This window comes from Brienomyrus brachyistius, unplaced genomic scaffold (assembly GCF_023856365.1).
Source record: "Brienomyrus brachyistius isolate T26 unplaced genomic scaffold, BBRACH_0.4 scaffold87, whole genome shotgun sequence".
Taxonomy (NCBI): Eukaryota; Metazoa; Chordata; class Actinopteri; order Osteoglossiformes; family Mormyridae; genus Brienomyrus; species Brienomyrus brachyistius.
In genome coordinates this window covers 666031-726978 of record NW_026042362.1, presented here as the reverse complement: position 1 = coordinate 726978, position 60948 = coordinate 666031, and the positions used below count along the sequence as shown (strand labels likewise).

Sequence of the window (60948 nt, the reverse complement as noted above, 5' to 3'; positions counted from 1 at the left end):
CCCTTTTTCTGAAAAATTCTGCTCTGATATGCTTAACATGATACAAACAAATGTATGTCATAATTTTCAGTTTTCTTGTAAAGATGTTTTTTGCGGGTTTTTTTGTGACTGGAAGAATACATGTCACGATCGCCGTCGGGCGAGCAGGGAGCGGAGAATCAGGAGCTCCGGCGTATTAGGTAGAACAAACAGACGAGGCGAAACACGGAGCACGACGTCAATGACGGAACTGGGGATAAGTACTCTGACGGGGACTTAAATACACAGGACTGAAGGAAACAACAAGAAACAACCAATAACGTCGGGGTTCCATATGAGGTTAACGAGGGGGCGTGGCACACAGGAGGATCGTATGAGCCGGGCGCGACAATACAGATAAATTTAATACTATTAATTTTATATTCATAAATGTAAATACAATAAATCTAAGCTATTTTTCCCTGTTCACAAATTAGACCTAATAAATTATATTAATCTAATCAGAAAGTCTAAAAATAAAAAACAATCAGAACTGTATCCTGATTTGATGCGTTTTTACCTGATGTATAGATATAGTGCTAAAATGTTCTGTCATATTTGGTATTGAGATGGTATCTTTTACTTTGTAATAACTCTGTCTGAATATAATTTTTTGTTTTTGTTTTGTTTGATGTTCTGTCTGTAAAATATATTACCTGTACTTGTTGAGTATTGGAATTTTTTTTTTAAAGTGTGATTCAAGTGTTTAGTTTGGCCTTTACTTCGCTACACCAGTTAATATATTTTGATGAAATTATAAAATTACACGGTTTTGTCTTTGACCCCCCCCCCCCCAAATAGCTTGGATCCCCCCATTTCTAAATTTCTCAAATCGCCACTGTTAATGATTTAAGTGTTACTGCAGTACCGCTTTTTACACGCACGATCATCCTGAATGTGTGTTATAACCGAATTACGGTTATTGTTACTAATTATTAAGTCACATAGATAATATCCCCCCAAAACCCTACGATGTCCATTTTTGCATGAAACGGAGCTGATCATTTCCTGCCTGTAAACGAAAGTGAAATTAAGTGTCGGGATTTTAAAGGCAGAGTCACCATTTTATCAAGATTCTGGAATAATGTAAAGATATTCCATGTTTCAAGGTAAGATTAAATTAATAATAATACAATTGATATGTTTAACACAGCCTACATATACAGCGGAATTTAAAATTTTCAATATAATTAAACATTAAATATACGTCCGTACAGCACAGTAGGTTACTGTACGTGTATCAGCAGAGTTTTCGAATTAACATCAATTATATTTAATTACTTACGCTCAGCCATGAGTTCGCCTAATATGCTGTGCTGCGTAATTATGGACCGGGACGTAGGCTGTAATATTTTGAAGCTATATTAAGTTTTTCTTTTATTAAGTGTTGGGGATTAATGCCAGTGTGCCGAAACATCCGGGTTAAACTCAATGCTTATCATTTTATTAAATCAAAGGTTTTTACCACGGATCTGTTCTGTGTTCTCCAATCTGAAATGTGCTAATTAATTGTAGTCATACTTTGCAGTCGTATTTAAACTGTTTAATGCAAATAGTAAGCAAGTCTGAATTTAATAATCGGCAAAGAATAAGCCAAACGCAACCCACAGTGCAGCTGAATTACAGAAGGTGGGGTATGTATATATATATATATATATATATATATATATATATATATATATATATATATACACACACACACACACACACACATGCACACAGGGTTAATTGTGTTGTGTGTGTGTGCGTGTGTGTGTATAAGTGTGAGCTCTTTATTATCAGTCCCGAAAAAGGCGCAGCAGAGCCATCGAGCAGGAATAAATCACACATCGCGGACACCAACCGGGGTAAATACGGAGGGGGGGGTGACACATTTTACCGGAAAATAAACACACGGTGTGATTTTAGAGACACAAACTTCACTTTTACACAGACGGCGGGTTTGCGCTTGTGGCAACGAAGCATTTTGAGCAACGTTTCTCCTTTTCCCCTGGGAGAAGCAAGGTAAGCGTCCATTTCCCCAGAGAAAGACAAGACAGGACAGGTGTTCTAACTCTTTCTGTGAGAAGTTATTCTTGAAAAACAAGTTTTATAAGTGATCAATGAAAAACATGTTTGTGCAGTTCAACCATGGCACAATAATATTATAGGTGAATCGTGGACGACGTATTTGAATCTCGGTGTGATTAATCCATACACGATCAGAATCAATCCATACATCAATCACCCCATGACAGGTATGTCTATGTCACAGTATGTCTACTGTGGGGGGGGGGTGGGGGGTTGGGGCCACTCCGCCAAACCGTGAGTAGTGGAGCCAAACAATCACAACAAATCATTAACAGTAATAAGCTAGAACGAGATCTCTCAATGGAGGAGATTGATGATTTTGTAACCCTTATTTCTCGACACTGGGTAGCGTGTGCCAGTCTCTTCTGTGGGCTGTGGGTAATGAGCGGGCTACAGTTCCTGATTACAATTCTTCTTTAACAATCACCACTCGGCAATACAGTACTTACAACCTTCCAGCCGCGCTCCACTCTCCCTCTCCACTCCGCGCTACACTCTAAACTGTCCCCCGTGTACCAGGGCAAGTAGGAACTAATATTAAAATTAACTAAGGGAACATACTGAACGATAATGTAATACATGAAATAATACAGTACTGTAACTGACAATAAATAAGATAAGATAATAATTAAATCTAATCATTCAACACAACATTGTAAATAAATAAATATTAACATTAAATAAAATTACTGTAAAGCATAATAATCATATATAACATAAATCAGTGACATACACTTAATTGAAATAATCCAAAATATCATGTGCACAATAACTACGATTACAATTTTATATCGTCCAAGGTGTCTAGGGATTTTTCAGTACCATCGATACGAGCCAAAATCCGGTCCAGCACAGAATCGGCACCGCCCACGATAGAATGGGAGTCTTCGTCTTCCTGACTAGCGGCTACTTGTCGAGCCGATTTATTTTATTTTTTTCTTGTCAGTGTGAGAACGAGCTGAGGAAAAAATGGAAAAATCTTTGTGACTTCGACATGGTTAAAGTATATTCAGAACTCTTGTAATAGCGATTTGGAGGTCAAATGGTGGAGAAATCAAATAGTTGGGAGCTGAGCAAGACTCTAAGCGGTCGTCCTGTACGAGCTCACGTGACTTCTTGGCTTCTGATGAGTCACACCTGTTCTCAGGTAAATATCCAGGTAGGATAGAAAAACGTACTGGACAGTAGCTCTGCAGGACTGGAGATGGAGACCCCTGGTGTACAGTGTTTGACATGGTTTTCAAATTATGATAAAATTCATTTTTATAAAAACACTTTGTAATGTTACAAACAGACACAACCTACTGGAAATAAAGCATTGAATTCTATCCCCGAACTTGTCATACTTTTAGGTCCTTGGAATTCAGCCTTTGCCAGAATCAGAATCAGAAGGAATTAGATTCCGGTCGATGGTCTCAAGCACAACAGTGTAAAAACAACAATCTACAATATGAATATGTAACATGGATTTATATTTATAAATATAGAGGAAAATATTAAAATGTATAAAAATGTTATTTGTACGTATAATATGTTTATACTATTTATAAATGTAAATATATTTTTGGATATATATATATATATATATATATATATATATATATATATATATATATATACACACATACACACATATACACATAAAGTGTGTAAATGAACAATACGATATAGTAAGCAATGTAAATCTTATATACAGAAAATACAAAGATTACAGAAATATATCCCACAGACTGTACAGTGCAGTTGCAGTGCTGTAGGTGTTTAGCAGTGTGACAGATCAGCTGTTTAGGAGGGAGATGGCGAGGGGAGAGAAGCTGTTCCTGTGTCGGGTGTCCTGGTCTGCAGGCTTCTATATCGTCTGCCAGTGGGCAGCAGGTCAGAGAGTCTGTGTCCAGGGTGTGTGGGATCTGTGATTATTTTCCTGCCATTTTCCTGGATCTTGAGAGAGACAGGTCCTGGATGGAGGGCAGGGGGCACCGATGATCTTTCTGCTGTCCGTACGGTCCGCTGCAGTCTCTTCCTGTCCTGTTTGGTGGCTGCTCCATACCAGACTGTGATGGAGGGCAGGGGGGCACCGATGATCTTTCTGCTGTCGGTACGGTCCGCTGCAGTCTCTTCCTGTCCTGTTTGGCGGCTGCTCCATACCAGACTGTGATGGAGGGCAGGGGGGCACCGATGATCTTTCTGCTGTCTGTACGGTCCGCTGCAGTCTCTTCCTGTCCTGTTTGGTGGCTGCTCCATACCAGACTGTGATGGAGGGCAGGGGGGCACCGATGATCTTTCTGCTGTCTGTACGGTCCGCTGCAGTCTCTTCCTGTCCTGTTTGGTGGCTGCTCCATACCAGACTGTGATGGTGGGCAGGGGGGCACCGATGATATTTCTGCTGTCCGTACGGTCCGCTGCAGTCTCTTCCTGTCCTGTTTGGTGGCTGCTCCATACCAGACTGTGATGGAGGAGCAGAGGACAGACTCAGTGACTGCAGTGTAGAACTGGATCAGCAGCTCCTGTGGAAGACTGTACTTCCTCAGTTGTCTCAGGAAGTACATCGTCTGCTGGGCCTTTTTGAGGATGGAGGAGATGTTGGTCTCCCACTTCAGGTCCTGGGAGATGGTGGTACCCAGGAACTTGAAGAACTCCACAGTAGACACCGGACTGTCTGATATGGTGAGGGGGAGAAGTGATGACGGACGTCTCCTGAAGTCCACTGTCATCTCTACAGTCTTGTGCGTGTTCAGCTCCAGGTTGTGCTGACTGCACCAGAGTACCAGCCGCTCCACTTCCTGCCGGTATGCAGACTCATCACCATCCTGAATGAGTCCAATGATGATGTCGTCTGCAAACTTCAGGAGTTTTACAGCTGAGTTCCTGGAGGTGCAGTCATTGGTGTAGAGGGAGAAGAGCAGTGGGGAGAGGACACATCCTTCAGGGGCACCGATACTGAGGGACCGTGTTTCAGAAGTGACCCCCCCAGCCTTACTTGCTGCTTCCTGTCTGTCAGGAAGCTGGTGATCCACTGGCAGGTAGCTGGTGAAACGTTGAGCTGGGAGAGTTTGGAGTAGAGGAGATTAGGCAGAATGGTGTCGAAAGCCGAACTAAAGTCCACAAACAGGATCCTGGCATAAGTTTCTGGACGGTCGGGATGTTGCAGGATATAATGCAGCCCCATATTCACTGCATCATCCACCGACCTGTTTGCCCGGTAGGCAAACTGCAGGGGGTCCAGCTGGTGTCCTGTAATGTCCTTCAGATGGGCTAAAACCAGGCGTTCAAAGGATTTCATGACCACAGACGTCAAGGCGACAGGTCTGTAGTCATTCAGTCCTGTGATGGTGGGTTTCTTGGGGACGGGATAATGGTGGAGCGTTTGAAGCAGGAGGGAACTTCACACAGCTCCAGGGATCTATTGACGATGCGGGTGAAGATGGGAGCCAGCTGATCAGCACAGGTTCTGAGGCAGGAGGGGGAGACACCGTCTGGTCCCGGGGGCTTCTTGGATTTCTGGAACAGCCGGCTCACATCCGCTTCGTGTATTCTGAGTTCCAGGGGGGAGGGTAGGGGGGTGATAGGTGTGATGGAGGTCGTGGTTTTTGTACTGTACTGTGTAGATGTACTTTGTTTAAGTACATCTGCCCTCCCCAGGTCTGCTGGAATATCACTGCTGTATACATGCACCCACTGCAGTCATCTCTCAATGCGGAGGAGCAGCGGCTCTACTCTGAGTCCCCCGCGAATGACTGAGCTCCTCACCCTGTCTCTAAGGGAGAGCCCAGCCACCCTGCGGAGAAGCAGCAGCTCTACTCTGAGTCCCTCCCGAATGACCGAGCTCCTCACCCTATCTCTAAGGGAGAGCCCAGCCATCCTACAGAGGAAACCCATTTCAGCCACTTGTATTCGCGATCTCGTTCTTTCAGTCACTACCCACAGCTCATGACCACAGGTGAGGGTAGGAAAGTAAATTGACTGGTAAATTGAGAGCTTTGCCTTTTGGTTCAACTCCTTCTTCACCATGACGGACCAATGCAGTGCCCGCATCACTGCTAACGCTGCACTGATCTGCCTGTCGATCTCCCACTCTATCCTTCCCACACTCATGAACAAGCCCCCGAGATACTTAATCTCCTCCACTTGGAGAAGTACCTCCTCCCCGACCCAGAGAACACTCCACCCTTTTCCGGCTGAGGACCATGGTCTCGGATTTAGAGGTACTGATCCTCATCCCAGCTGCTTCACACTTGGCTGCGAACTGCTCCAGTGAGAACCGAAGGTCACAGTTCAGTGAAGTCAACTGAACCACATCATCTGCAAAAAGCAGAGACCCAATCCTGAGGTCACCAAACCCTCAGTACCCTGGCTGTGCCTAGAAATTCCATCCATAAAAGTCTAGTCAGAACCTCACAACCTCACACACCAGCTCAGGCTTCTTCTCCACCAGAGAGGTGATATTCCATCTCCCTAGAGCCAACATCTCCGCCCATGGGTGCAGGCCTGTCTGTGGGGGGGGAAGGGAGGGCCCGGTGACCCACATCCGGGGGAGGGAAAACGTGAATCTATGTTTTTCCTCATCATAAGGGGTCTAATGAGCGGCAGTTCGTCTGGTTCCTCACCCAGGACCTGTTTGCCTTGGGTGACCCTACCAGGGGCATAAAGCCCTGGGCAGCTTAGCTCCTGGGATCACTGGAACACGCAAACCCCTCCACTACGATAAGGTGTCAGCTCCAGGAGAAGATGTTGATACATATAATTATTTATAAAAAATGTGGCATTGAAAGTTTGCATTAAACCTCTTTACTATGTGTAATTCTACACATGGAACATAACAGAATGAAGACACAATTCATCAGTTTGATGTAAAAATGCTGAGTACTCGATATTGTGTATTTATCTATATATCTACTTACCCTTCATGTTCACAGAGGCCCCAGCAGGAATAATCTGGTCTGGATCAGCATAGAAATGGATGGATCTGCTTCTGAAATGCACCCCCCTGTGGGGTGTAACAGAAAGAGCCCTGAGAGGTAACAGTGTTACAGCCCACTAGCATGCATGTCTCTCTGGGTCTATGGTCAGGCCATAACATAAAAGTAAACTGGGCTCCTAGCTAGGGCTGGTCAGTGGGCAGCACTTTAATATGTGTAGCTTAATAAAAAGACCTCGCCATCTTCTGTCTTCACCGTCTTCTTCCACAATAAGCCAGTTCTTTTATACTAGAGGCGAGTCACAGACCATCCCTCCTATACAAAATGGCCACATAACAAAACTAAACAAACAAACAAAAATATATAAACAGGTAAAAAGGAACATCAGTCAAGTGTAGTTATGGAGGTTTTTAACGGTCATACTAAAAGTTTCATATAATATTTAAATTTTAGATGAGATAATTTCCTTAAAAGCTGACTGTAAATAAGTCTGCTTACATCAAGAGCTTCACAGCATATCAAAGTGCATGAAGGCAGAGCAGAAGGATAAACAGCAGTGTGATGTCGTCCCCATTGTATGAATTATATTTATACCATGAGGGTTTGTTTCCTCTCGCTGCCCACAGTGTCCTGATGAAGAGAGCAGACTCCCCTGTACCCAGCTGTGTTTCCCTGAAGAGTGAATGGTCAATGGGCCTCCCACTCAGCTTCAGAGAGGGACCTTTTCCTACAGATCAAAGGTAAATGTGCATTTAAACAAACACTGTTAATGACATTCAGACTCTCAGTCAAATGGCACAGAGACACATACAAGCTATGAGGAAATAACATATTTATTATGAATGCACCAATTTTTACCTTTAACAGATTCCATCACCTTGAGAATTTAAACAAAAGTTTTGTCTGTATTCTATATAAATAACATCTGAGGTAAATGGATGAGGATTACTGTAAAACCTGACTTTCTGCGAGCCGGAATTGGAAGTTATTTAATCGCAAAGTGGATTTTAAATTTCAGTCCTCAGCACAGAGCTGGAAAAAACTGGTTTGCCTGTTACCCCCCTGCATGTCCATTAAAGAATGACTCGACAATAGATTGTCGTCTCGTGAGATGGATGTTTCTGTTTTGATAACAAATAATTTCACTCTCATGAACTCATTAGATCATATTCAGACGAAGGCTTTAGTTTAACATGTTTAGTCAAACTGTGTGGCTTAAACAATAAACTATTATCATCAGACAAAAAAAGAGAAAGACTATTGGTTTCTTTGCCAAAGGTAACATTTAAATACTTGCTGATTCAGATCATAATTAATGTGACACTATAGTGGTTCTCATCCCCTGAGTATAAAATAAGATTATTTGTTGATCCAAGAGGGGAAATTCTCTTGTGTTCAGCAGCAAAGTGTTATGTTATTTATATGATTAAAAACAGAGAGCAGCTTTTACCACATTAAAAATGGGACGTTAAGGCTGGCTGTGGGGGCTGCACATCGACAGCAGGCATTGTGGTGTCTAACGGCAGCAGGCAGAAAAGATCCCCAGTAGCGCTTCTTAGCTCACGGTGGGGGAATGAGCCGGTGGCTGAAGGTGCCCCAAGATAGCGCCCCCTGGAGCCTCGGCTGGGTTATGGACCGGGCCAGTGGGGCCAGTGCCCTGGGGCCTCAGGATATTACAAGCTGTGAGTGGCAACATTTATAGTGCAAGCCATGAAATGCGCCCCCCTGTGGGGTGTAAGAGAAAGAGCCCTGAGAGGTAACAGTGTTACAGCCCACTAGCATGCATGTCTCTCTGGGTCTATAGTCAGGCCATAGGGCACTTGGTACACGCCAGCCGCCTGTGGCACTTGGCAGCCGCCTGCCGCCTGGGGTAGTTGGTACACGCCAGCTGCCTGGGGTAGTTGGTACATGCCAGCCGCCTGGGACACTTGCCACACGCCAGCCGCCTGGGGCACTTGGCAGACGCCTGCCGCCTGGGGTAGTTGGTATACGCCGGCTGCCTGGGGTAGTTGGTACATGCCAGCCACCTGGGACACTTGGCACACGCAAGCCGCCTGGGGTAGTTGGTACATGCCAGCCGCCTGGGGTACTTGGTACATGCCAGCCGCCTGGGGTAGTTGGTACATGCCAGCCGCCTGGGACACTTGCCACACGCCAGCCGCCTGGGGCACTTGGCAGACGCCTGCCGCCTGGGGTAGTTGGTACACGCCAGCCGCCTGGGACATTTGGCAGACGCCTGCCGCCTGGGGTAGTTGGTACATGCCAGCCGCCTGGGACACTTGCCACACGCCAGCCGCCTGGGACACTTGCCACACGCCAGCCACCTGGGACACTTGGCACACGCCAGCTGCCTGGGGTACTTGGTATACGCCGGCTGCCTGGGGTAGTTGGTACATGCCAGCCGCCTGGGGCACTTGGCGCGGTTTTTCGAAACTCTTGCTGGATGTGTTGTCATAGCAGCACATCCAAATCCTCAAACCTGCTCGGAGCCGGTTTGTTCTGCGTAAACAAGGATTAGCTCACAGACTTAATCAGTGTCCGTGCGTGGAAATCCGTTCAGTCATGGCCTCGCCATTCATATACGTAAAATCAACAAACACATACATACACACACATATATACATATATATATATATATATATATATATATATATATATATATATATATATATGTACATATGTATGAAATGCCGTGTTTGTACTTTGCTTTAACTTGTCCTCATGTCCTGCATGATTGTGCTTCTATTTGATCTGTAATTATGACAATAAAAGAATGATGAATCACTGGAAACGTAATACTACATTCAAGTGATAAATACAATAACTAAAAACTACTTTAATACACGTTTATTTTGTCGGACACTATTTGCCAACCATCTTTTCTGGTTTGGGTCGCTTTTGATGCGTTTCCTTTAGTACATATTAAATCTTTGAATTCGTCATACCCTCTAATAAAAGGTCCTGCTCGGATTGCATGAAAAATTGCGCCCTGTTTTTTGATGTTTTGCGGAAGCCAATGATCTCATCCAACGAAACAATCTTTTGGGAATCTGTTCCCACACGTCGGACGTTCTTTGAGACAGCGTTTAACTAAGGGAGACAGTTCACCTGGTCCGGACCAAACTTGTTCACGCACCTAAGTTACCATAGCAGCTCAGCAGGGATTAATTTAAGACACGTTGATGGAACGGAATTCTCACTTAAATGAGCCAGACTTGTCAAAATAAGTCATACTTTCCCCCCAGCTGGCGTAACCCAGAGCGTTACGGCCGCGGAGGGCGACCCAGAGCGTTACGGCCGCGGAGGGCGACCCAGAGTGTTATGGCCGCGGAGGGCGACCCAGAGTGTTACGGCCACGGAGGGCGACCCAGAGCGTTACGGCCGCGGAGGGCGACCCAGAGCGTTACGGCCGCGGAGGGCGACCCAGAGCGTTACGGCCGCGGAGGGCAACCCAGAGCGTTACGGCCGCGGAGGGCGACCCAGAGCGTTACGGCCGCGGAGGGCGACCCAGAGCGTTACTGCCGCGGAGGGCGACCCAGAGCGTTACGGCCGCGGAGGGCGACCCAGAGCGTTACGGCCGCGCAGGGCGACCCAGAGCGTTACGGCCGCGGAGGGCGAGCCAGAGCGTTACGGCCGCGGAGGGCGAGCCAGAGCGTTACGGCCGCGGAGGGCGACCCAGAGCGTTACGGATGCGGAGGGCGACCCAGAGCGTTACGGCCACGGAGGGCGACCCAGAGCGTTACGGCCGCGGAGGGTGACCCAGAGCGTTACGGCCGCGGAGGGCGACCCAGAGCGTTACTGCCGCGGAGGGCGACCCAGAGCGTTACGGCCGCGGAGGGCGACCCAGAGCGTTACTGCCGCGGAGGGCGACCCAGAGTGTTACGGATGCGGAGGGCGACCCAGAGCGTTACGGCCGCGGAGGGCGACCCAGAGCGTTACGGCCGCGGAGGGCGACCCAGAATGTTACGGACGCGGAGGGCGACCCAGAATGTTACGGACGCGGAGGGCGACCCAGAGCGTTACGGCCGCGGAGGGCGACCCAGAGCGTTACGGCCACGGAGGGCGACCCAGAGCGTTATGGCCGCGGAGGGCGAGCCAGAGCGTTACGGCCGCGGAGGGCGACCCAGAGCGTTACGGCCGCGGAGGGCGACCCAGATTGTTCCGACTGAGGCTGTGCTGCCGTTCACTAGCATCCGGTCCGAGTATGCAGATGGAGGGGGCCGCAAGAGTCGTAACTCTGACCTGGAGGTAGCCATCGAGCTCCTAAAGTGCGCAGCCCTTCCAGGCCCTGTCAGCTCTCAGGCTGTCTGCCCTGCATGCGCAGCTGGGCCAGTTACGCAGCTGCAGATAAGAGGTCAGGTGTGTTCCTCTGCCAGACTCTGCCCTGCCACGTCAGGAGGAAGTCTAACTGCCCCCCCATCCTTTGTTCCTCCCCGATGTGCCTCTAGCTGCCCAGATCAGCCCCTGGCAGAGTTACAGCCTGTGTTATAGCTCATCACAGTGTGTATGACTTGTGCTGATCTCTCTATGGCACCGGCAGATACTGTGTTTGTCTTGGGTTGTGCCTGTGGTAATGGACACCGGGGGGCGCTATAGCACTGGCAGATACTGTGTTTGCCTTTGGTTGCGCCTGTGGTAATGGACACCGGGGGGCGCTAAAGCACTGGCAGATACTGTGTTTGCCTTGGGTTGCACCTGTGGTAATGGACACCAGGGGGCGCTATAGCACCGGCAGATACTGTGTTTGTCTTGGGTTACGCCTGTGGTAATGGACACCGGGGGGCGCTATAACACCGGCAGATACTGTGTTTGTCTTGGGTTACGCCTGTGGTAATGGACACCGGGGGGCGCTATAGCACCGGCAGATACTGTGTTTGTCTTGGGTTACGCCTGTGGTAATGGACACCAGGGGGCGCTATAGCACCAGCAGATACTGTGTTTGTCTTGGGTTGCGCCTGTGGTAATGGACACCGGGGGGCGCTATAGCACCGGCAGATACTGTGTTTGTCTTGGGCTGCGCCTGTGGTAATGGACACCGGGGGGCGCTATAGCACCGGCAGATACTGTGTTTGCTTTGGGTTGTGCATGTGGTAATGGACACTGGGGGGCGGTATAGCACCGGCAGATACTGTGTTTGTCTTGTGTTGCGCCTGTGGTAATGGACACCGGGGGGCGCTATAGCACCGGCAGATACTGTGTTTGCCTTGGGTTGCCTGTGCTAATGGACACCGGGGGGTGCTATAGCGCCGGAAGATACTGTCTGGTAATGGACACCGGGGGGCGCTATAGCACCGGCAGATACTGTGTTTGTCTTGGGTTGCGCCTGTGGTAATGGACACCGGGGGGTGCTGGGCCCCGACAGCTGGGTGATGTAAGCTGAGAGGCCTGCCTCCGCTCATACTGCTCGCTCCCCTTCCCACCCGCTCTCACGCTTCCCTCTGTCCCCGGTCAGCACATCCCCATCACATCCTAATGGGATAAGAACATTCTGAAGGTCTGAGGCAGCATCACCAGCACTTAAGTTCATGGACAGCTGTGTGTATGTTTTCCCTCACTGCTGCTGGCTGACAGACAAACGATGACCCCTGAAGCGGTTAGTATTCTGTAAGACAGTAGGACATACTAGATTGAGTGGCGCACGCTGATGACATCATGCACATTATGTCCACTGGGATGGAGAACAGGTGCAGGATGATGATGTGTAATGTTTCATCATATTTAGGCAGCAGTATCACTCCGGCTAGTGGGGGCCCGGGGACCAGCTGGTACAGAAGCGGGGAGGCAGGGATGCGGGCAACAAGCTGATAGCCCCCCCCCCGCCCGTTTGACACTCCCTGCTCACCTGCGAGTCCCAGGCCGGCGCGGCTGTGGGCCAGTCGCTCACAGAGCAGGCAGCTCCATTGATAAACAAAGCAGAGCCTTATTGAGGGGTGGGGTAGGGGGGGGGATTCACTGTTTGCTGGTTGCACAGGAAGCTGTGTGATCACTCTGGGGGGGGGAGTAGCCCTGTAAGTGCTGAAGGACAGATCCGGCCCATTAGTCCCGTAGGTGCTGAATTTAACCAACCAGTTACAACCAGTTTAACCAGTTTCTTGACTGAGGATTGTGAATCAAATGCTGGTATTTAGCTCTGCTAATGAAGTGAATCACTCTAAATGTCACTGGGTACAAAGGGCTGCATAGAAAACTGTCCTTCCTGCCTGCTGTGTCTCTGTGTGCTGGAGCCTGATGTCACTGGTTCTCTTCTGCTGTCATGAGAAAATCAGGAAGCCGCCCCAGTGAATAAAGCTTAACATGGCAGATACATCTTTCCAAACTACAACCCCAATTCCAAAAATGTTGGGACGCAAATTGTAAATAAAATCAGAATGCAATGATATGGAAATCTCATAAACCTATATTTTATTCATAACAGAACACAGAAAACATATCAAGTGTTTAAACTGAGAAAATGCATCATTGTAAGGAAAATTTTTGAATGTCACAGCAGCAACACATCTCAACAAAGTTGGGACAAGGCCATGTTTACCACTGTGTGGCATCTCCTCTTCTTTTAACAGCAGTCTGTAAATGTCTGGGGACTGAGGAGGTCAGTTGTTTGAGTTTTGGGAGAGGAATGTTGTCCCATTCTCGTCTGATACAGGATTCTAGTTGCTCAACTGTCCTAGATCTTCTGTGTCATATTTTTCATTTTATGGAGCATCCAAATGTTCTCAATGGCTGAAAGATCTGGACCGCTGGCAGGCCAGTTCAGTACCCGGACCCTTCTTCTACGAATCCTTCATGTTGTAATTGATGCAGTGTGTGGTTTGGCATTGTCATGTGGGAAAATGCAAGGTCTTCACTGAAAGAGACGTCATCTGGATGGGAGCATCTGTTGCTCTAGAACCTGGATATACCTTTCAGCACTGATGGTGCCTTTCCAGATATGCAGGCTGCCCCTGCCATATGTACTAATGCACCCCCACACCATCAGAGATGCTGGCTTTTGAACTGAGTGCTGATAACACGCTGGGTGGTCCTTCTCCTCTTTAGTCCAGTTGACATGGTGTCCCTGGTTTCCAAAAAGAATTTCAAATTTAGATTCGACTGACCACAGAACAGTTTTCCACTCAGCCGCAGTCCATTTTAAATGAGCTTTGGCCCAGAGACGACGTTGGTGATTCTGGATCATCTTCATATACGGCTTCTTCTTTGGATGATAGAGTTTTAACTGGCATCTGTGCATGGCAGCGCGAATTGTGTTCACTGACAATGTTTTTGGGAAATATTCCTGAGCCTATTTAGTGATTCCATTACAGAATCATGCCTGTTTGTGATGCAGTGCTGCCTAAGGGCCAAAATATCACAGGCATCTAGTCTGGTTTTTCACAGAGATTTCTCCAGATTCTCAGAATCTTTTAATTACATTATGTGCTGTAGATGATGAAATATTCAACCTCTTTGCAGTTTTATACTGAGGAACTTCTTTCTGAAATTGCTCCACTATTTGTCAGTGCAGTATTAGGGGAACTGTGACCCTCTGCCCATCTTTACTTCAGAGAGACACTGCAACTCTAAGATGCTCTTTTTATACCCTGTCATGTTACTGACCTGTTCCCAATTGACCTAATCATTTGCAAATTGTTCCTCCAGCTGTTGGGTTTTTGTACCACTAACTTTTCCAGCCTCCTATTGCCTCCATCCCAACTTTTTGAGACGTGTTGCTGTCATGAAATTCAAAATGAGCCAATATTTTTCATGAAATAGCAAAATATCTCAGTTTAAACATTTGATATGTTTTCTATACTTTGTTATGAATATAATACAGGTTTATGAGATTTCCATATCATTACATTCTGTTTTTATTTACAATTTGCACAATGTCCCAACTTTTTGGAATAGGTGTTGTAATATACCACAATGTTATTCTTTATCTGCAGTAACAGCAATTTTAATGGGGAAATTTTCAGCCTTTCTGTTACATTTGTGTAGATGAATTGAGGTCTTTATGTTTCTGCCTAATTCACAGAGACCAAATGGAAGAATGCAGTTCAAATCTACATGATAAATCGGGTTTATCATCCATATTGAAGGTTTGTATTTATTGCTGATATATATTTTCTTGGCTGTTATGGCCATTAGCTTATATTTTATATAGCTGTATAATAAGAAATTCATCATCTTAAAGAAAATATGTTTTAATCTATGATTCACAAGTGAGACTCTGAAAAGGTTTGGTGTAAGTAGCAATAATTAACTCTGACTGTTTATTTTAGTCGCTAGAGGAAAAAGCCATGAAGTTCCTAAAGGAGGAACTGAAGACGTTTGTGAGGCACCTAGATCAGAATTACCCAGAATGCTCTGAGCCTCAGCTGGAGGAGGACAATGACCTGGACTGTGATGGTCAGATGCAGAAGACCAGTGTTAGAGAGGTAGCTCTGAAGATCACACTGTACATCCTGAGGACCATGAAGCAAAATGATCTTGCTGACCTGCTGGACAAGAGTAAGAGCTTTATAACATTATGTACATGTACAATATTGTGCAAAAGCCTTAGGCAGGCAGAGAAAAGGATGTTTAAATGGTCTTCATGTTGGTGTAGAACTACTATAATATGTATGTCAAAGTGTGTTTGCCATTTCAGAACCTCTCCCAAAATCACCCTAATATTTGCAGAAATCGTGCAGTATATCCACGTATTTTTTTACTTGACCACTAACACACCTCATGTGGCTGATCAATATCTTCTTGAGTTTTAAACTAATTTAATTAATTAATGAAGTGAGCTGGTGGTGAAATTTAACAAATACATGGACTGGCTGTGGTGTGTCACGATCGTGTTCGCGGGAAGCGGCGATCGTGCGGGTTCGGCAGGTAAGGAGAGGCAGGCAGGCAGTGATCAGGGCTAAACTGGGGTTTATTTACGACAGGACAGGAGCTTGAAACACACACCACACCGAATCCACAATGACGGACAAGGGGAACAGGTCAGACCAGGACTTAAATAGGACAAGACTAAGCAAAGTAATCAGACAGGGCTGGAAACAATCAGGGAAGCACACGTGGGTAATCAGGGGGCGTGGCACACACGAGGAGGCGACGAGCCGGGTCATGACATGGTGCCCCTGAGGAGAGGTTTGGGAAATGAAAAGGGGTTTGTGTTTTTTTTGGTTCTGAGCAGATATACACTTACTACCCAGATAAATGACTTTAAACATTTCCTTTGGCTGCCTAAGGCTTATTCACGGTCCTGTATGCGGTGTTCCAGTAAAATACACATGATAAAACTTTCAGTTTCACAGTCACAGGGAAATATCTGGATATATATGTGTAAAAAAGTGTGTTTTTGGAAAATATTCTTCCTCATACTGGTCAGGATCACGGTGAGAATTAGTGCATTTTCCTCTCATTTCTTTTCAGGACAGCTCATGCTACAGGAAATCAAAGGTAAACTTAAGAAGCAATTTGAGTGTGTATTTGAAGGGAAAGCTAAGGAAGGACAGCCAACACTTCTCAGTGAGATTTACACAGAACTCTACATAACTGAAGGTGGGACTGGAGCAGTCAATGATGACCATGAAGTGAGACAGATTGAAACAGCATCCAAGAAAAGGCGAACAGAAGATACTACAGTCAAGTGCAATGATATATTTAAACCCTTATGTGGGCGTGTGACTCCTATCAGAACTATACTCACTAAAGGGGTGGCAGGTATCGGAAAAACAGTCTCTGTGCAGAAATTTATTCTCGACTGGGCAGAAGGAAAAGCAAACCAGGATGTTCACTTCATGTTTGCTCTTCCTTTCCGGGACCTGAATTTGATTAAGGGTGAATACAGTCTGATTGAACTGCTTCACCACTTTGTCCCAGAACTGAAATCATTTCAATCCACTGACCTGTTTAGCTCCAAAGTCTTGTTCATCTTTGATGGTCTGGATGAGTGTCGCCTTCCTCTGGATTTTCAGAACAATGAGAGCTGGTTTGATGTAACAAAGAAAACGTCACTAGATGTGCTGTTGACTAACCTCATTAAAGGGAATCTGCTCCCATCCGCTCTCCTCTGGATAACCTCCCGGCCAGCAGCAGCCAATCAGATACCTGCTAAGTGTGTCCACCAGGTGACAGAGATACGAGGGTTCAGTGATGCCCAGAAGGAGGAGTATTTCAGGAGGAGATTTAATGATCAGAGCCTGGCCAGCAGGATTATCGCACATGTGAAATCATCAAGGAGCCTCTTCATCATGTGCCACATACCTGTGTTCTGCTGGATTTCAGCCACTGTGCTTAAGAGGCTTTTTAGTGAGACTGACAGGGGAGAAATTCCAAAGACTCTGACTGAAATGTACACACACTTCCTGATCTTTCAGACAAGTTTAAAAAATTACAAGTATATGAAAAACCATGAAACTAAGCTTAAGGAATACAGCAAGGAATTTCTTTTGACACTTGGTAAACTTGCTTTTGACAACCTTGAGAAAGGCAATCTCATATTTTATGAGCAAGATCTGACAGGGAATGGCATTGATGTCACTGAAACTTCAGTTTACTCTGGAGTGTGCACAGAAGTCTTTAAAGAGGAGTATGGGTTGTACCAGGAGAAGGTGTACTGCTTTGTGCATCTAAGCATCCAGGAGTATCTCGCTGCTTTATATGTGTTTCTGTCAAACTCATCAGCTGACCTGCTGAAGACTGCAGTGAATCAGGCATTAGAGAGCAAGAATGGACACTTGGACCTCTACCTCCGCTTCCTCCTGGGCCTCTCAACAGACTCCAGTAAGACTCTGTTACAAAGACTACTGGGGCCGACAAGAATCACCTCACATACCATTAAGGATACAGCCCAGTACATCAAGGGGAAAATAAAGGAGAATTTATCTCCAGAAAGGACCATCAATCTGTTCCACTGTCTGACTGAACTGGGTGACAATTCTCTAGTAGAGGAAGTACAAAGATACCTAAATTCAGGAAACATTTCAGTAGATGACCTCTCACCTGCACAATACTCAGCTCTGGCCTTTGTGATGCTGATGTCAGATGAGGAGCTGGATGTGTTTGACCTGAAAAAATACATCAGATCAGATGAAGAGCACTGCAGGCTGCTGCCTGTGGTCAAGAACTCCAGGACGGCTCTGTAAGTGACGTGGGGATGGGAAATCATGTCTGGTCTGGCAGTAATGCATGAATATTGTTTGAAATGTGTAATATATATTATATTTTTCTCCTCATGGATTAATATGTGGGTTTTATTTTGATAATCACAGCTATAGCTGTTTGTATAGCAGTAGCTAATCTTGACCACAGCCTTTATAATGACTGAAGGTAGTGATGTCACTTTTTGTTTGTTACTACGTTTCCATTCCCATCCAGTCTGCCTTCTGATCACAGGCACAGCATCCTAACCTGCTATAGAAACAGTGAGGGCTCCACAGGGTGTATAAGTGGTATGTGAGTGTTATTGTCAGCAGGCGTGTGATGGAGCCCAGAGCTGGGAGCTTCCGTATGACTGCTGTCTCTGGCTGCTCACTGGCGCCCTCTGCTGGCATCAGCTGCACCTGGCTGAGGATGTGACGACACATCTAGTCTGGCAGAAATAAATAAACATTGTTTAAAGTATAAAATTAATATGTATACATGTAATTTATTTCCCCTCTTTTATCAACAAGGTTCCTTTTTAATCTGGTTTATATTAACTGAAGGTAGTGATGTAGTAAAAACAAAAAGACAAGATTTCCACGACCTTCCTTTGTGTAACAAATAACCAAAGATACAGCATCATGCAGAATGGTCCAGTTTTCATTAATAGTGGGAAAACCACTCATATTTGTTTCAGTTCTGGATGCTGTAGGAAGCGTTTCTGTAAATACTGGGTGTGGTGTGTGACTCTTTGGGTTCGGACTCTGTGTCCATGAGCGGAAGGTCGTTGGTTCAGATCTCTTGGCCGGCAGAGTGATGTCATCGCTGGGTCCTTGAGCTGCCGGGGTGCTGGATGCTGGCCGATCTTGTGCTGCAACCCCCAAACTGGCAAGGAAAAACTCCCTAGAAAGACGAAAGCTTGGGAGGAACCAGACTCAGAGGAGGAGCCCATCCTCCAGGGGACAGCAGAGGAAGCCCTAACCCTAACCAGACCCAAAGGGGGAGTCCATCCTCCAGGGGGCAGCAGAGGAAGCCCTAACCCTACCCAGACTCAAAGGGGGAGCCCATCCTCCAGGGGGCAGCAGAGGAAGCCCTAACCCTAACCAGATACAAAGGGGGAACCCATCCTCCAGGGGGCAGCAGCAGGCCAGAAGGACGTCACAGATAGTGGAGACGTCACAGGCAGCAGGGTAGGCAGGATATCTTGAAAATGTGGGGTCTCCAGGCAGCACAGCCTAGGGGGAGTAGGGGAAATTAAATGTGCAGTTAGCCAAAGTAGGGGAGACTAGAGGCAGTGCAAACAGTTAGGTGAGTGCAGTATGTAAGCTCCGGCAGATATGGCAATGGCAGCATAAGTAGGAGGGAGAGGCAGGTGGGAATGCAGGCATGGGGAGTCCCTGAATGTCAGCACTCCAATTCCACAAGGGGGTGTGTAGCTAAAGTGACAGACTGACAGTTCAGTTTATCCAAAGCCAATGGCACCGATCCCCACCCAGCTCTACACCTCACACTATAGGTCTGACTGGGAATGAACAGTTAGCTAGAGTCCCTACAAGCTAAACTAAACAGGTGTGATTTTAGTCTAGACTTGAATATTGAAAGTCAGCCTGAATCCTGCAGATCCGCTGGAAGACTATTCCACAGCTGAAGAGCTCTATAAGAGAAAGCTCTGCAGCCTGCTGTAGCTCTTTCTACCCTGGGTACTAACAGATATCCTGCTCTTTATGATGGAAGAAAGCAAGGAGGGTTGTACAAGGCCTGCAGGTTACTAAGGTATTCTGGTGCTAGGCCATTCATCCATCCATTCATCCATCCATTTTCCAAACCGCTTATCCTATTGGGTCGCGGGGGGTCTGGAGCCTATCCCGGAAGCAATGGGCACGAGGCAGGGAACAACCCAGGATGGGGGGCCAGCCCATTGCAGGGCACACTCACACACCATTCACTCACACATGCACACCTATGGGCAATTTAGCGACTCCAATTAGCCTCAGCATGTTTTTGGACTGTGGGGGGAAACCGGAGTACCCGGAGGAAACCCCACGACGACATGGGGAGAACATGCAAACTCCACACACATGTGACCCAGGCGGAGACTCGAACCCGGGTCCCAGAGGTGTGAGGCAACAGTGCTAACCTCTGCACCACCATGCCGCCCCGCAAGGCCATTCAGTGTTTTATAAATCAATAGCAGTATTTTGTAGTTAATCAGAGACTTAACTGGAAGCCAATGAAGGGAGCATAGAACACGGCTAATATAATCACATTTTTTAGTGTTTGTAAGAACTTTGGCTGCTGCATTTTGTATCAGCTGAAGTTTATGTGAGGATCCAGATGGGCACCCAGAAAGGAAGGCATTACAGTATCCAGGCTGGAAGTTATAAAAGTGTTACTGCATCACCAGGTAATGTAAACGATCGGTAGCGAAGCTCCCCTCACGGCCAATGAGAGGGAGCCTCGCGATATTTCAGGCAAGTTTGAGGTTTTAGAGCTCAGTAACCAAATCGCACAGAGGCAGGGACTATTGTGAGCACTCAATGAACAGAGGCTGAAGTGGTGTAAAACTGGAGTGATTTTCCATCGGTTTGATACCAAACATGCCATACCAGCCTAGCGGTTCACACTGAATACCATCTGTAATGATTAATTAATGATTACTTATATTATGTCATTATGTTATATTACCCACACCAGTCCCTGGACTAAGTGGTCTAGGTTGCACCTCAATCAGATATTACCCTTTATACAGACATTATATGACATATTCTCATGTCAGCAGCACATCTTACCCTTAGATAGGCATGGTGAAATACAAAGATCAGATAAGGGCTGCTGAGGAATGTGGAAAAGAAAAGGGGGGAGAAGGTTTGTCAGTCAAAGAAAAAGAGTCTTTGAAAGTTAGGACACATTACAAACATAACCTCTCTGTATATTGAGACTAGTAGTCATGGATAAATAAATATACAGATATACAACAGCCAAACATAAAAGAAACTTTCTTTAGGGTGTTGGGTGAGTGGTATGTAAGGCAGGATGTCTGGGGAGGGGGTTGTGTGCCAAGTCGAGGGACCCCTGTCCTTGAGGTCCACTCTGCTGTTTGTAGGTCGTTAAAACTTTGAGCAATAAAAGTTGGAGTGCTGGCCCCCCTTGTTGTCTGTGTGTGTTTAAGTGTGTCTGTGTGTGTGGGGTCACTAACCCCCCTTTTGAGGCCTAGGCCGATGTGTGCCTCTCGTACCAGGGTAGGCCTTGTCTCAGGCCACCTGGAATTTAAGCTTTGTGATATGTGCATGTGTGATCCTACACCAGATTTAAAATGGGTAACCTTAAAAGGGAAATACTGTTCTGCAAAGCAAGCACAGTTTGTGGAAACACGACCATAAAGTCATAAAGCAGGTTAACATAACTGCTTCGGTTGTTAAAAAGAAAGGAAGTTGGTTTACTTGTTTGCAGAGTGGAGGGGGTCTTGGCAGTATTAAATAATACCTGCTTTTGTTTCTAGTAGAATAAATTTCTGTAATGCCCTCTTGACTGTTTCACATCTACTGTTTCACATCTACAACGGGCCCAGAATGCCGCTGGCGGAGTGTTAACACGCACCAGTCACAGGGATCACATCTACAACGGGCCCAGAATGCCGCTGGCGGAGTGTTAACACGCACCAGTCACAGGGATCACATCTACAACGGGCCCAGAATGCCGCTGGCGGAGTGTTAACACGCACCAGTCACAGGGATCACATCTACAATGGGCCCAGAATGCCGCTGGCGGAGTGTTAACACACACCAGTCACAGGGATCACATCTACAACGGGCCCAGAATGCCGCTGGCGGAGTGTTAACACGCACCAGTCACAGGGATCACATCTACAACGGGCCCAGAATGCCGCTGGCGGAGTGTTAACACACACCAGTCACAGGGATCACATCTACGACGGGCCCAGAATGCCGCTGGCGGAGTGTTAACACGCACCAGTCACAGGTATCACATCTACAACGGGCCCAGAATGCCGCTGGCGGAGTGTTAACACACACCAGTCACAGGGATCACATCTACAATGGGCCCAGAATGCCGCTGGCGGAGTGTTAACACGCACCAGTCACAGGGATCACATCTACAACGGGCCCAGAATGTCGCTGCCGGAGTGTTAACACGCACCAGTCACAGGGATCACATCTACAACGGGCCCAGAATGCCGCTGGCGGAGTGTTAACACGCACCAGTCACAGGGATCACATCTACAACGGGCCCAGAATGCCGCTGGCGGAGTGTTAACATGCACCAGTCACAGGGATCACATCTGCAACGGGCCCAGAATGCCGCTGGTGGAGTGTTAACACGCACCAGTCACAGGGATCACATCTAAAACGGGCCCAGAATGCCGCTGGCGGAGTGTTAACACGCACCAGTCACAGGGATCACATCTGCAACGGGCCCAGAATGCCGCTGGTGGAGTGTTAACACGCACCAGTCACAGGGATCACATCTAAAACGGGCCCAGAATGCCGCTGGCGGAGTGTTAACACGCACCAGTCACAGGGATCACATCTACAACGGGCCCAGAATGCCGCTGGCGGAGTGTTAACACGCACCAGTCACAGGGATCACATCTACAACGGGCCCAGAATGCCGCTGGCGGAGTGTTAACACGCACCAGTCACGGGGATCACATCTACAACGGGCCCAGAATGCCACTGGCGGAGTGTTAACACTCACCAGTCACAGGGATCACATCTACAACGGGCCCAGAATGCCGCTGGCGGAGTGTTAACACACACCCACCAGTCGCAGGGATCACATCTACAACGGGCCCAGAATGCCGCTGGCGGAGTGTTAACACGCACCAGTCACAGGGATCACATCTACAACGGGCCCAGAATGCCGCTGGCGGAGTGTTAACATGCACCAGTCATGGGGATCACATCTACAACGGGCCCAGAATGCCGCTGGCGGAGTGTTAACACGCACCAGTCACAGGGATCACATCTACAACGGGCCCAGAATGCCGCTGGAGGAGTGTTAACACGCACCAGTCACGGGGATCACATCTACAACGGGCCCAGAATGCCGCTGGTGGAGTGTTAACATGCACCAGTCACAGGGATCACATCTACAACGGGCCCAGAATGCCGCTGGCGGAGTGTTAACACACACCCACCAGTCGCAGGGATCACATCTACAACGGGCCCAGAATGCCGCTGGCGGAGTGTTAACACGCACCAGTCACAGGGATCACATCTACAACGGGCCCAGAATGCCGCTGGCGGAGTGTTAACATGCACCAGTCATGGGGATCACATCTACAACGGGCCCAGAATGCCGCTGGCGGAGTGTTAACACGCACCAGTCACAGGGATCACATCTACAACGGGCCCAGAATGCCGCTGGAGGAGTGTTAACACGCACCAGTCACGGGGATCACATCTACAACGGGCCCAGAATGCCGCTGGTGGAGTGTTAACATGCACCAGTCACAGGGATCACATCTACAACGGGCCCAGAATGCCGCTGGCGGAGTGTTAACACACACCCACCAGTCGCAGGGATCACATCTACAACGGGCCCAGAATGCCGCTGGCGGAGTGTTAACACGCACCAGTCACAGGGATCACATCTACAACGGGCCCAGAATGCCGCTGGCGGAGTGTTAACACGCACCAGTCACAGGGATCACATCTACAACGGGCCCAGAATGCCGCTGGCGGAGTGTTAACACGCACCAGTCACGGGGATCACATCTACAACGGGCCCAGAATGCCGCTGGCGGAGTGTTAACACCCACCAGTCACAGGGATCACATCTACAACGGGCCCAGAATGCCGCTGGCGGAGTGTTAACATGCACCAGTCATGGGGATCACATCTACAACGGGCCCAGAATGCCGCTGGCGGAGTGTTAACACGCACCAGTCACAGGGATCACATCTACAACGGGCCCAGAATGCCGCTGGCGGAGTGTTAACACGCACCAGTCACAGGGATCACATCTACAACGGGCCCAGAATGCCGCTGGCGGAGTGTTAACACGCACCGGTCACAGGGATCACATCTACAACGGGCCCAGAATCCCGCTGGCGGAGTGTTAACACGCACCAGTCACAGGGATCACATCTACGACGGGCCCAGAATGCCGCTGGCGGAGTGTTAACACGCACCAGTCACAGGTATCACATCTACAACGGGCCCAGAATGCCGCTGGCGGAGTGTTAACACACACCAGTCACAGGGATCACATCTACAATGGGCCCAGAATGCCGCTGGCGGAGTGTTAACACGCACCAGTCACAGGGATCACATCTACAACGGGCCCAGAATGTCGCTGCCGGAGTGTTAACACGCACCAGTCACAGGGATCACATCTACAACGGGCCCAGAATGCCGCTGGCGGAGTGTTAACACGCACCAGTCACAGGGATCACATCTACAACGGGCCCAGAATGCCGCTGGCGGAGTGTTAACACGCACCAGTCACAGGGATCACATCTACAACGGGCCCAGAATGCCGCTGGCGGAGTGTTAACACGCACCAGTCACAGGGATCACATCTACAACGGGCCCAGAATGCCGCTGGCGGAGTGTTAACACGCACCAGTCACAGGTATCCCATCTACAACGGGCCCAGAATGCCCCTGGCGGAGTGTTAACACGCACCAGTCACAGGGATCACATCTACAACGGGCCCAGAATGCCGCTGGCGGAGTGTTAACACGCACCAGTCACAGGGATCACATCTACAACGGGCCCAGAATGCCGCTGGCGGAGTGTTAACACGCACCAGTCACAGGGATCACATCTACAACGGGCCCAGAATGCCGCTGGCGGAGTGTTAACACACACCCACCAGTCGCAGGGATCACATCTACAACGGGCCCAGAATGCCGCTGGCGGAGTGTTAACACGCACCAGTCACAGGGATCACATCTACAACGGGCCCAGAATGCCGCTGGCGGAGTGTTAACACACACCCACCAGTCGCAGGGATCACATCTACAACGGGCCCAGAATGCCGCTGGCGGAGTGTTAACACGCACCAGTCACAGGGATCACATCTACAACGGGCCCAGAATGCCGCTGGCGGAGTGTTAACACGCACCAGTCACAGGGATCACATCTACAACGGGCCCAGAATGCCGCTGGAGGAGTGTTAACACTCACCAGTCACAGGGATCACATCTACAACGGGCCCAGAATGCCGCTGGCGGAGTGTTAACACGCACCAGTCACAGGGATCACATCTACAACGGGCCCAGAATGCCGCCGGCGGAGTGTTAACACGCACCAGTCACAGGGATCACATCTACAACGGGCCCAGAATGCCGCTGGCGGAGTGTTAACACACACCCACCAGTCGCAGGGATCACATCTACAACGGGCCCAGAATGCCGCTGGCGGAGTGTTAACATGCACCAGTCATGGGGATCACATCTACAACGGGCCCAGAATGCCGCTGGCGGAGTGTTAACACGCACCAGTCACAGGGATCACATCTACAACGGGCCCAGAATGCCGCTGGAGGAGTGTTAACACGCACCAGTCACGGGGATCACATCTACAACGGGCCCAGAATGCCGCTGGTGGAGTGTTAACATGCACCAGTCACAGGGATCACATCTACAACGGGCCCAGAATGCCGCTGGCGGAGTGTTAACACACACCCACCAGTCGCAGGGATCACATCTACAACGGGCCCAGAATGCCGCTGGCGGAGTGTTAACACGCACCAGTCACAGGGATCACATCTACAACGGGCCCAGAATGCCGCTGGCGGAGTGTTAACATGCACCAGTCATGGGGATCACATCTACAACGGGCCCAGAATGCCGCTGGCGGAGTGTTAACACGCACCAGTCACAGGGATCACATCTACAACGGGCCCAGAATGCCGCTGGCGGAGTGTTAACACGCACCAGTCACAGGGATCACATCTACAACGGGCCCAGAATGCCGCTGGCGGAGTGTTAACACGCACCGGTCACAGGGATCACATCTACAACGGGCCCAGAATCCCGCTGGCGGAGTGTTAACACGCACCAGTCACAGGGATCACATCTACAACGGGCCCAGAATGCCGCTGGCGGAGTGTTAACACGCACCAGTCACAGGGATCACATCTACGACGGGCCCAGAATGCCGCTGGCGGAGTGTTAACACGCACCAGTCACAGGGATCACATCTACAATGGGCCCAGAATGCCGCTAGGGGAGTGTTAACACGCACCAGTCACAGGGATCACATCTACAACGGGCCTAGAATGCCGCTGGCGGAGTGTTAACACGCACCAGTCACAGGGATCACATCTACAATGGGCCCAGAATGCCGCTGGCGGAGTGTTAACACGCACCAGTCACAGGGATCACATCTACAACGGGCCCAGAATGCCGCTGGCGGAGTGTTAACACGCACCAGTCACAGGGATCACATCTACAACGGGCCCAGAATGCCGCTGGCGGAGTGTTAACACTCACCAGTCACAGGGATCACATCTACAACGGGCCCAGAATGCCGCTGGCGGAGTGTTAACACGCACCAGTCACAGGGATCACATCTACAACGGGCCCAGAATGCCGCTGGCGGAGTGTTAACATGCACCAGTCATGGGGATCACATCTACAACGGGCCCAGAATGCCGCTGGCGGAGTGTTAACACGCACCAGTCACAGGGATCACATCTACAACGGGCCCAGAATGCCGCTGGAGGAGTGTTAACACGCACCAGTCACGGGGATCACATCTACAACGGGCCCAGAATGCCGCTGGTGGAGTGTTAACATGCACCAGTCACAGGGATCACATCTACAACGGGCCCAGAATGCCGCTGGCGGAGTGTTAACACGCACCAGTCACAGGGATCACATCTACAACGGGCCCAGAATGCCGCTGGAGGAGTGTTAACACGCACCAGTCACGGGGATCACATCTACAACGGGCCCAGAATGCCGCTGGTGGAGTGTTAACATGCACCAGTCACAGGGATCACATCTACAACGGGCCCAGAATGCCGCTGGCGGAGTGTTAACACACACCCACCAGTCGCAGGGATCACATCTACAACGGGCCCAGAATGCCGCTGGCGGAGTGTTAACACGCACCAGTCACAGGGATCACATCTACAACGGGCCCAGAATGCCGCTGGCGGAGTGTTAACATGCACCAGTCATGGGGATCACATCTACAACGGGCCCAGAATGCCGCTGGCGGAGTGTTAACACGCACCAGTCACAGGGATCACATCTACAACGGGCCCAGAATGCCGCTGGCGGAGTGTTAACACGCACCAGTCACAGGGATCACATCTACAACGGGCCCAGAATGCCGCTGGCGGAGTGTTAACACGCACCGGTCACAGGGATCACATCTACAACGGGCCCAGAATCCCGCTGGCGGAGTGTTAACACGCACCAGTCACAGGGATCACATCTACAACGGGCCCAGAATGCCGCTGGCGGAGTGTTAACACGCACCAGTCACAGGGATCACATCTACGACGGGCCCAGAATGCCGCTGGCGGAGTGTTAACACGCACCAGTCACAGGGATCACATCTACAATGGGCCCAGAATGCCGCTAGGGGAGTGTTAACACGCACCAGTCACAGGGATCACATCTACAACGGGCCTAGAATGCCGCTGGCGGAGTGTTAACACGCACCAGTCACAGGGATCACATCTACAATGGGCCCAGAATGCCGCTGGCGGAGTGTTAACACGCACCAGGCACAGGGATCACATCTACAACGGGCCCAGAATGCCGCTGGCGGAGTGTTAACACGCACCAGTCACAGGGATCACATCTACAACGGGCCCAGAATGCCGCTGGCGGAGTGTTAACACGCACCGGTCACAGGGATCACATCTACAACGGGCCCAGAATCCCGCTGGCGGAGTGTTAACACGCACCAGTCACAGGGATCACATCTACGACGGGCCCAGAATGCCGCTGGCGGAGTGTTAACACGCACCAGTCACAGGTATCACATCTACAACGGGCCCAGAATGCCGCTGGCGGAGTGTTAACACACACCAGTCACAGGGATCACATCTACAATGGGCCCAGAATGCCGCTGGCGGAGTGTTAACACGCACCAGTCACAGGGATCACATCTACAACGGGCCCAGAATGTCGCTGCCGGAGTGTTAACACGCACCAGTCACAGGGATCACATCTACAACGGGCCCAGAATGCCGCTGGCGGAGTGTTAACACGCACCAGTCACAGGGATCACATCTACAACGGGCCCAGAATGCCGCTGGCGGAGTGTTAACACGCACCAGTCACAGGGATCACATCTACAACGGGCCCAGAATGCCGCTGGCGGAGTGTTAACACGCACCAGTCACAGGGATCACATCTACAACGGGCCCAGAATGCCGCTGGCGGAGTGTTAACACGCACCAGTCACAGGTATCCCATCTACAACGGGCCCAGAATGCCCCTGGCGGAGTGTTAACACGCACCAGTCACAGGGATCACATCTACAACGGGCCCAGAATGCCGCTGGCGGAGTGTTAACACGCACCAGTCACAGGGATCACATCTACAACGGGCCCAGAATGCCGCTGGCGGAGTGTTAACACGCACCAGTCACAGGGATCACATCTACAACGGGCCCAGAATGCCGCTGGCGGAGTGTTAACACACACCCACCAGTCGCAGGGATCACATCTACAACGGGCCCAGAATGCCGCTGGCGGAGTGTTAACACGCACCAGTCACAGGGATCACATCTACAACGGGCCCAGAATGCCGCTGGCGGAGTGTTAACACACACCCACCAGTCGCAGGGATCACATCTACAACGGGCCCAGAATGCCGCTGGCGGAGTGTTAACACGCACCAGTCACAGGGATCACATCTACAACGGGCCCAGAATGCCGCTGGCGGAGTGTTAACACGCACCAGTCACAGGGATCACATCTACAACGGGCCCAGAATGCCGCTGGAGGAGTGTTAACACTCACCAGTCACAGGGATCACATCTACAACGGGCCCAGAATGCCGCTGGCGGAGTGTTAACACGCACCAGTCACAGGGATCACATCTACAACGGGCCCAGAATGCCGCCGGCGGAGTGTTAACACGCACCAGTCACAGGGATCACATCTACAACGGGCCCAGAATGCCGCTGGCGGAGTGTTAACACACACCCACCAGTCGCAGGGATCACATCTACAACGGGCCCAGAATGCCGCTGGCGGAGTGTTAACATGCACCAGTCATGGGGATCACATCTACAACGGGCCCAGAATGCCGCTGGCGGAGTGTTAACACGCACCAGTCACAGGGATCACATCTACAACGGGCCCAGAATGCCGCTGGAGGAGTGTTAACACGCACCAGTCACGGGGATCACATCTACAACGGGCCCAGAATGCCGCTGGTGGAGTGTTAACATGCACCAGTCACAGGGATCACATCTACAACGGGCCCAGAATGCCGCTGGCGGAGTGTTAACACACACCCACCAGTCGCAGGGATCACATCTACAACGGGCCCAGAATGCCGCTGGCGGAGTGTTAACACGCACCAGTCACAGGGATCACATCTACAACGGGCCCAGAATGCCGCTGGCGGAGTGTTAACATGCACCAGTCATGGGGATCACATCTACAACGGGCCCAGAATGCCGCTGGCGGAGTGTTAACACGCACCAGTCACAGGGATCACATCTACAACGGGCCCAGAATGCCGCTGGCGGAGTGTTAACACGCACCAGTCACAGGGATCACATCTACAACGGGCCCAGAATGCCGCTGGCGGAGTGTTAACACGCACCGGTCACAGGGATCACATCTACAACGGGCCCAGAATCCCGCTGGCGGAGTGTTAACACGCACCAGTCACAGGGATCACATCTACAACGGGCCCAGAATGCCGCTGGCGGAGTGTTAACACGCACCAGTCACAGGGATCACATCTACGACGGGCCCAGAATGCCGCTGGCGGAGTGTTAACACGCACCAGTCACAGGGATCACATCTACAATGGGCCCAGAATGCCGCTAGGGGAGTGTTAACACGCACCAGTCACAGGGATCACATCTACAACGGGCCTAGAATGCCGCTGGCGGAGTGTTAACACGCACCAGTCACAGGGATCACATCTACAATGGGCCCAGAATGCCGCTGGCGGAGTGTTAACACGCACCAGTCACAGGGATCACATCTACAACGGGCCCAGAATGCCGCTGGCGGAGTGTTAACACGCACCAGTCACAGGGATCACATCTACAACGGGCCCAGAATGCCGCTGGCGGAGTGTTAACACTCACCAGTCACAGGGATCACATCTACAACGGGCCCAGAATGCCGCTGGCGGAGTGTTAACACGCACCAGTCACAGGGATCACATCTACAACGGGCCCAGAATGCCGCTGGCGGAGTGTTAACATGCACCAGTCATGGGGATCACATCTACAACGGGCCCAGAATGCCGCTGGCGGAGTGTTAACACGCACCAGTCACAGGGATCACATCTACAACGGGCCCAGAATGCCGCTGGAGGAGTGTTAACACGCACCAGTCACGGGGATCACATCTACAACGGGCCCAGAATGCCGCTGGTGGAGTGTTAACATGCACCAGTCACAGGGATCACATCTACAACGGGCCCAGAATGCCGCTGGCGGAGTGTTAACACGCACCAGTCACAGGGATCACATCTACAACGGGCCCAGAATGCCGCTGGAGGAGTGTTAACACGCACCAGTCACGGGGATCACATCTACAACGGGCCCAGAATGCCGCTGGTGGAGTGTTAACATGCACCAGTCACAGGGATCACATCTACAACGGGCCCAGAATGCCGCTGGCGGAGTGTTAACACACACCCACCAGTCGCAGGGATCACATCTACAACGGGCCCAGAATGCCGCTGGCGGAGTGTTAACACGCACCAGTCACAGGGATCACATCTACAACGGGCCCAGAATGCCGCTGGCGGAGTGTTAACATGCACCAGTCATGGGGATCACATCTACAACGGGCCCAGAATGCCGCTGGCGGAGTGTTAACACGCACCAGTCACAGGGATCACATCTACAACGGGCCCAGAATGCCGCTGGCGGAGTGTTAACACGCACCAGTCACAGGGATCACATCTACAACGGGCCCAGAATGCCGCTGGCGGAGTGTTAACACGCACCGGTCACAGGGATCACATCTACAACGGGCCCAGAATCCCGCTGGCGGAGTGTTAACACGCACCAGTCACAGGGATCACATCTACAACGGGCCCAGAATGCCGCTGGCGGAGTGTTAACACGCACCAGTCACAGGGATCACATCTACGACGGGCCCAGAATGCCGCTGGCGGAGTGTTAACACGCACCAGTCACAGGGATCACATCTACAATGGGCCCAGAATGCCGCTAGGGGAGTGTTAACACGCACCAGTCACAGGGATCACATCTACAACGGGCCTAGAATGCCGCTGGCGGAGTGTTAACACGCACCAGTCACAGGGATCACATCTACAATGGGCCCAGAATGCCGCTGGCGGAGTGTTAACACGCACCAGGCACAGGGATCACATCTACAACGGGCCCAGAATGCCGCTGGTGGAGTGTTAACACGCACCAGTCACAGGGATCACATCTGCAACGGGCCCAGAATGCCGCTGGTGGAGTGTTAACACGCACCAGTCACGGGGATCACATCTACAACGGGCCCAGAATGCCGCTGGCGGAGTGTTAACACGCACCAGTCACAGGGATCACATCTACAACGGGCCCAGAATGCCGCTGGCGGAGTGTTAACACTCACCAGTCACAGAGATCACATCTACAACGGGCCCAGAATGCCGCCGGCGGAGTGTTAACACGCACCAGTCACAGGGATCACATCTACAACGGGCCCAGAATGCCGCTGGCGGAGTGTTAACACGCACCAGTCACAGGGATCACATCTACAACGGGCCCAGAATGCCGCTGGCGGAGTGTTAACACGCACCAGTCACAGGGATCACATCTACAACGGGCCCAGAATGCCGCTGGCGGAGTGTTAACACGCACCAGTCACAGGGATCACATCTACAACGGGCCCAGAATGCCGCTGGCGGAGTGTTAACACTCACCAGTCACAGGGATCACATCTACAACGGGCCCAGAATGCCGCTGGCGGAGTGTTAACACGCACCAGTCACAGGGATCACATCTACAACGGGCCCAGAATGCCGCCGGCGGAGTGTTAACACGCACCAGTCACAGGGATCACATCTACAACGGGCCCAGAATGCCGCTGGTGGAGTGTTAACACGCACCAGGCACAGGGATCACATCTACAACGGGCCCAGAATGCCGCTGGCGGAGTGTTAACACGCACCAGTCACAGGGATCACATCTACAACGGGCCCAGAATGCCGCTGGCGGAGTGTTAACACGCACCAGTCACAGGGATCACATCACACCTGCTCTCACATCCCTGCACTGGCTTCCTCTGGCTTCTAGGATTGATTTTAAAGTTCATTTGCTAATTTGTAAATATTTACGTGGTTTAGCTCTGTCCTGCCTCAGTAACATGACTGTAAGGTATGTCCCAGGCAGATCAGTCAGATCATCCGGCAGTAATTTACTGATTACTCCTAAAACCCGGCTGGGGAGGGAGGGGGCAGCTTTCAGTTACTATGGGTCCAAAATCTGGAACTCTCTCCCAGAAAACCTGAGAGCTACTGAATGTCTCAGTACTTTCAAAACTAGGCTGAAAAGGCATCTTTTCACCAACGCATATAATAATCTATGATAATCAGTTTTATTATTTTATGCTTTTATTAATATCGGTAATTGTGGGGGGGCGGGGGGGCGGTCGCTTCCCCCAGAAGACATAGGGGCTACAGGCCCCTTTGAGGAGGGGCCCTTAAAGAGGACATGGGTATTTAAAGTCCTTTATGATGGTTTTTAATTTTATTTTTTTAAAACATTTTTACTCTATTTTTATTTCTTTTGCGCTTATTGTTATTTATTCTGAGCTTATTTGAATTTCTTTTTCTTCTTTTTAAATGTTTGCAAAATTCTTTATAAACGCTGTGGCTAAAATGCGCTATATAAATAATGATTGATTGATTCAGATAGATAGATGAGAGAGAGAGTTTACTTTTAACCACCTTTATTAAACAGTTAGCAACCAATCCTAATCACAGCCCTGGCGGAGTCAGGGACACACTTAAAGCCGTGCCTGAGACTAAGATACGAAAAACTGAGTTGGGAAGCTCAAAATTCCCACCAGAAAGCTGCACTTGAATGGCTGACATTCTGGCTGCTGACTCAGAGATAGAAGTTGGTGATGTGACAATACTGAACTTACAAGAATGGCGAACGCATGGTTACTGCAAGGGACAATGCTTGTGAAATTCTGTGCAATGTTTCTTTTTAACTGCTTCAGAATCTTTGACTAGAAAGCTGAACTGAAAGCAAATCATGAATCTTTCTGTTATCTTGCTTTGTATGTAGCCTAAGCGCGTTTCCCCAGCAAAGACGATAATCGCCGGTTAGTCACTGTCAGATATCGACACCGGGATACTTGTCTGATTACGCTCATTACCGATAATATCCTCATATCACCCAGACGTAATTGGTGATTTGACATGTTCCCAGGTATAACAATACAGGGAGAGAAAGGATTTTACTCATGGGATCAGGAATCCAAGTGCCAGTTGCTGCTGCATTAGCTGCTGGGAATGTTCACATCTCCTCCTTTCAGTGATACGTGTCGAGTGTAGGGACACCTGGCAGAAAGATGGCTAAGGACTGCACTGGAAGCACTGGTCTGACTGTTATGGGAGGTTCACGTCCATCTTGCTGTTGATGTGTTCCTATGTATTCCTATAGCTTGTACTTAATGTTTTTACCTCTAGTTTTGAGCAAAGATGCGCTGACTCACAATTAATGATCATGTGACTGCAGCAGATTGTCAGGACGCACAGAACACGTTGCAGACTATAATTCATTTTGAAGTGTAAGCTGTGCTGCTAATTATACTGAAAACAAATGCTTATTGTAATGCTTTGTATTTTACTAATGTGTAGGATGTGTATATATGTCTGTGTCTTAAAGTATTTTCTGTTTCAGGCTGAACAGCTGTGATCTCATAGATAAATACTGTGAAGTGCTGTCTTCAGCTCTAAGATCAAACTCGTCTCCCGTGAGAGAGCTGGACCTGAGTGACAATAACCTGAAGGATTCAGGAGTGAAGCTGCTCTCTGCTGCACTGGGGGATTTACACTGTAAACTGGAGATACTGAGGTCAGTATTACTGGGTATTCCACACTGTAAACTAGAGATACTGAGGTCAGTTTTACTGGGTATTCCACACTGTAAACTGGAGATACTGAGGTCAGTATTACTGGATATTTCACACTGTAAACTGAGGATACTGAGGCCAGTATTGTGGGGTATTCCAAACCACAAACTGGAGATACTGAGGCCAGTATTACTGGATACTCCACACTGTAAACTGGAGATACTGATGCCAGTATTACTGGATATTCCACACCGCAAACTGGAGATACTGAGGCCAGTATTACTGGATATTCCACACTGTAAACTGGGGATACTGAGGCCGGTATTACTGGATATTCCACACTGTAAACTGGAGATACTGATGCCAGTATTACTGGATATTCCACACCGCAAACTGGAGATACCGAGGCCAGTATTACTGGATATTCCAAACCACAAACTGGAGATACTGAGGTCAGTAATATTGGGTATTCCACACTGTACGCTTTAGATACTGAGGTCAGTATTACTGTGTATTCCACACTATAAAGAGGAGATAGTGAGCAATTAGCTAAGGGAAAGAGAGGAGGGGTCCTGCCTTGTCTTAGACACTAAACTGTAATTCTTGAATTATTTATTAGAGCATCACATTTATTTAATAATTATAATGGTGAGGTGATATTATTTACTGGGGAGTTTCTGTCTTTCTCTGCAGGCTGTCAGGCTGTAGAGTCACAGAAGAAGGCTGTTCTTCCCTGGCTTCAGCTCTGAAGTTAAACCCCTCACACCTGAGAGAGCTGGATCTGAGTTACAATCACCCAGGAGATTCAGGAGTGAAGCTACTCTCTGCTGTACTGGAGGATCCCAGCTGTAAACTGGAGAAGCTGCAGTGAGTACAGAATATGCATTTTACACAAAAGTAACTGGACAGCAAGAAAACCCACAATGCCTTTCAGCAGTTACATAATAAACAAACACATGACCCTTATTCTCCACATTTGAATACAGTGCTGCAGTGTAAAAAGTGGATTTAAAAGTGTTTAATCTTTTTAAGGGTGGGCTGGTGTGAACTCACAGAGAAATGCTGTGAGGCACTGGCTTCAGCTCTCAGATCAAACTCCTCACCCCTGAGAGAGCTGGACCTGAGTGACAATGACCTGCAGGACTCAGGAGTGAAGCTGCTCTCTGCTGGACTGGGGGACTTACACTGCAACCTGGAGATACTGAGGTCAGTCTGACTGGGTATTCCACACTGTAAACTGGGGGTAGTGAGGTGAGTATTACTGGGTATTTCACACTGTACGCTGGAAATACTAAGGTAGAAAATAACGAATGATTTCAAAATAAAGCAGGAGTATCTAAGTCTAGGGGTTGACTTAAAAAATAACATTAGACTCGCTACAGTAAGTGGAATGTCGAAAGTAAGACTGCATTGGAGGTTAAGGATGACATTAAAAGTTTCTTCCAATATTTTAACTCCAAAAGAGCTCTAAAAGCTGAAATCACTCATCTGCAGGATAGTAACGGCCTTATAATTGAAAATGAAAATTGATATAGTAAATGAGTTTAATGATTATTTTACACGGGTGTTGACAGTAGAGGACATGCTTAACTTACCACCATTTAGTACAAATACAGTGTCGTATATAAACAATATACAGTCCCTCCACAATTATTGGCCCCTTTGTAAAGATTTGTAAAAAGGGTTAGACAAAAATCCACCTTTTGGCGAAGCAGCTTCATCTCACACTGAAAAAAATGAGAAAAATCCAACCTTTCATTGAAATAAATTTATTCAAAGAAAAACAAATCCTTCATCAAGAAATAATTATTTTCAACAAAAACACACGATTATTGGCAGCCCTGCTTTTAATACTCTGTACAACCTCCCTTTGCCAGTATAACAGCACTGAGTCTCCTATAACATTTTATAAGGTTGGAGAATACAGAGCAGGGCATCTGAGACCATTCCTCTTTACAGAATCTCTCCAGATCACCCAGGGTCCTCGGCCCTCTCTTGTGCACTCTCCTCTTCAGCTCAGCCCACAGGTTTTCAGTGGGGTTCAGGTCAGGGGACTGAGATGGCCATGGCAGAAGCTTGATTCTGCGGTCAGCTGGCCATTTTTATGTTTATTTGGACATGTGCTTAGGATCACCGTCCTGCTGGAAGATCCAATGAAGGCCCAGTTTTTGTTTCCTGGCAGCAGCAGCCAAATTTTGATATAAAATGTCCTGGTATTTCATGGACCCCATAGTGCCATGTACCCTAACGAGGTTTCCAGGGTTTTTGGAGGAAAATCAGCTCCACAACATCACAGAACCTCCACCATATCTTACAGTTGGGATAAGGTTCATTTCATTATAACCATCCTTCTTTTTACGCTAAACTCACCTTGAATGTTTATTGCCCAAAAGCTCCATTTTTGTTTCATCTGATCATTGAATTTCATTCCAGTCAAAGTTGTATAATGTTTTGCAAACTCCTGGCTCTAACATTTTAAGTAACTGACAGAAAAAGCTTCTTTCTGTCATAACTTTCAAAACGTCTGTTAGCATGAAGGGTGCATCTGATGGTTTTTTGGAGACGTGGTAACCCCAAGATTTTACTTTGTCTGGTAATTGACTAACAGTCATCCTTGGGGATTTTTTGTCTCTCTTACGATCCTCCTCACTGTATGTGGGGGCACAATAAACTTGGGTCCTCTTTCAGGCAGATTTCTAACAGTTCCAGTTGATATCCACTTTTTAATTACTGCCCTAACAGTAGAAATGGGCATTTTAAGGCGAGTAGCTATTTTTTAATACCCATTCCCTGACTTATGAAGGTCAGCACACTTCTCCCTCATTTGGTCTGTGTCTCTTATCTTTCCCATGTTGATGGATGACTAAGGGAATTTGGCCTCTGTGTCTCCTCATGTTTGTACCCCAGTTACTCATGTCATGGATTACAGCTTGAAGGTTCCTATTCACTTCAATCAACTCAAATATGTATAATTTACATGGGAAACATGCTTCAGTTACATTGTGTTCACTATAATTTGCAGGGCTGCCAATAATCGTGGCTCATGTGTTTTTGTTAAAAATAATTATTTATTGATGAAGGATTTGATTTTCCTTCAAATAAATTGATTTTAAGTAAAGGTTGGATTTTTCTAATTTTTTTCCGTGTGAGATGAAGCAACTTCACCAGAAGGTGGATTTTTTCTTACCCCTTGTAAAAATGGGTGCCAATAATTGCGGAGGGAATGTATGTATAACTGAGGCTGATGTGGTACAAAGCCTGGCTAAGCTCAAAATGAATAAATCACAGGGTCCTGATGGCATCTTACCTATAGTTTTAAAATAAATGAGGGTTATTATTAGCCAACCTTTAACTTTACTGTTTCCGAAATCCTTATTTGCACGTGTGGTACCTTATGACTGGAAGTATGCTAATATAACACCCATATTCTAAAAAGGGGATAGATGTAATCCAGCAAACTACAGGCCAATTACTTCAACTTTATGGATACAAATAACCTGGATACAAGTAACATTCTGAGGGGTAGCCAACCTGGATTTAGGAGAAGTAGATCCTGTTTAACTAATCTACTTGAGTTCTTTGAGGAAGCAAAAATAGAAATTGGTCACAAAATGTACTTAGATTTGCAGAAGGCCTTTGATGTTGTCCCCCTCAAACAGCTCTTGCTTAAGCTCAAAGCTGCAGGGATTTTAGGAACTGTAGCATCTTGGATTGAAAACTGGTTAACAGACAGGAAGCAGCAGGTAGTTATTAGAGGCACAATGTCACAGTGGGCCTGCGTTCGTAGTGGGGTACCGCAGGGTTCAATTTTAGGACCACTATTGTTCCTATTTTACATTAATGATATTGACACCAATACATACAGTAAACTAGTTAAATTTGCAGACAACACCAAGGTGGATGATGTAGCAAATACTGATCTAGCAGCGGAGAGGCTACAACGGGATCTTGATTTAATTAGCGACTGGGCTGATACCTGGCAGATTAAATTTAATGTAGATAAATGTAAGGTAATCCATGCAGGGAGCAGAAATATAAAGTACAGATTTTTTATGGGTTCCTGAAATAAAGGTAGCTGATTATGAGAAAGACCTCGGTGTGTATGTTGATGCTTCCATGTCCCACTCTCGCCAGTGTGAGGAAGCAATTAAAAAGGCCAATAGGAAGTTGGGTTACATCTCTAGGTGTGTGGAGTTTAATTTAAATGAAGTGATGCTAAGATTATACAATTCCTTGGTAAGACCCCACCTAGAATATTGTTTTAATGTGAGAGGGGGATATAGGGATGTCGAAGGAACAATCAGGTTCGCTTTGGTCCGTTCAGAAATATTTCTTAAAATATACACAAAATTATGATATATTTCATAAGCATTGATAGGTAATCGGGGGCAGCATGGTGGTGCAGTGGTTAGCACTGTTGCCTCACATCTCTGGGACCCAGGTTCGAGTCTCCGCCTGGGTCACATGTGTATGGAGATTGCATGTTCTCCCCATGTCGTCGTGGGGTTTCCTCCGGGTACTCCGGTTTCCCCCAACAGTCCAAAAACATGCTGAGGCTAATTGGACTTGCTAAACTGCCCATAGGAATGCGTGTGTGAGTGCATGGTGTGTGAGTGTGCCCTGCGATGGGCTGGCCCCCCCATCCTGGGTTGTTCCCTGCCTCGTGCCCATTGCTTCCGGGATAGGCTCCGGACCCCCCGCGACCCAGTAGGATAAGTGGTTTGGAAAATGGATGGATGGATGGATGGATGGATGATAGGTAATCCCACTAATTAATAAAATGAAAAAGTAGCCACGAGCCATCTACACTCGGACGTGCTATAATCACCCACCTTCACACATGGACCGGGGAGCCCCTTTCAGTCCTGGCAGGAGACCAACACGTGATTCCTGAGAAGTGCCGGGCGATGCGCGCTCTATCCCACGGCTGATCTCCGGTCAGTGCTGAGCTCTCCCCCTTCCTTTATGCTAAATCTGGAGTGGTACGCGTGCGGGGAGGGGGTGAGCTGGCCAGGCTCACCCCCTTCCTCAGGGAATATGCTCTTTATTCTCCAATTCCTGTCCAGGTGAGGCTGTTTTGCGCTTGTGGTTACGAAGCATTTTGGGCAAGGCTTTCCCTTTTCCCCTGGGAGAGAAAAGATAAGCCTCCCTTTCCGCTGGGAAAGGCAAGATAGGTGTTCTAGCTCTTTCTGTGAGAAACAAATTATATAAGTGATCAGTGAAAAAACATGTTTGTGCAGTTCACCTGTGGCACTACAATAATGTGGGTGAATCACGGTGGACGATGTATTTGAATCCCGGGGTGTTTAGTCCAAACACCATCAGAATCAGTCCGTACCTCAATCCCCTCATAGGTATGTCTGCTAGGTGGAGTTGGAGGTGCAGTATAATCCCATTATAACGAACTCGCTTATAACGGAATATCATCTGTAACAGACAAGGTCCGCTGGCCGTGCGCCTTTAAGAACCTGCAGAAAAAGCATCGCATATAGCGGACTCGCATACAATGGAATTTCGCTTATAACGGACAAACAGTTTGGTCCCATTTGTCATTTGCCGTGTGTGTGCGGCAGGATACATATATGTGAGAGTGTCTGGCAGGGTATGTGTGTGAGAGTGTCTGTGACCGGGTACACGTGTGTGAGAGTGTGTGCGGCAGGGTACGTGTGTTTGAGAGTGTCTGTGACAGGGTACATGTGTATGAGAGTGTCTGTGGCAGGGTACGTGTGTGTGAGAGTGTCTGTGGCAGGGTACATGTGCGTGAGAGTGTCTGCGGCAGGGTACGTGTGCGTGAGAGTGTCTGTGACAGGGTACATGTGTATGAGAGTGTCTGTGGCAGGGTACACGTGTGTGAGAGTGTCTGCGGAAGAGTACGTGTGTTTGAGAGTGTCTGTGGCAGGGTACGTGTGTATGAGAGTGTCAGCGGCAGGGTACGTGTGTGTGAGAGTGTCTGCGACAGGGTACATGTGTATGAGAGTGTCTGCGGCAGGGTACGTGTGTGAGAGTGTCTGCGGAAGAGTACGTGTGTTTGAGAGTGTCTGTGGCAGGGTACGTGTGTATGAGAGTGTCAGCGGCAGGGTACGTGTGTGTGAGAGTGTCTGTGGCAGGGTACATGTGTATGAGAGTGTCTATGGCAGGGTACGCGTGTATGAGAGTGTCTGCGGCAGGGTATGTGTGTGTGAGTGTCTGTGACAGGGTAAGTGTGTGTGAGAGTGTCTGTGGCAGGGTACGTGTGTATGAGAGTGTCAGCGGCAGGGTACGTGTGTGTGAGAGTGTCTGTGGCAGGGTACATGTGTATGAGAGTGTCTATGGCAGGGTACGCGTGTATGAGAGTGTCTGCGGCAGGGTATGTGTGTGTGAGTGTCTGTGACAGGGTAAGTGTGTGTGAGAGTGTCTGTGACAGTGTACGCGTGTGTGAGAGTGTCTGTGACAGGGTACGCGTGTGCGAGAGTGTCTGTGGCAGGGTACGCATGTGCGAGAGTGTCTGTGACAGTGTACGCGTGTGCGAGAGTGTCTGTGACAGTGTACGTGTGTGTGAGAGTGTCTGCGGCAGGATACGTGTGTGTGAGAGTGTCTGTGACAGGGTACGCGCGTGTGAGAGCGTCTGTGACAGGGTACGCGCATGTGAGAGAGTCTGTGACAGTGTACGTGTGTGTGAGAGTGTCTGCGACAGTGTACGCGTGTGTGAGAGTGTCTGTGACAGTGTACGCGTGTGTGAGAGTGTTTGTGACAGGGTACGCGTGTGTGAGAGTGTCTGTGAAAGTGTACGTGTGTGTGAGAGTGTCTGCGGCAAGATACGTGTGTGTGAGAGTGTCTGTGGCAGGGTACGCGTGTGTGAGAGAGTGTCTGTGGCAGGATACGCGTGTGCGAGAGTGTCTGCGGCAGGATATGTGTGTGAGTGTCTGTGACAGTGTACGTGTGTGTGAGAGTGTCTGTGGCATGATATGTGTGTGTGAGAGTGTTTGCGACAGGATACGTGTGTGCGAAAGTGTCTGCGGCAGGGTACGTGTGTATGAGAGTGTCTGTGACAGTGTACGCGTGTATGAGAGTGTCTGCGGCAGGGTACGAGTGCGTGAGAGTGTCTGCGGCAGAGTACGTGTGTTTGAGAGTGTCTGTGGCAGGGTATGTGTGTATTTGAGTGTCTGCGGCAGGGTACGTGTGTGTGAGAGTGTCTGCGACAGGGTACATGTGTATGAGAGTGTCTGCGGCAGGGTACGTGTGTGAGAGTGTCTGCGGCAGAGTACGTGTGTTTGAGAGTGTCTGCGGCAGGGTACTTGTGTGTGAGAGTGTCTGTGGCAGGGTACATGTGTATGAGAGTGTCTGTGGCAGGGTACATGTGTATGAGAGTGTCTGCGGCAGGGTACGTGTGTGAGAGTGTCTGCGGCAGAGTACGTGTGTTTGAGAGTGTCTGCGGCAGGGTACTTGTGTGTGAGAGTGTCTGTGGCAGGGTACATGTGTATGAGAGTGTCTGTGGCAGGGTACATGTGTATGAGAGTGTCTGTGGCAGGGTACGTGTGCGTGAGAGTGTCTGCGGCAGGGTACGTGTGCGTGAGAGTGTCTGTGACAGGGTACATGTGTATGAGAGTGTCTGTGGCAGGGTACACGTGTGTGAGAGTGTCTGCGGCAGAGTACGTGTGTTTGAGAGTGTCTGTGGCAGGGTACGTGTGTATGAGAGTGTCTGCGGCAGGGTACGTGTGTGTGAGAGTGTCTGCGACAGGGTACATGTGTATGAGAGTGTCTGCGGCAGGGTACGTGTGTGAGAGTGTCTGCGGCAGAGTACGTGTGTTTGAGAGTGTCTGCAGCAGGGTACGTGTGTGTGAGAGTGTCTGTGGCAGGGTACATGTGTATGAGAGTGTCTGCGGCAGGATACGTGTGTGTGAGAGTGTCTGTGATAGTGTACGTGTGTGTGAGAGTGTCTGCGGCATGGTACGTGTGTGTGAGAGTGTCTGCGGCAGGGTACGTGTGTGAGAGCGTCTGTGACAGGGTACATGTGTATGAGAGCGTCTGTGACAGGGTCCGAGTGTGTGAGAGCGTCTGTGACAGTGTACGTGTGTGTGAGAGTGTCTGCGACAGGGTACGCGTGTCTGAGAGTGTCTGAGGCAGGGTTCGCGTGTGCGAAAGTGTCTACGGCAGGGTACGTGTGTGTGAGTGTCTGCGACAGGGTACATGTGTATGAGAGTGTCTGCGGCAGGGTACGTGTGTGAGAGTGTCTGCGGCAGAGTACGTGCGTGAGAGTGTCTGCGGCAGGGTACGTGTGTGTGAGAGTGTCTGTGGCAGGGTACGTGTGTATGAGAGTGTCTGTGGCAGGGTACGCGTGTATGAGAGTGTCTGCGGCAGGGTATGTGTGTGTGAGTGTCTGTGACAGGGTTAGTGTGTGTGAGAGTGTCTGCGACAGGGTACGCGTGTGTGAGAGTGTCTGAGGCAGGGTACGCGTGTGCGAGAGTGTCTGTGACAGTGTACGCGTGTGTGAGAGTGTCTGCGACAGTGTACGTGTGTGTGAGAGTGTCTGCGGCAGGATACGTGTGTGTGAGAGTGTCTGTGACAGGGTACGCGCGTGTGAGAGCGTCTGTGACAGGGTCCGCGCGTGTGAGAGCGTCTGTGACAGTGTACGTGTGTGTGAGAGTGTCTGCGACAGGGTACGCGTGTCTGAGAGTGTCTGAGGCAGGGTACGCTTGTGCGAGAGTGTCTGTGACAGTGTACGCGTGTGTGAGAGTGTCTGTGACAGTGTACGCTTGTGCGAGAGTGTCTGTGACAGTGTACGCGTGTGTGAGAGTGTCTGTGACAGTGTACGCGTGTGTGAGAGTGTCTGTGACAGTGTACGTGTGTGTGAGAGTGTCTGCGGCATGGTACGTGTGTGTGAGAGTGTCTGCGGCAGGGTACGTGTGTGAGAGTGTCTGTGACAGGGTACATGTGTATGAGAGTGTCTGTGACAGGGTCCGCGTGTGTGAGAGCGTCTGTGACAGTGTACGTGTGTGTGAGAGTGTCTGCGACAGGGTACGCGTGTCTGAGAGTGTCTGAGGCAGGGTACGCGTGTGCGAGAGTGTCTACGGCAGGGTACGTGTGTGTGAGTGTCTGCGACAGGGTACATGTGTATGAGAGTTTCTGCGGCAGGGTACGTGTGTGAGAGTGTCTGCGGCAGAGTACGTGCGTGAGAGTGTCTGCGGCAGGGTACGTGTGTGTGAGAGTGTCTGTGGCAGGGTACATGTGTATGAGAGTGTCTGTGGCAGGGTACATGTGTATGAGAGTGTCTGTGGCAGGGTACGCGTGTATGAGAGTGTCTGCGGCAGGGTATGTGTGTGTGAGTGTCTGTGACAGGGTTAGTGTGTGTGAGAGTGTCTGTGACAGTGTACGCGTATGTGAGAGTGTCTGAGGCAGGGCACGCGTGTGCGAGAGTGTCTGTGACAGTGTACGCATGCGTGAGATTGTCTGTGACAGTGTACGTGTGTGTGAGAGTGTCTGCGGCAGGATACGCGTGTGTGAGAGTGTCTGTGACAGGGTACATGTGTATGAGAGTGTCTGTGGCAGGGTACGTGTGTGTTAGAGTGTCTGCGGCAGAGTACGTGTGTATGAGAGTGTCTGCGGCAGGGTATGTGTGTGTTAGTGTGTCTGTGGAAGGGTACGTGTGTGTGAGAGTGTCTGTGACAGGGTACGCGCGTGTGAGAGCGTCTGTGACTGGGTCCGCGCGTGTGAGAGCGTCTGTGACAGTGTACGTGTGTGTGAGAGTGTCTGCGACAGGGTACGCGTGTCTGAGAGTGTCTGAGGCAGGGTACGCTTGTGCGAGAGTGTCTGTGACAGTGTACGCGTGTGTGAGAGTGTCTGTGACAGTGTACACGTGTGTGAGAGTGTCTGTGACAGTGTACGTGTGTGAGAGTGTCTGCGGCAGGATACGTGTGTGTGAGAGTGTCTGTGACAGTGTACGTGTGTGTGAGAGTGTCTGCGGCATGGTACGTGTGTGTGAGAGTGTCTGCGGCAGGGTACGTGTGTGAGAGCGTCTGTGACAGGGTACATGTGTATGAGAGCGTCTGTGACAGGGTCCGAGTGTGTGAGAGCGTCTGTGACAGTGTACGCGTGTGTGAGAGTGTCTGCGACAGGGTACGCGTGTCTGAGAGTGTCTGAGGCAGGGTACGCGTGTGCGAGAGTGTCTACGGCAGGGTACGTGAGTGTGAGTGTCTGCGACAGGGTACATGTGTATGAGAGTGTCTGCGGCAGGGTACGTGTGTGAGAATGTCTGCGGCAGAGTACGTGCGTGAGAGTGTCTGCGGCAGGGTACGTGTGTGTGAGAGTGTCTGTGGCAGGGTACATGTGTATGAGAGTGTCTGTGGCAGGGTACATGTGTATGAGAGTGTCTGTGGCAGGGTACGCGTGTATGAGAGTGTCTGCGGCAGGGTATGTGTGTGTGAGTGTCTGTGACAGGGTTAGTGTGTGTGAGAGTGTCTGCGACAGGGTACGCGTGTGTGAGAGTGTCTGAGGCAGGGTACGCGTGTGCGAGAGTGTCTGTGACAGTGTACGCGTGTGTGAGAGTGTCTGCGACAGTGTACGTGTGTGTGAGAGTGTCTGCGGCAGGATACGTGTGTGTGAGAGTGTCTGTGACAGGGTACGCGCGTGTGAGAGCGTCTGTGACAGGGTCCGCGCGTGTGAGAGCGTCTGTGACAGTGTACGTGTGTGTGAGAGTGTCTGCGACAGGGTACGCGTGTCTGAGAGTGTCTGAGGCAGGGTACGCTTGTGCGAGAGTGTCTGTGACAGTGTACGCGTGTGTGAGAGTGTCTGTGACAGTGTATGCTTGTGCGAGAGTGTCTGTGACAGTGTACGCGTGTGTGAGAGTGTCTGTGACAGTGTACACGTGTGTGAGAGTGTCTGTGACAGTGTACGTGTGTGTGAGAGTGTCTGCGGCATGGTACGTGTGTGTGAGAGTGTCTGCGGCAGGGTACGTGTGTGAGAGTGTCTGTGGCAGGGTACATGTGTATGAGAGCGTCTGTGACAGGGTCCGCGTGTGTGAGAGCGTCTGTGACAGTGTACGTGTGTGTGAGAGTGTCTGCGACAGTGTATGCGTGTGTGAGAGTGTCTGTGACAGTGTACGCATGTGTGAGAGTGTCTGTGACAGTGTACGCGTGTGTGAGAGTGTCTGTGAAAGTGTACGTGTGTGTGAGAGTGTCTGCGGCAGGATACGTGTGTGTGAGAGTGTCTGTGGCAGGGTACGCGTGTGTGAGAGAGTGTCTGTGGCAGGATACGCGTGTGCGAGAGTGTCTGCGGCAGGATATGTGTGTGAGTGTCTTTGACAGGATACGTGTGTGTGAAAGTGTCTGCGGCAGGGTACGTGTGTATGAGAGTGTCTGTGACAGTGTACGCGTGTATGAGAGTGTCTGCGGCAGGGTACGAGTGCGTGAGAGTGTCTGCGGCAGAGTACGTGTGTTTGAGAGTGTCTGTGGCAGGGTATGTGTGTATTTGAGTGTCTGCGGCAGGGTACGTGTGTGTCAGAGTGTCTGCGACAGGGTACATGTGTATGAGAGTGTCTGCGGCAGGGTACGTGTGTGAGAGTGTCTGCGGCAGAGTACGTTTGTTTGAGAGTGTCTGCGGCAGGGTACTTGTGTGTGAGAGTGTCTGTGGCAGTGTACGCGTGTGTGAGAGTGCCTGTGACAGGGTACGCGTGTGTGAGAGTGTCTGAGGCAGGGTACGCGTGTGCCAGAGTGTCTGTGACAGTGTACGCGTGTGTGAGAGTGTCTGTGACAGTGTACGTGTGTGTGAGAGTGTCTGAGGCAGGGTACGCGTGTGTGAGAGTGTCTGCGACAGTGTACGTGTGTGTGAGAGTGTCTGCGACAGGGTACGCGTGTGTGAGAGTGTCTGAGGCAGGGTACGCGTGTGCGAGAGTGTCTGTGACAGTGTACGCGTGTGTGAGAGTGTCTGCGACAGTGTACGTGTGTGTGAGAGTGTCTGCGGCAGGATACGTGTGTGTGAGAGTGTCTGTGACAGGGTACGCGCGTGTGAGAGCGTCTGTGACAGGGTCCGCGCGTGTGAGAGCGTCTGTGACAGTGTACGTGTGTGTGAGAGTGTCTGCGACAGGGTACGCGTGTCTGAGAGTGTCTGAGGCAGGGTACGCATGTGCGAGAGTGTCTGTGACAGTGTACGCGTTTGTGAGAGTGTCTGTGACAGTGTACGTGTGTGTGAGAGTGTCTGCGGCAGGATACGTGTGTGTGAGAGTGTCTGTGATAGTGTACGTGTGTGTGAGAGTGTCTGCGGCATGGTACGTGTGTGTGAGAGTGTCTGCGGCAGGGTACGTGTGTGAGAGCGTCTGTGACAGGGTACATGTGTATGAGAGCGTCTGTGACAGGGTCCGAGTGTGTGAGAGCGTCTGTGACAGTGTACGTGTGTGTGAGAGTGTCTGCGACAGGGTACGCGTGTCTGAGAGTGTCTGAGGCAGGGTTCGCGTGTGCGAGAGTGTCTACGGCAGGGTACGTGTGTGTGAGTGTCTGCGACAGGGTACATGTGTATGAGAGTGTCTGCGGCAGGGTACGTGTGTGAGAGTGTCTGCGGCAGAGTACGTGCGTGAGAGTGTCTGCGGCAGGGTACGTGTGTGTGAGAGTGTCTGTGGCAGGGTACGTGTGTATGAGAGTGTCTGTGGCAGGGTACGCGTGTATGAGAGTGTCTGCGGCAGGGTATGTGTGTGTGAGTGTCTGTGACAGGGTTAGTGTGTGTGAGAGTGTCTGCGACAGGGTACGCGTGTGTGAGAGTGTCTGAGGCAGGGTACGCGTGTGCGAGAGTGTCTGTGACAGTGTACGCGTGTGTGAGAGTGTCTGCGACAGTGTACGTGTGTGTGAGAGTGTCTGCGGCAGGATACGTGTGTGTGAGAGTGTCTGTGACAGGGTACGCGCGTGTGAGAGCGTCTGTGACAGGGTCCGCGCGTGTGAGAGCGTCTGTGACAGTGTACGTGTGTGTGAGAGTGTCTGCGACAGGGTACGCGTGTCTGAGAGTGTCTGAGGCAGGGTACGCTTGTGCGAGAGTGTCTGTGACAGTGTACGCGTGTGTGAGAGTGTCTGTGACAGTGTACGCTTGTGCGAGAGTGTCTGTGACAGTGTACGCGTGTGTGAGAGTGTCTGTGACAGTGTACGCGTGTGTGAGAGTGTCTGTGACAGTTTACGTGTGTGTGAGAGTGTCTGCGGCATGGTACGTGTGTGTGAGAGTGTCTGCGGCAGGGTACGTGTGTGAGAGTGTCTGTGACAGGGTACATGTGTATGAGAGTGTCTGTGACAGGGTCCGCGTGTGTGAGAGCGTCTGTGACAGTGTACGTGTGTGTGAGAGTGTCTGCGACAGGGTACGCGTGTCTGAGAGTGTCTGAGGCAGGGTACGCGTGTGCGAGAGTGTCTACGGCAGGGTACGTGTGTGTGAGTGTCTGCGACAGGGTACATGTGTATGAGAGTTTCTGCGGCAGGGTACGTGTGTGAGAGTGTCTGCGGCAGAGTACGTGCGTGAGAGTGTCTGCGGCAGGGTACGTGTGTGTGAGAGTGTCTGTGGCAGGGTACATGTGTATGAGAGTGTCTGTGGCAGGGTACATGTGTATGAGAGTGTCTGTGGCAGGGTACGCGTGTATGAGAGTGTCTGCGGCAGGGTATGTGTGTGTGAGTGTCTGTGACAGGGTTAGTGTGTGTGAGAGTGTCTGTGACAGTGTACGCGTATGTGAGAGTGTCTGAGGCAGGGCACGCGTGTGCGAGAGTGTCTGTGACAGTGTACGCATGCGTGAGATTGTCTGTGACAGTGTACGTGTGTGTGAGAGTGTCTGCGGCAGGATACGCGTGTGTGAGAGTGTCTGTGACAGGGTACATGTGTATGAGAGTGTCTGTGGCAGGGTACGTGTGTGTTAGAGTGTCTGCGGCAGAGTACGTGTGTATGAGAGTGTCTGCGGCAGGGTATGTGTGTGTTAGTGTGTCTGTGGAAGGGTACGTGTGTGTGAGAGTGTCTGTGACAGGGTACGCGCGTGTGAGAGCGTCTGTGACAGGGTCCGCGCGTGTGAGAGCGTCTGTGACAGTGTACGCGTGTGTGAGAGTGTCTGCGACAGGGTACGCGTGTCTGAGAGTGTCTGAGGCAGGGTACGCTTGTGCGAGAGTGTCTGTGACAGTGTACGCGTGTGTGAGAGTGTCTGTGACAGTGTACACGTGTGTGAGAGTGTCTGTGACAGTGTACGTGTGTGAGAGTGTCTGCGGCAGGATACGTGTGTGTGAGAGTGTCTGTGACAGTGTACGTGTGTGTGAGAGTGTCTGCGGCATGGTACGTGTGTGTGAGAGTGTCTGCGGCAGGGTACGTGTGTGAGAGCGTCTGTGACAGGGTACATGTGTATGAGAGCGTCTGTGACAGGGTCCGAGTGTGTGAGAGCGTCTGTGACAGTGTACGCGTGTGTGAGAGTGTCTGCGACAGGGTACGCGTGTCTGAGAGTGTCTGAGGCAGGGTACGCGTGTGCGAGAGTGTCTACGGCAGGGTACGTGAGTGTGAGTGTCTGCGACAGGGTACATGTGTATGAGAGTGTCTGCGGCAGGGTACGTGTGTGAGAATGTCTGCGGCAGAGTACGTGCGTGAGAGTGTCTGCGGCAGGGTACGTGTGTGTGAGAGTGTCTGTGGCAGGGTACATGTGTATGAGAGTGTCTGTGGCAGGGTACATGTGTATGAGAGTGTCTGTGGCAGGGTACGCGTGTATGAGAGTGTCTGCGGCAGGGTATGTGTGTGTGAGTGTCTGTGACAGGGTTAGTGTGTGTGAGAGTGTCTGCGACAGGGTACGCGTGTGTGAGAGTGTCTGAGGCAGGGTACGCGTGTGCGAGAGTGTCTGTGACAGTGTACGCGTGTGTGAGAGTGTCTGCGACAGTGTACGTGTGTGTGAGAGTGTCTGCGGCAGGATACGTGTGTGTGAGAGTGTCTGTGACAGGGTACGCGCGTGTGAGAGCGTCTGTGACAGGGTCCGCGCGTGTGAGAGCGTCTGTGACAGTGTACGTGTGTGTGAGAGTGTCTGCGACAGGGTACGCGTGTCTGAGAGTGTCTGAGGCAGGGTACGCTTGTGCGAGAGTGTCTGTGACAGTGTACGCGTGTGTGAGAGTGTCTGTGACAGTGTATGCTTGTGCGAGAGTGTCTGTGACAGTGTACGCGTGTGTGAGAGTGTCTGTGACAGTGTACACGTGTGTGAGAGTGTCTGTGACAGTGTACGTGTGTGTGAGAGTGTCTGCGGCATGGTACGTGTGTGTGAGAGTGTCTGCGGCAGGGTACGTGTATGAGAGTGTCTGCGGCAGGGTATGTGTGTGTGAGTGTCTGTGACAGGGTTAGTGTGTGTGAGAGTGTCTGTGACAGTGTACGCGTATGTGAGAGTGTCTGAGGCAGGGCACGCGTGTGCGAGAGTGTCTGTGACAGTGTACGCATGCGTGAGAGTGTCTGTGACAGTGTACGTGTGTGTGAGAGTGTCTGCGGCAGGATACGCGTGTGTGAGAGTGTCTGTGACAGGGTACATGTGTATGAGAGTGTCTGTGGCAGGGTACGTGTGTGTTAGAGTGTCTGCGGCAGAGTACGTGTGTATGAGAGTGTCTGCGGCAGGGTATGTGTGTGTTAGTGTGTCTGTGGAAGGGTACGTGTGTGTGAGAGTGTCTGTGACAGGGTACGCGCGTGTGAGAGCGTCTGTGACAGGGTACATGTGTATGAGAGTGTCTGTGGCAGGGTACATGTGTGTTAGAGTGTCTGCGGCAGAGTACGTGTGTTTGAGAGTTTCTATGGCAGGGTACGTGTGTATGAGAGTGTCTGCGGCAGGGTACGTGTGTGTGAGAGTGTCTGCGACAGGGTACATGTGTATGAGAGTGTCTGCGGCAGGGTACGTGTGTGAGAGTGTCTGCGGCAGGGTACGTGTGTGTGAGAGTGTCTGTGGCAGGGTACATGTGTATGAGAGTGTCTGTGGTAGGGTACATGTGTATGAGAGTGTCTGTGGCAGGGTACGCCTGTATGAGAGTGTCTGCGGCAGGGTATGTGTGGGTGAGTGTCTGTGACAGGGTAAGTGTGTGTGAGAGTGTCTGTGACAGTGTACGTGTGTGTGAGAGTGTCTGCGACAGGGTACGCGTATGTGAGAGTGTCTGAGGCAGGGCACGCGTGTGCGAGAGTGTCTGTGACAGTGTACGCATGCGTGAGAATGTCTGTGACAGTGTACGTGTGTGTGAGAGTGTCTGCGGCAGGATACGCGTGTGTGAGAGTGTCTGTGACAGGGTACGCGCGTGTGAGAGCGTCTGTGACAGGGTACGCGTGTATGAGAGTGTCTGCGGCAGGGTACGAGTGCGTGAGAGTGTCTGCGGCAGAGTACGTGTGTTTGAGAGTGTCTGTGGCAGGGTATGTGTGTATTTGAGTGTCTGCGGCAGGGTACGTGTGTGTGAGAGTGTCTGCGACAGGGTACATGTGTATGAGAGTGTCTGCGGCAGGGTACGTGTGTGAGAGTGTCTGCGGCAGAGTACGTGTGTTTGAGAGTGTCTGCGGCAGGGTACTTGTGTGTGAGAGTGTCTGTGGCAGGGTACATGTGTATGAGAGTGTCTGTGGCAGGGTACATGTGTATGAGAGTGTCTGCGGCAGGGTACGTGTGTGAGAGTGTCTGCGGCAGAGTACGTGTGTTTGAGAGTGTCTGCGGCAGGGTACTTGTGTGTGAGAGTGTCTGTGGCAGGGTACATGTGTATGAGAGTGTCTGTGGCAGGGTACATGTGTATGAGAGTGTCTGTGGCAGGGTACGTGTGCGTGAGAGTGTCTGCGGCAGGGTACGTGTGCGTGAGAGTGTCTGTGACAGGGTACATGTGTATGAGAGTGTCTGTGGCAGGGTACACGTGTGTGAGAGTGTCTGCGGCAGAGTACGTGTGTTTGAGAGTGTCTGCGGCAGGGTACGTGTGTATGAGAGTGTCTGCGGCAGGGTACGTGTGTGTGAGAGTGTCTGCGACAGGGTACATGTGTATGAGAGTGTCTGCGGCAGGGTACGTGTGTGAGAGTGTCTGCGGCAGAGTACGTGTGTTTGAGAGTGTCTGCAGCAGGGTACGTGTGTGTGAGAGTGTCTGTGGCAGGGTACATGTGTATGAGAGTGTCTATGGCAGGGTACGCGTGTATGAGAGTGTCTGCGGCAGGGTATGTGTGTGTGAGTGTCTGTGACAGGGTAAGTGTGTGCGAGAGTGTCTGCGGCAGGATACGTGTGTGTGAGAGTGTCTGTGACAGGGTACGCGCGTGTGAGAGTGTCTGTGACAGGGTACGCGCATGTGAGAGCGTCTGTGACAGTGTACGCGTGTGTGAGAGTGTCTGCGACAGTGTATGCGTGTGTGAGAGTGTCTGTGACAGTGTACGCATGTGTGAGAGTGTCTGTGACAGTGTACGCGTGTGTGAGAGTGTCTGTGAAAGTGTACGTGTGTGTGAGAGTGTCTGCGGCAGGATACGTGTGTGTGAGAGTGTCTGTGGCAGGGTACGCGTGTGTGAGAGAGTGTCTGTGGCAGGATACGCGTGTGCGAGAGTGTCTGCGGCAGGATATGTGTGTGAGTGTCTGTGACAGGATACGTGTGTGTGAAAGTGTCTGCGGCAGGGTACGTGTGTATGAGAGTGTCTGTGACAGTGTACGCGTGTATGAGAGTGTCTGCGGCAGGGTACGAGTGCGTGAGAGTGTCTGCGGCAGAGTACGTGTGTTTGAGAGTGTCTGTGGCAGGGTATGTGTGTATTTGAGTGTCTGCGGCAGGGTACGTGTGTGTCAGAGTGTCTGCGACAGGGTACATGTGTATGAGAGTGTCTGCGGCAGGGTACGTGTGTGAGAGTGTCTGCGGCAGAGTACGTTTGTTTGAGAGTGTCTGCGGCAGGGTACTTGTGTGTGAGAGTGTCTGTGGCAGTGTACGCGTGTGTGAGAGTGCCTGTGACAGGGTACGCGTGTGTGAGAGTGTCTGAGGCAGGGTACGCGTGTGCCAGAGTGTCTGTGACAGTGTACGCGTGTGTGAGAGTGTCTGTGACAGTGTACGTGTGTGTGAGAGTGTCTGAGGCAGGGTACGCGTGTGTGAGAGTGTCTGCGACAGTGTACGTGTGTGTGAGAGTGTCTGCGACAGGGTACGCGTGTGTGAGAGTGTCTGAGGCAGGGTACGCGTGTGCGAGAGTGTCTGTGACAGTGTACGCGTGTGTGAGAGTGTCTGCGACAGTGTACGTGTGTGTGAGAGTGTCTGCGGCAGGATACGTGTGTGTGAGAGTGTCTGTGACAGGGTACGCGCGTGTGAGAGCGTCTGTGACAGGGTCCGCGCGTGTGAGAGCGTCTGTGACAGTGTACGTGTGTGTGAGAGTGTCTGCGACAGGGTACGCGTGTCTGAGAGTGTCTGAGGCAGGGTACGCATGTGCGAGAGTGTCTGTGACAGTGTACGCGTTTGTGAGAGTGTCTGTGACAGTGTACGTGTGTGTGAGAGTGTCTGCGGCAGGATACGTGTGTGTGAGAGTGTCTGTGATAGTGTACGTGTGTGTGAGAGTGTCTGCGGCAGGGTACGTGTGTGAGAGCGTCTGTGACAGGGTACATGTGTATGAGAGCGTCTGTGACAGGGTCCGAGTGTGTGAGAGCGTCTGTGACAGTGTACGTGTGTGTGAGAGTGTCTGCGACAGGGTACGCGTGTCTGAGAGTGTCTGAGGCAGGGTTCGCGTGTGCGAGAGTGTCTACGGCAGGGTACGTGTGTGTGAGTGTCTGCGACAGGGTACATGTGTATGAGAGTGTCTGCGGCAGGGTACGTGTGTGAGAGTGTCTGCGGCAGAGTACGTGCGTGAGAGTGTCTGCGGCAGGGTACGTGTGTGTGAGAGTGTCTGTGGCAGGGTACGTGTGTATGAGAGTGTCTGTGGCAGGGTACGCGTGTATGAGAGTGTCTGCGGCAGGGTATGTGTGTGTGAGTGTCTGTGACAGGGTTAGTGTGTGTGAGAGTGTCTGCGACAGGGTACGCGTGTGTGAGAGTGTCTGAGGCAGGGTACGCGTGTGCGAGAGTGTCTGTGACAGTGTACGCGTGTGTGAGAGTGTCTGCGACAGTGTACGTGTGTGTGAGAGTGTCTGCGGCAGGATACGTGTGTGTGAGAGTGTCTGTGACAGGGTACGCGCGTGTGAGAGCGTCTGTGACAGGGTCCGCGCGTGTGAGAGCGTCTGTGACAGTGTACGTGTGTGTGAGAGTGTCTGCGACAGGGTACGCGTGTCTGAGAGTGTCTGAGGCAGGGTACGCTTGTGCGAGAGTGTCTGTGACAGTGTACGCGTGTGTGAGAGTGTCTGTGACAGTGTACGCTTGTGCGAGAGTGTCTGTGACAGTGTACGCGTGTGTGAGAGTGTCTGTGACAGTGTACGCGTGTGTGAGAGTGTCTGTGACAGTGTACGTGTGTGTGAGAGTGTCTGCGGCATGGTACGTGTGTGTGAGAGTGTCTGCGGCAGGGTACGTGTGTGAGAGTGTCTGTGACAGGGTACATGTGTATGAGAGTGTCTGTGACAGGGTCCGCGTGTGTGAGAGTGTCTACGGCAGGGTACGTGTGTGTGAGTGTCTGCGACAGGGTACATGTGTATGAGAGTTTCTGCGGCAGGGTACGTGTGTGAGAGTGTCTGCGGCAGAGTACGTGCGTGAGAGTGTCTGCGGCAGGGTACGTGTGTGTGAGAGTGTCTGTGGCAGGGTACATGTGTATGAGAGTGTCTGTGGCAGGGTACATGTGTATGAGAGTGTCTGTGACAGGGTACGCGTGTGTGAGAGTGTCTGAGGCAGGGTACGCGTGTGCCAGAGTGTCTGTGACAGTGTACGCGTGTGTGAGAGTGTCTGTGACAGTGTACGTGTGTGTGAGAGTGTCTGAGGCAGGGTACGCGTGTGTGAGAGTGTCTGCGACAGTGTACGTGTGTGTGAGAGTGTCTGCGACAGGGTACGCGTGTGTGAGAGTGTCTGAGGCAGGGTACGCGTGTGCGAGAGTGTCTGTGACAGTGTACGCGTGTGTGAGAGTGTCTGCGACAGTGTACGTGTGTGTGAGAGTGTCTGCGGCAGGATACGTGTGTGTGAGAGTGTCTGTGACAGGGTACGCGCGTGTGAGAGCGTCTGTGACAGGGTCCGCGCGTGTGAGAGCGTCTGTGACAGTGTACGTGTGTGTGAGAGTGTCTGCGACAGGGTACGCGTGTCTGAGAGTGTCTGAGGCAGGGTACGCATGTGCGAGAGTGTCTGTGACAGTGTACGCGTTTGTGAGAGTGTCTGTGACAGTGTACGTGTGTGTGAGAGTGTCTGCGGCAGGATACGTGTGTGTGAGAGTGTCTGTGATAGTGTACGTGTGTGTGAGAGTGTCTGCGGCATGGTACGTGTGTGTGAGAGCGTCTGCGGCAGGGTACGTGTGTGAGAGCGTCTGTGACAGGGTACATGTGTATGAGAGCGTCTGTGACAGGGTCCGAGTGTGTGAGAGCGTCTGTGACAGTGTACGTGTGTGTGAGAGTGTCTGCGACAGGGTACGCGTGTCTGAGAGTGTCTGTGACAGTGTACGCGTGTGTGAGAGTGTCTGCGACAGTGTACGTGTGTGTGAGAGTGTCTGCGGCAGGATACGTGTGTGTGAGAGTGTCTGTGACAGGGTACGCGCGTGTGAGAGCGTCTGTGACAGGGTCCGCGCGTGTGAGAGCGTCTGTGACAGTGTACGTGTGTGTGAGAGTGTCTGCGACAGGGTACGCGTGTCTGAGAGTGTCTGAGGCAGGGTACGCTTGTGCGAGAGTGTCTGTGACAGTGTACGCGTGTGTGAGAGTGTCTGTGACAGTGTACGCTTGTGCGAGAGTGTCTGTGACAGTGTACGCGTGTGTGAGAGTGTCTGTGACAGTGTACGCGTGTGTGAGAGTGTCTGTGACAGTGTACGTGTGTGTGAGAGTGTCTGCGGCATGGTACGTGTGTGTGAGAGTGTCTGCGGCAGGGTACGTGTGTGAGAGTGTCTGTGACAGGGTACATGTGTATGAGAGTGTCTGTGACAGGGTCCGCGTGTGTGAGAGCGTCTGTGACAGTGTACGTGTGTGTGAGAGTGTCTGCGACAGGGTACGCGTGTCTGAGAGTGTCTGAGGCAGGGTACGCGTGTGCGAGAGTGTCTACGGCAGGGTACGTGTGTGTGAGTGTCTGCGACAGGGTACGTGTGTATGAGAGTTTCTGCGGCAGGATATGTGTGTGAGTGTCTTTGACAGGATACGTGTGTGTGAAAGTGTCTGCGGCAGGGTACGTGTGTATGAGAGTGTCTGTGACAGTGTACGCGTGTATGAGAGTGTCTGCGGCAGGGTACGAGTGCGTGAGAGTGTCTGCGGCAGAGTACGTGTGTTTGAGAGTGTCTGTGGCAGGGTATGTGTGTATTTGAGTGTCTGCGGCAGGGTACGTGTGTGTCAGAGTGTCTGCGACAGGGTACATGTGTATGAGAGTGTCTGCGGCAGGGTACGTGTGTGAGAGTGTCTGCGGCAGAGTACGTTTGTTTGAGAGTGTCTGCGGCAGGGTACTTGTGTGTGAGAGTGTCTGTGGCAGTGTACGCGTGTGTGAGAGTGCCTGTGACAGGGTACGCGTGTGTGAGAGTGTCTGAGGCAGGGTACGCGTGTGCCAGAGTGTCTGTGACAGTGTACGCGTGTGTGAGAGTGTCTGTGACAGTGTACGTGTGTGTGAGAGTGTCTGAGGCAGGGTACGCGTGTGTGAGAGTGTCTGCGACAGTGTACGTGTGTGTGAGAGTGTCTGCGACAGGGTACGCGTGTGTGAGAGTGTCTGAGGCAGGGTACGCGTGTGCGAGAGTGTCTGTGACAGTGTACGCGTGTGTGAGAGTGTCTGCGACAGTGTACGTGTGTGTGAGAGTGTCTGCGGCAGGATACGTGTGTGTGAGAGTGTCTGTGACAGGGTACGCGCGTGTGAGAGCGTCTGTGACAGGGTCCGCGCGTGTGAGAGCGTCTGTGACAGTGTACGTGTGTGTGAGAGTGTCTGCGACAGGGTACGCGTGTCTGAGAGTGTCTGAGGCAGGGTACGCATGTGCGAGAGTGTCTGTGACAGTGTACGCGTTTGTGAGAGTGTCTGTGACAGTGTACGTGTGTGTGAGAGTGTCTGCGGCAGGATACGTGTGTGTGAGAGTGTCTGTGATAGTGTACGTGTGTGTGAGAGTGTCTGCGGCATGGTACGTGTGTGTGAGAGTGTCTGCGGCAGGGTACGTGTGTGAGAGCGTCTGTGACAGGGTACATGTGTATGAGAGCGTCTGTGACAGGGTCCGAGTGTGTGAGAGCGTCTGTGACAGTGTACGTGTGTGTGAGAGTGTCTGCGACAGGGTACGCGTGTCTGAGAGTGTCTGAGGCAGGGTTCGCGTGTGCGAGAGTGTCTACGGCAGGGTACGTGTGTGTGAGTGTCTGCGACAGGGTACATGTGTATGAGAGTGTCTGCGGCAGGGTACGTGTGTGAGAGTGTCTGCGGCAGAGTACGTGCGTGAGAGTGTCTGCGGCAGGGTACGTGTGTGTGAGAGTGTCTGTGGCAGGGTACGTGTGTATGAGAGTGTCTGTGGCAGGGTACGCGTGTATGAGAGTGTCTGCGGCAGGGTATGTGTGTGTGAGTGTCTGTGACAGGGTTAGTGTGTGTGAGAGTGTCTGCGACAGGGTACGCGTGTGTGAGAGTGTCTGAGGCAGGGTACGCGTGTGCGAGAGTGTCTGTGACAGTGTACGCGTGTGTGAGAGTGTCTGCGACAGTGTACGTGTGTGTGAGAGTGTCTGCGGCAGGATACGTGTGTGTGAGAGTGTCTGTGACAGGGTACGCGCGTGTGAGAGCGTCTGTGACAGGGTCCGCGCGTGTGAGAGCGTCTGTGACAGTGTACGTGTGTGTGAGAGTGTCTGCGACAGGGTACGCGTGTCTGAGAGTGTCTGAGGCAGGGTACGCTTGTGCGAGAGTGTCTGTGACAGTGTACGCGTGTGTGAGAGTGTCTGTGACAGTGTACGCTTGTGCGAGAGTGTCTGTGACAGTGTACGCGTGTGTGAGAGTGTCTGTGACAGTGTACGCGTGTGTGAGAGTGTCTGTGACAGTGTACGTGTGTGTGAGAGTGTCTGCGGCATGGTACGTGTGTGTGAGAGTGTCTGCGGCAGGGTACGTGTGTGAGAGTGTCTGTGACAGGGTACATGTGTATGAGAGTGTCTGTGACAGGGTCCGCGTGTGTGAGAGCGTCTGTGACAGTGTACGTGTGTGTGAGAGTGTCTGCGACAGGGTACGCGTGTCTGAGAGTGTCTGAGGCAGGGTACGCGTGTGCGAGAGTGTCTACGGCAGGGTACGTGTGTGTGAGTGTCTGCGACAGGGTACATGTGTATGAGAGTTTCTGCGGCAGGGTACGTGTGTGAGAGTGTCTGCGGCAGAGTACGTGCGTGAGAGTGTCTGCGGCAGGGTACGTGTGTGTGAGAGTGTCTGTGGCAGGGTACATGTGTATGAGAGTGTCTGTGGCAGGGTACATGTGTATGAGAGTGTCTGTGGCAGGGTACGCGTGTATGAGAGTGTCTGCGGCAGGGTATGTGTGTGTGAGTGTCTGTGACAGGGTTAGTGTGTGTGAGAGTGTCTGTGACAGTGTACGCGTATGTGAGAGTGTCTGAGGCAGGGCACGCGTGTGCGAGAGTGTCTGTGACAGTGTACGCATGCGTGAGATTGTCTGTGACAGTGTACGTGTGTGTGAGAGTGTCTGCGGCAGGATACGCGTGTGTGAGAGTGTCTGTGACAGGGTACATGTGTATGAGAGTGTCTGTGGCAGGGTACGTGTGTGTTAGAGTGTCTGCGGCAGAGTACGTGTGTATGAGAGTGTCTGCGGCAGGGTATGTGTGTGTTAGTGTGTCTGTGGAAGGGTACGTGTGTGTGAGAGTGTCTGTGACAGGGTACGCGCGTGTGAGAGCGTCTGTGACAGGGTCCGCGCGTGTGAGAGCGTCTGTGACAGTGTACGTGTGTGTGAGAGTGTCTGCGACAGGGTACGCGTGTCTGAGAGTGTCTGAGGCAGGGTACGCTTGTGCGAGAGTGTCTGTGACAGTGTACGCGTGTGTGAGAGTGTCTGTGACAGTGTACACGTGTGTGAGAGTGTCTGTGACAGTGTACCTGTGTGAGAGTGTCTGCGGCAGGATACGTGTGTGTGAGAGTGTCTGTGACAGTGTACGTGTGTGTGAGAGTGTCTGCGGCATGGTACGTGTGTGTGAGAGTGTCTGCGGCAGGGTACGTGTGTGAGAGCGTCTGTGACAGGGTACATGTGTATGAGAGCGTCTGTGACAGGGTCCGAGTGTGTGAGAGCGTCTGTGACAGTGTACGCATGTGTGAGAGTGTCTGCGACAGGGTACGCGTGTCTGAGAGTGTCTGAGGCAGGGTACGCGTGTGCGAGAGTGTCTACGGCAGGGTACGTGAGTGTGAGTGTCTGCGACAGGGTACATGTGTATGAGAGTGTCTGCGGCAGGGTACGTGTGTGAGAATGTCTGCAGCAGAGTACGTGCGTGAGAGTGTCTGCGGCAGGGTACGTGTGTGTGAGAGTGTCTGTGGCAGGGTACATGTGTATGAGAGTGTCTGTGGCAGGGTACATGTGTATGAGAGTGTCTGTGGCAGGGTACGCGTGTATGAGAGTGTCTGCGGCAGGGTATGTGTGTGTGAGTGTCTGTGACAGGGTTAGTGTGTGTGAGAGTGTCTGCGACAGGGTACGCGTGTGTGAGAGTGTCTGAGGCAGGGTACGCGTGTGCGAGAGTGTCTGTGACAGTGTACGCGTGTGTGAGAGTGTCTGCGACAGTGTACGTGTGTGTGAGAGTGTCTGCGGCAGGATACGTGTGTGTGAGAGTGTCTGTGACAGGGTACGCGCGTGTGAGAGCGTCTGTGACAGGGTCCGCGCGTGTGAGAGCGTCTGTGACAGTGTACGTGTGTGTGAGAGTGTCTGCGACAGGGTACGCGTGTCTGAGAGTGTCTGAGGCAGGGTACGCTTGTGCGAGAGTGTCTGTGACAGTGTACGCGTGTGTGAGAGTGTCTGTGACAGTGTATGCTTGTGCGAGAGTGTCTGTGACAGTGTACGCGTGTGTGAGAGTGTCTGTGACAGTGTACACGTGTGTGAGAGTGTCTGTGACAGTGTACGTGTGTGTGAGAGTGTCTGCGGCATGGTACGTGTGTGTGAGAGTGTCTGCGGCAGGGTACGTGTGTGAGAGTGTCTGTGGCAGGGTACATGTGTATGAGAGCGTCTGTGACAGGGTCCGCGTGTGTGAGAGCGTCTGTGACAGTGTACGTGTGTGTGAGAGTGTCTGCGACAGGGCACGCGTGTCTGAGAGTGTCTGAGGCAGGGTACGCGTGTGCGAGAGTGTCTACGGCAGGGTACATGTGTATGAGAGTTTCTGCGGCAGGGTACGTGTGTGAGAGTGTCTGCGGCAGAGTACGTGCGTGAGAGTGTCTGCGGCAGGGTACGTGTGTGTGAGAGTGTCTGTGGCAGGGTACATGTGTATGAGAGTGTCTGTGGCAGGGTACATGTGTATGAGAGTGTCTGTGGCAGGGTACGCGTGTATGAGAGTGTCTGCGGCAGGGTATGTGTGTGTGAGTGTCTGTGACAGGGTTAGTGTGTGTGAGAGTGTCTGTGACAGTGTACGCGTATGTGAGAGTGTCTGAGGCAGGGCACGCGTGTGCGAGAGTGTCTGTGACAGTGTACGCATGCGTGAGAGTGTCTGTGACAGTGTACGTGTGTGTGAGAGTGTCTGCGGCAGGATACGCGTGTGTGAGAGCGTCTGTGACAGGGTCCGCGCGTGTGAGAGCGTCTGTGACAGTGTACGTGTGTGTGAGAGTGTCTGCGACAGGGTACGCGTGTCTGAGAGTGTCTGAGGCAGGGTACGCTTGTGCGAGAGTGTCTGTGACAGTGTACGCGTGTGTGAGAGTGTCTGTGACAGTGTACGCTTGTGCGAGAGTGTCTGTGACAGTGTACGCGTGTGTGAGAGTGTCTGTGACAGTGTACACGTGTGTGAGAGTGTCTGTGACAGTGTACGTGTGTGTGAGAGTGTCTGCGGCATGGTACGTGTGTGTGAGAGTGTCTGCGGCAGGGTACGTGTGTGAGAGTGTCTGTGACAGGGTACATGTGTATGAGAGCGTCTGTGACAGGGTCCGCGTGTGTGAGAGCGTCAGTGACAGTGTACGTGTGTGTGAGAGTGTCTGCGACAGGGTACGCGTGTCTGAGAGTGTCTGAGGCAGGGTACGCGTGTGCGAGAGTGTCTACGGCAGGGTACGTGTGTGTGAGTGTCTGCGACAGGGTACATGTGTATGAGAGTTTCTGCGGCAGGGTACGTGTGTGAGAGTGTCTGCGGCAGAGTACGTGCGTGAGAGTGTCTGCGGCAGGGTACGTGTGTGTGAGAGTGTCTGTGGCAGGGTACATGTGTATGAGAGTGTCTGTGGCAGGGTACATGTGTATGAGAGTGTCTGTGGCAGGGTACGCGTGTATGAGAGTGTCTGCGGCAGGGTATGTGTGTGTGAGTGTCTGTGACAGGGTTAGTGTGTGTGAGAGTGTCTGTGACAGTGTACGCGTATGTGAGAGTGTCTGAGGCAGGGCACGCGTGTGCGAGAGTGTCTGTGACAGTGTACGCATGCGTGAGAGTGTCTGTGACAGTGTACGTGTGTGTGAGAGTGTCTGCGGCAGGATACGC

At 51.1% G+C, this 60948-nt stretch overlaps 1 protein-coding gene and 1 long non-coding RNA gene across 2 annotated transcripts; both read left to right on the top strand.

Annotated features, from left to right (window-relative positions):
- The first annotated feature begins 1113 nt into the window (after nucleotides 1-1113).
- Nucleotides 1114-37017, top strand: LOC125727127 (protein NLRC3-like). The gene is made up of 11 exons (XM_049003861.1): nucleotides 1114-1127; nucleotides 1952-2022; nucleotides 7002-7103; nucleotides 7631-7744; nucleotides 15016-15079; nucleotides 15263-15491; nucleotides 16407-18117; nucleotides 34175-34438; nucleotides 34754-34798; nucleotides 35040-35213; nucleotides 35379-37017. Exons 3-11 carry the CDS (start codon nucleotides 7042-7044, stop codon nucleotides 35560-35562), a joined length of 2847 nt encoding a protein of 948 aa, XP_048859818.1. The 5' UTR covers nucleotides 1114-1127; nucleotides 1952-2022; nucleotides 7002-7041; the 3' UTR covers nucleotides 35563-37017.
- LOC125727136 (uncharacterized) lies at nucleotides 23656-32911 on the top strand. The gene is made up of 3 exons (XR_007388558.1): nucleotides 23656-24279; nucleotides 28020-28081; nucleotides 31388-32911. It is a non-coding gene; the product is annotated as an uncharacterized LOC125727136 (long non-coding RNA).
- Nucleotides 37018-60948: the final 23931 nt, after the last annotated feature.

Bases quoted from the DNA above. Each gene is read 5' to 3' on its own strand.
- LOC125727127 (XM_049003861.1), top strand. From the start codon at position 7,042: ATGGATGGATCTGCTTCTGAAATGCACCCCCCTGTGGGGTGTAACAGA. The intron at 7,104-7,630 runs GTAACAGTGTTA...CGCTGCCCACAG, and splicing joins AACAGAAAGAGCCCTGAGAG to TGTCCTGATGAAGAGAGCAG. The intron at 7,745-15,015 runs GTAAATGTGCAT...CCTAATTCACAG, and splicing joins CCTTTTCCTACAGATCAAAG to AGACCAAATGGAAGAATGCA.